At 35.4% G+C, this 72089-nt stretch overlaps 1 protein-coding gene across 4 annotated transcripts; it reads right to left on the reverse strand.

The window, feature by feature from the left end:
- Positions 1 to 7090: 7090 nt before the first annotated feature.
- Positions 7091 to 57031, reverse strand: Foxn2 (forkhead box N2). Of its 4 annotated transcripts, none has more exons than XM_021725827.3 (6): positions 56881 to 57031; positions 32171 to 32721; positions 20030 to 20136; positions 17249 to 17313; positions 12528 to 12596; positions 7091 to 11213 (listed from the first exon to the last, which is right to left on the reverse strand). In XM_021725827.3, exons 2-6 carry the CDS (start codon positions 32705 to 32707, stop codon positions 10690 to 10692), a joined length of 1302 nt encoding a protein of 433 aa, XP_021581502.1. In that variant the 5' UTR covers positions 32708 to 32721; positions 56881 to 57031; the 3' UTR covers positions 7091 to 10689. The 4 variants fall into 4 exon arrangements, with proteins under 4 accessions (XP_021581502.1, XP_013213723.1, XP_077885366.1 ...); XM_013358269.4 differs by lacking the exon at positions 56881 to 57031 and adding an exon at positions 56566 to 56724; XM_078029240.1 differs by lacking the exon at positions 56881 to 57031 and adding an exon at positions 56327 to 56462.
- Between the last annotated feature and the right edge of the window lie 15058 nt (positions 57032 to 72089).

A 72089-nucleotide genomic window follows, 5' to 3' on the forward strand; every position in this document is an offset into this window, starting at 1 on the left:
TTGGACAAAGGTGACATCATAGCACATAAAGAAATAGCATCTCTTTGTCAAAATAACACCAATAAGATGACTCAAGAGTTGTTAGCAACATGTCTTGTTTCCTTTGCTTTGTTTCTTTCATGTAGAGCTAACAAATTTGGTGCATGTTTTCTCCATTTATTATAGAGTCAATATTGTGGGTGCTAGTAGTGGATTTTTTTGTGTGTCATAAAAATATTCCTTGACAGCATATGGATTATTTTCTCATCCACTGAGTCAATGCTAGCCCAGCCAAAGCCTTTCCCTGCCGTGCACTTGGTCAGCACTTGAGAAGCTGAATAGATTACAGGCAGAAAATGACTGCCCGGTGGCTCATTATCACACCAGTGGTTTCAGAGTAGAGTTTCTCACAAGGCAGGTTCTTCTTGGTGCTTATCTGAGAAGTACCTAAAGTGGTTCCAAAGCATCAGTTTCAAGGACAGCCTCATAATAGGGCTCAAGGTACATAAAGGAGGCATCAAAAGAGTTAAAAAGAAAAAGGAAAAGAAAGAAAGAAAGAGAAGAGAAGTAATTAAAGTTGAAAACATACCTACTTCTAAAAATCAAGCAGTTGGAGAGATCGCACACATTTTAGATAATAAACAAACATAAGCTCTCTGATTACTTTTGAAATTGACATCACACGTGTTTGCACTGCTTTGAAAATTAAGCCTGATAGTCTTTTTGTTTTATATTTTTACTTGTGCCATGTACTTGAATATTTCAGCCATTGAAGACATCAGCTATGTGATTATAGTGTCGGTTGCAGATTCATTATGCCAGGCTGCTATATTAAATCTAAATGCTTTCTTTTCTTGGTAAATATTCAGTATACAGCCTAGTCACAGCTGGTATAATTGGCTAATTGCTTCCAATTAATGCTCTGTTTCAAAAGCTGCAACTGCATGTAAAGCTTAGAGTTGAGCTGCAACAAAGGCGAATCCCCATGGGAAACAGAAGGGTGTGAATTCCTCTCTGCTATTCTACTGGAAAGCCATTAGAGTGAGGGAACTAATAAATTATATATGGCCCTGCTTTTACCTTCATTGATAGGTACCTGCATTGTGTCAGCCAGAAGGTGTGAGTACTCTGCTGCCTCTCCCCCAAAGCTGGCTGCAGTGTAGTTGAACATGATCTTTTCTCATTTGAACAATCAGCATTGTCTTAAAGTGAATTAAAGAGGATGATACTTTTCTTGGGCATAATTCATCAGAAAGAAGGGAGACAGAGTATTTATACAGAATCCAGTTATTAAGAACACACTCTAAATTATTGAACATGTTCATTCAGGAAAAAAAAACCTATTTTTAATGTGATTTCCTTTAAGAATTGAGATTGTCAAGTGGGGCGAGGTGGCACACTGTAATCCCAGTGACTGGGGAAGTGGAGGCAGGAGGCTCAGGAGTTCAAAGCCAGCCACAGCAACTTAGAGATGCCCTAAGCAACTTAATGAGACACTGTCTCAAAATAAAATATAAAAAGGGCTCGGGTGTGACTTAGTTGCTAAGCATCCTGGATTCAATCTGTGGTACCAAAAAGAAGAAGAAGAAAAAAAAAAAAACAAGAATTGAGATATGTGTGCAAGAGGTGGCAGAAAGTGGGTGAGGGGTCATTTAAATGGAACCCAGGGTCTTAGGCAGGCTGAGCAGGTGCTTTACCACTGGCTACACCTGGAGCTTGAGATAAAATCCTAATGTGAATAGAAGTTCTGCTGACATAGTTCTTACTTTATTCACTAGAAATATACAAACATCTGAGTTCTTAAAGGCGTTTAGTGCAGTTTCTGGATGGATTAGGATGATTGCAAAATCAAGCCCAGCCTGGGCAACTTAGCCAGACCTTGTCTCAAAAATAAGCAAATAAATAAGGCTGGGGTTATAGCTCATTAGTAGAGCGCCCTGAGTTCAATCCCCAGAACCCCAGGGGAAAAATTTATGTAACCACATGTGTGTGTTCTTTTGAGATTGGTTTCTTATACATTGTTGCAAGGACCAGGAGTTTGTTTCTTTTTTCATTTCTGAGTAGTGACAGAGGGATTCACCATAATGGATTTATTCACTTGTTGATGGATGGACTGTTTTCAGTTTGGTGCTGTTATGAACAAGAGTACTATGAACATTTGCATCTATAAATATTCAAGTATAGGCTTTCATTTCTTTTCAATAAACACTTAATATTGAAATTGCTGGATGTTATATATTGAATGGTTTGCCTAAATCCATATATTGAAGCCCTAATTCCCAGTAGCTCAGAATGCGACTGTATTTAAAGGTTTGGGCCTTTACAGTGGTGATTAGGATAACATGAGGCTATTAGGGTGGGTGCTCATGCAGTCTAACTGGTGTCCTTATGAGATGTGAACACACACAAGAGACCAAGAATGTGCATACAGAGGAAAGAACTTGTGAGGAAACATACCAACAGGTATTCCTCTGCAAGATAAGAAGAGAGATCTCAGAAGAAACCAAAACCTGAAGATAACTTGGTTTTAGATTTCTCAGCTTTCAGAACTGGGAGAAATAAAACTCTGTTGTTTTAAGTTACCCAGCCTGTAGTATTTTGTTTTGAGTGCCCTGGAAAACTAATCTACTGGGTCATAATGATTGTATGCTAAACTTTGTAAGAAACCATCAGACTGTTTTCCAAAGTGGTTGTGCTACCTGGTTCCACTAGCAACACATGAGCTTTCCAATTGCTCTACCTTCTTAAAAACAAACACCAGTATTGTTAATCTTTTTAATTTTTGACATTCTAATTGAGTACATATTAGTATCTCATTGAGCTTTTAATGGACATTTTCCTGATGACTTAGGATTTTCAGCCTCTTTCCTTTGTCTTTTTGTTTATTCAAATATCTTCTTTGGTTAATGGGCTGTTCAAATAGTTTACCCGTCCTTACTTAATTTGAGTTGTAGGAAGGAATTCTTTATATATTATGAATACAATCCTTTGTTAGATTTGTGTACTGTGAATATCTTTGTACAGTATTTTATTTAACTTTTCACTTTCTGAATGTTTTTGGAGAGCAAATTTTAATTTTGATGAAGTCCATTTATATATATATATATATATATATATATATATATATAATTATCTGATAAAGTCCATATATATGTACATATATATATATGTACATATATATATATGTACATATATATATATATATATATATATATATATATTTTTTTTTTTTTTTTTTTTTCCTCTTATGGTTTGTGCTTTTTGTGTCCTAAGAAATCTTTGCTTGGGGCTGGGGATGTGGCTCAAGCGGTAGCTCGCTCGCCTGGCATGCGTGCGGCCCAGGTTCGATCCTCAGCACCACATACAAACAAAGATGTTGTGTCCGCCAATAATTAAAAAAATTTAAAAAAAAATTTAAAAAAATAAAGCTTAAGGAGTTTCTATTAAAAAAAAAAATCTTTGCTTGTCCCCACATCAGAAAGATTTTCTCCTGTGTTTTTGTCTAAAAATCTTATACTGTTAGCTTTTGCATTTAGGCCTATGGTTCATTTCAAATACATTTTTATGTATGATGAGAGGAAGGGATTTAGGGTTATTTCCAATATGTATATTGTTTTGGCACCATTTAGTGGAAAAATCATCCTTACATTTTGCAAGACTCAAACTTCATGCATATTAAACAATTCCTCACATTTTTCTCCTCCTAGCTCCTGGTAATCACCCTTCTACTTTTTGTCTCTATTAATGTGATTACTCTTAGGTGCCTCATTTAGGTAGAATAATATAGTATTTTTGTCCTCTTGTGCCTGGCTTATTTCACTTAATATATGTTCTCAAGGGTCATCTATGTTATAGCATGTGTCAGAGTATTTCATCATATGTATGTATCTTTTTTTTAGTTCTGGGGATGAAAGTTGGGGCCTCCCACATGCTAGAAAGCACTCTATCATCACTGAGCTACATCCTACTCATCCCACTCCCATATTTTCTTTATGCATCCATTGATGAATATTTGGGCTGCTTCCACCTTTGGCCACTGTGAAGAATGCTACTATAAATGTGGGTATACAAATATCTCCTTGAGACCCTCCTTTCAATCCTTTTCTAAAATTTTACTTTATACCACCAAGCTACATCCCTGACCCGTTTTTATTTTTTGAGACAGGGTCTTGATGAATTACCTAGGCTGGCCTTGAACCTGTGATCCTCCTGCCTCAGTCTTCAGAATCACTGATTACAGACATGGGCTACTACATCTAGCTCTATTTTTAATTTTTGATGAATTTAATTGTTCTTTGTAGTGGCTGCAATCATTTTTTAATTTCCACTAATTTCAATTCCATACTGCTTTCCATAGCACTTGCATCATTTAAAATTGCACAGGGCCCAATTTCCCTACATTCTCATCCCATAAATGATAATGTCATTTTGTTTTATTTTTTTTAGGAGCCATCTTCATGGGTGTGAAGTGGTTTCTGATTATTTTTAAAAGCTTTTTAAATTATACATATCATGTGGTTTTGATTCACATTTTCCCAATAACGAGTGACATCAAATATCTTTTCATGTGCATCTTCTTTGGAGAAATGTCAATCCTTTTAAAAATTGATATTATTTATTATTGCTGAATAATAGTCTGTTGTCTGGATGTACCAGTTTATCTGTCCATCTACTGAAGGATGTCTTGGTGGCTCCCTTGTTTGGTCAATTATGAATGAGGCTGCAATGACAATCGTCTACACCTTTTTTATGGAATGCTTTTAATAACTCATTTTAATAACTACATTCTAAGGAGATGGATTGTATGGAGAGTATGTTCTGTTTTGTAAGAAACTGCCAAACTGTCAGTTTTTTTTTTTTTTTTAGCCATTCTAATAGAGTTGTGGTAGTATTTTTTTTTTTTTTTAGTTGTCAATGGATCTTTTATTTATTTATATGTGGTGCAGAGGATTGATCCCAGGATCTCACACATGCCAGGCAAATGCTCTGCCACTGAGCCACAACTCCAGTTCTTTTATTGTTGTTGTAACTTGCAATTTCCTAATAATATATGATGTTGAACATCAGTACATGTACTTATTTGCCATTTGTTTAATCTATTCTGATAAATTTTTTCTTCAGATATTTTGCTCATTTTGTTGTTTGCTGGTATTTTGCTTGTATGTCTTTTAAGAAACTTCATTTTCTCTAAGTTGTCGACTTTATTCACATAAAATTCTTCATATTATTCATGTACATCCTTTCAATATCTGTATAATCTGTCTATAGGTACTGTTTCATTTGTGTCCTTTTTCTATTCATTAGTCTGGCTATAGGTAAAACATTCTTATGGATCTTGTTAAAAAATATTGTTTCAAATATTTTGTCCGCTTTTGTTGTTAAAGACGCACTTAAATTTTGTCCTGCCACTCCATTATGGCTGCAAGTGAAAGTCTTAAGGTGATCTCTTAAATTGCATACAATTTCAAAGTCTTTCCCAGATGCTGTGATCCCAGCCTGAACTCTTTGTACTCACACTTACCTTTAATTCACTGAAAGTTTCATGTTTTCTGGTTTCACAAGGATCTTTCTGAAGCTACCCTTGCCCAGAACAATTCACCACGTTTTTATTCCCAGATTAACATGTATCTTTCAGATCCCAGTTTAAGTCATATTCTAGGGGAAACCACCACTAAAATCCCAGATTATATATTATATGTTCTAGGCCCTATTCTTGTGTAGCAATCACAATTCACAATTACATATTTACATGTTTCAGAGAATGTCTATTTTTGTTTCTTAGCACATATTGCATGTCACAGATTTAAAGCACAATGCTTGGGATTAGGCACACAAAAACTCAAGTGAAAAGAGGCTCTCAAGGTGTGAAATTTTTTCTCAACTCCTTTCTACAAATTATCATATGAATTTAGCTACATTGCAGTGTCTTTAGAATCCTCAACCAGTAGACAGCAATTTTGCTTCAGCTTCATAAATCTCCTCTAATTGGACTTCCTATGATCTCTTTTCTACCCAACTCTTGGTTTCCTCTTTTATTTTCCAAGACTGACTTGTAAATATTTACTGGAGTCCAAATCTGAAGGTTGAGGAAAATGTACAATGGAAGTAAATCCACTTACACAAAAATTTTGTGTGAGAATCACTAAGAAGGGATTATTGCTTTCCACATTAGGAAATAAGCCCTTTGAGCTTGCCTTGATGTTCCCTAGAAAAGGTTACTTTTTCAACAGATTTGTAAAGACACTTTTATAATTCAAACTTTCCATAAATATTCTGTGTAATACAGAGCTATTTTTCAGTGGAAAGCATATAAACTTTCTCTATTTCAAATTTCATGTAATATACTTATTTTTTTACAGCCTTTCACCATTTTGCCCAGGCTGACCTCAAATTCCTAGGCTCAAACAATCTTCCTGCCTCAGTTTCTCAAGTAGCTGGGACTACAAGGCATACACACGGTGTCCAGATAATTACTGTTATTTCTGAGATTAAAATTAATTTTTATTCCTGAAGATTTTTCAGTGATTTGAAATCTAAGTTATTGTACATTTTGACAGTCTTATTTCTATATTTTAAAATTACATCAAGTTAGTATGTCCTGAAATTCTTGAGAAAAAGATTTGTGTATTTCAAGTCCACTCTAATAACTTATTTTCCTAAAATATATTTCTCTATTTCAAGACTAGTATGAGCTAGAAAATGAATGCAATAATGAGAATAAAAGTATTTCAGAATACATCATGACCCCCGAATGGTTATTATTTTAATCATTTTCTATTTCAAGAGGATGCCTTAAAAGGCAAAGGACACAGAGTGGTAGTAGTTTAAAATCAATATAGTCATCTCATTTGACTCATTTCATATAAATAATTCCATGTAAAAAAGACTAAATTATCAGTACAGAAGTTAATGGGGGTTGAAAACTCAAGATCAAAACGTTGCTTGTAAATTAATCCATTTTATAATACATGTTCCAATTTTCAAACAGATGGTATTATTGATATTTTTGAAGTAACACCACTGCAATTAGTGTGTGTGTAGAAGTATGTGCCACCTTACATCTACACTGTCCCTCCTCTCACCCGCCAAAGAACAGAGAAAACACAAAAAATATTACAAAACAAAGTTTACTCTGCAATACTTTATCATAATGAATTGTATCTCTTTGGTAAAAATAAACTTTATAAACATTTTAATTATCAGAGATTAGATACAAAAACTAAACATTTGTAAGTTGTTTTTAAAATGAGCAAAGACTGGCAACTAAGAAGTGGTTCACTTGTGACTGGTCATCTACTGGCAGTTACAATTCCAACTGAAGACAATTTTTATGCTACATCAAAAAAGAAAACAGTTTAATAACAAATTTCTTGAAACAGAAAGCATCTTTATACTTTCATTTAAAAATAAATAGTAGTTACAATGAATTGGCAATTATACATTTTTATATACTATCTGATGGCAACATAATACTTTAAAATCAAGCACTTAGTTTAATAAAAAAATGTACAACAATTTTAGAAACAAGTTTTGACAACGGCACTGGCAGTTAGATGCAAAGAATGTACTTTAAGAAAAAATGGCAGGTATAACATTAAAATATTCTATTTTCCCTTTCAATAAATATTTTGACTACATCTAACATACTGAAGTAAACTTTGTTTAAATCAAAGCTTACACATTTCAAACTAATAAAACTATAAAGTATATATAAACCAGAAAGCCTCAAAGTCTCTTAAATGAGTCTTCACAAAACGGTGTTAAATTACTGTAGTATTTAAGACAAAAGTCTTTACACTTTGTGAAGTATTCACATCTGTTGCTTAAATTGCTGGGGAAGGCTTCCTGGCCTACCAAGACACACACATTCCCTCCTTAACACTTTCTCTAGCTTTGAATTTTTTGCTAACGTATATTTGACTGACCATCTAATATGAACCCTTCACATAATGCCTCAGAAAATAGCAAAAGAAAAAAAAAATATATATATATACTAAACTTTACAATATACAAAGGAATCTAATTTAAGAGAAGTCATGGTGACTATGAGGACAGGAAAGGCTCAAAGGTGGAAAAAGGGAGGTATCCACCAATAGTTAGCTTTTCCACAAATGCAGGTAATCTGTTTTCTTCTGAATTTGTAAAGTAAAATATTAACTAATTTAGTAATATATTGCACAAATAAATGTCAAAAATACATATTCGGGAAACACAGATTCTTCATCTTCACAGATGAAGATTAATCATGCTAAGACAAAACTCTCACTAGGGATCTAGTATAAACTGGAATAGGTTGCAACCAACTTTCTATTTTTTTGATGTAAGGCAAATTGTATGTTAATTTAAGTCACAGTTATTGAAAAATATGTAACTTCTCTGGGGTTTCCAAATTGTTCTGACTACAGCAAAATTAATTTATTATTGGGAATACGATTTCTAGTCCACAGGACTTGGAATGACTTTCCTTAATTGTATGGCTATGAGACATGTTTCTATCTCCACACACCTTAGGAGTGAGAACAGCAGGACCATAATTAAAAAGCTGCTCCCCTTGAAAATAACTGCTGTGTTGTATTAGCAAATAGAACATGACACACTAATCCTGTACAAGACTTAGGTGTAAATAAAATGTCTAACTTCTCCCTGGTAGATGTTAGTACAGTGTTTATTGTCCTTGCTAATGATGAATGTAGCTTAAACATTTAAATTTGTTGGATAAGTACAGAGGGAGAAAAAAAAAATCAAAGAAATTAAGGAGTTACATATATGAAGACATTTTGAAGATCCCTATTACAACGGAGAATACATCCATTTTTGTAATCTCTTTACTATTTACACCGTGGTAAAAGGTTTTTTTTGTTTGTTTTTGGTGTTTTATTCACTGTCTATAGTAAAAGAGGTTAATCTGGCTTAGCTATTTGCTGGAGATGTGACATTTATGAAGGAAAAAGTCCAAATAACTCATCCTACATTATCAACAAATGAAAAAAATACTGTATTTCAACAGCACCAATTGTATTAAGGTAGTTATCTATAATCAATGACAACTGACAGGGAAACAGGACAGAAAACATTAATGCTATTATCCCTGGATAAAAGTCTTATCAATTGAAAGATACATTTGTTATTATTCTTCTCTTTTGACAGTTTTGTCGAAATAAAATTTAGAAGCTAAAATAAAAACATTTATCTCTTTAAAAAAAATCCAAGAAAATGTTTTATAGTCATAAACACAGCTGAAAGCAGGAAATTAACATCTTGAGTTTGTGTGTGTGTATCTACGTATAAAAATTATGGGGAAAAATGAAAATTAAGTCATTGTCTATGACATAGAATGTATCATAAGAATAAACTTTTCCAAAGTTGTTCCCACCATTGTAAAAAAAAAAATGTAATAAATTATAGTATTAGTATCCCTGTTCTTTCTCCATAATGTAGTCAAACTATATAAATGATATTATGAAAAACTGTCTCATAAGCAGGTTTGTTTAAATACTTAAAACATTTTAAGACAATGCTGGAATAGTAATATAAAAACCTTTTAGCATGGATTAATGGCACATATAAGTATTACACTGCCTCCTCAAAAAGTTTTGTGTATGATCTAATTTTATGAGTGTTGAAATCCGAGAAAGTATTTTAGCTTTACAGTTAAGCCTTTTAAAATTTATTTCGTATACATTCAATTTTAATTCATACAAAGCTTGGAAAGTTTTGTTCTTTTTTTTTTTTTCCTAAATGACCTACTTTCATTTATGATAACATAAGTAATAAGTATTCCACTCCATCTGGTTATAAGACTCTTAGAATGCAGTGTATTTAGGAAAGCAAATGAAAGATTCTTATTGCAAAAGTATGTCAAAATTGGTGTTACTCCATAACACTCTATGGCTATATCCTCTGAGTGGACAATTTCCACTTCACATAGACAGCTGGTGGCTTAAACAGTGGTTGCAGAGCACTTTGGGAAAAAATAAAAGGCCCCAGTGAATGCTATGCGTCATCCATGATGTAAAAACACTTCAGATACTATTGTAATAGGAACTGTAGTCTTCTTAGATGAAATCACATCCCCAAATTTTCTTTTCTAAATCTTACAACACTCTGTTGGATTTTTTACCTATATTATTAACAGGAATTTTCTAGACATCTAGGATCTTTTCTGATTTATGACTTTGCTCATGTTCAACAAATAATTTAAAACAAAAAATAAGACACAATTAAAATAATTCAAATCTTACCCTACTAGGTCATGTGGCAGGGAGGAGTATATGACAAAAATATCAGCAAAAATTTTAGTGGGATCAGTAGCTATGGTTAGTTACAGATTGGAAAGGAAAATAAAATTAAGTTATATAAAGTTGCCAATGTTACATTTTTGACATATCAATAGAAAAGATTTTTTTCCTACAAGGTTAAGACAAAGGCTGGGGATTTTCATATATAACAATTTCCAAATCTTAAGAGACACTTATCACAAAAATTATGCTCTCAGGCTTTTTTATCACGTTTACGATTGGGCATGATCCTTACAGCAATGGTTAAATTTTAAAAAATAAACAGAAATCAAAAATGTTTTGAAAGGAACAAGTAATTGGCACCCCTCCTCACCTTAAAACTAAAGTCGATTATGGCTTTGATATCCCTTGTAAAGAATTAAGTAGAAGAGTATTGCCACACTTTAAAATAATTTCACACTAAAAAGCATTTCTATTTTTTCCGTTGCTTTTGACTTTGTGTCTTTGCAGTACTTATCAGGGAACCCAGACATGTACGAATTCCAGCAAGGTGGAGCAGAGATCCAGCTGCCTCTTTGAGCTCCTCATCAATTTCTTGACATGACTGTTTTCGCATCTTTTTGCCTGGCTGCCCTTTCTGAGAGGTATCTGCACAAGCCTGTGATGCGTAGCCACTGTCAGCAAGAGGATCATCTTCATAATCAACATCTGTGTCTTCTTCACTATGAAATCCTTCACTGCCATCACTTCCCACATGGCTACTCTTTGGGATAAATTCATAGACCTCATCCACAGAAGACAAGGAAGACACACTAGATCTGGATGCACAGCGCTGTGCTGCCATGCTACTTGCGCTGTAATTATGATCTTCTTTTGGATCAATGCTGATGGTGGAAGAATCACTCTCTTGTAATCTTATAGCACTGGGATGATTAAATGCATTACCATAATTCCTCTTTTTCTGCAATGATGTTTTAAGAGGAAGAGGCTTTTCACCTGTGGAAAAGAGAACTTCTATCGCTAAGTCAAAAGCATTTGATTGCAAAATCACACAACTAAAAACGGAGCAGTAAGTGCCTTAGACTAGTAATGTTTAGTAGTTTTTTTCTTTTTTAACCAGATCATACCATTCTATAAGCATTAATCTGAAACATTTTAAAACCATTTAATAGTATGTCTTCACCTTTCCATGGAATATACAATCATTTTTAACTACTTGCACAGAATGCCCCAATATAAATATACCACTGTTTAGCTAACCATTTCCTTGTTGATATGTAAGTTGTTCCTAGCTTTTCACCTGTACAGTACAAATAATGAGGCAATGAAAGTTCTGAATAGTTTTCCTCATGCATATGCAAATAATTTACTAGGATTGAGACCAAGAGATAGAAGTGCTAAGTAAAAGGATGTATACATGGGGCTAGGGCCATGACTCAGTGGTAGAATGCTCGCCTAGTGCGCATGAGGCACTGGGTTTGATGCTCAGCACCACATAAAAATAATAAAATAAAGATTAAAAACAAAGATATATATAAACACAAAGTTACAATTGGTATTCCTCAACTAAACTCTGAAATGGTAGTACCATTTAACATCCAACAGTATTTGACAAAGCCTATCAATCATTTTAATTTCTTACAATCTCCTAGACAAAAATAGAATCTTCATATTATTTTGCATTTCCTAATTTCTAGAGGAGTTATACATCCTTTTTACATGGGTATTGTCTATATTTCCTCATCTGAGACCTACCTATTCATATATTTTGATGACTTTTCTGTTAAACTGTTTTATTATTTCTTATTTATAGGATCTTTTTATATAGAGACTGGATATTGATCCTTTGTCTATCACATAGTGAAAAAAATTGTCCCATTATTTTATTTGTTTATTGTTTTCTTTCTTTCAGTGGTGCTGGGGATCAAATTCAGGGTCTCACACATGCTAGGCAAGCACTCTACCACTGAGCTACAACCCTAATCATTCATGTTATTTTTCTTATAGGTATCTTTTGCTGTCAAAACTCAATATGCTTTCCTGTATTTTATTACATACACCTTTCATTTTTACTTTTAGCTCATCAAACTTATTTTCTAAATATAATATTTTTCTCCATTTCTTGTTTAATGCAAAAATCTTTCACAGCATTAACTTCAATCTTTCAATTACTCTCATAAATTAATGAAAATATAATAAAACAGAATAAGTTTTTCAGATTAAAAGAAAATTTAGTTGAAGAGAAATAATTTGTGTATTTCTAAATTAAATTTGAAAATGTTTCTTAAAAACAAAAGCATCATGACTTACATTCTAAAATCCCCTGCTCTATGGAAGTATTTAAAAGCATCATTGCAGCGGCAGCATCAATATCAGATTCTGAAAAGGGAAGAATGGTAACATTAATGTTCTTCATAAGAGAGGCTATTGTTAAATATTTGCACATACTTAAAGATTAAGATTTTGGTGTATGTTCTCCTACTTAAAAAAACAGCTTCTACTACACACTAGATACTGGTTGGGATGCTTAATCAGCACAGAGAAAGTGATTGTCAATCTAAATGAGCAAATAGTTACTTATGATAAACAAATGTAATCAGCAATTTTTTTTCGTAGTGTACAGACAATATACTGACTGAGCTGAAAATACTTCATATAATGTTACTTTTCATTGATAAAGCATTTTGACTATTGTAAAGGAGGCTGTTTTTTAAAACAACAACACTGCCAGGTACAGTGAGGCATACCTGTGAGCCCAACAAACTGGGAGGCTGAGGGAGGATTGCAAGTTCAAGGCTAGCCTCAGCAATTTGGTGAAGCCCTAAGCAATTTAGTGAGACCCTGTCACAAGAACTGAGGATGTTGTTCAGTGGTAAAGCACCCCAGGTTCAATCTCCAGTCTTCCCAGCCCCGTACTCCCCAAAAAAGGCAAACAACACTATTAGTTATATTATCTAACATATCCAGTTCACCAGGAACCAAAATTTGGCAGTTCAAAACATGCTATTAATTTCATAACTGTTCAAATGAAGATCTATCAAAATTGTTAATTTCCACCTGTTGATTTATATTTCCTTAGCTTTAATCCTGAGAAATTATTAACAATGATTGATTAAAAAAATTAGGACACAAATTTTAGCCCTATGAAAGTAAAGGTTATAAGACAAACATGATTCTATTGTCTGATTCTCGGTCCCCATGCTTAAAGGATGATATTAAGACTAAAGGAATAGAAGTCAAATTTGAAGCTATATCCCTGTAATCCCAGTGACTCAGAAGGCATAGGCAGGAGAATCACAAGTTCAAGGCCAGTCTCAACAACCTAATGAGACCCTGTCTCAAAGTAAAAAGGCCTGGGAATATAACTCAGTGGTAGATTGACCTCAAGTTAAATGTCAGTATCCACATCCAGATAAAGTAAAAAAAAAAAAAAAAAAATGTAGAACAGAATTTGAAGGGTTATAGTTCACTAATAAAATATATGAAAAGGGGGCTGGGGATGTGGCTCAAGTGGTATTGCGCTCGCCTGGCATGCGTGTGGCCCGGGTTCGATCCTCAGCACCACATACAAACAAAGATGTTGTGTCTGCCGAAAACTAAAAAAAAAAAAAAATATTAAAAAATTCTCTCTCTCTGTCTCTTTGTCTCTTTAAAAAGTGAGGCACTAAGTAACCCAGTGAGACCCTGCCTCTAAGTAAAATACAAAGTAACAAGGCTGGGGATGTGGCTCAGAGGTCCAGTGCTCCTGAGTTTAAACCCCAGTACCAAAACCAAAACCAAAACCAAAACAAACTAACATGCACATTTATAAGGCATCCAAATGAAGAGGCTGTCTCTTTCAGTAAGACAGCAATTTAAATAAACTACCAAAGCTTTAAGCTGTTTGGTCCATTGGTTTGGTCTGGACTCAGGTTAAGACAGAAATTATGCTAATTTTCAACATTAAATTTGAATTTCAATTTGTGCTGAGCCCCTAACATCATTTCCAACTGCCTCAATTTTATATTTGTTTGTAGTATACTAGGTGTTTCTAAAATTTACTAACCAGAATATGAGTTCCATTTTTATCTGTTTTGTTTACTGAGGTACCCTGTGCCTAAAACAGTGCCATAGCACAGCTCAGTAATATTCTAAAACAGATGAATTTACCCAAACCCACACCAAGCCAAAATCTTGACCAAAAAGTTTTGTTTTGCTATATCAGTATGAAAGTCCTGTGTTTCCTGCTACCTATTATAACAACAGTGTAATATAGATATTGGCACATAAAGTTAGCAAGTTGAACAAGAGACAATTATACTTCAAACAAAGTGCTATATCAGTTTTGGCTGATAGTGGTTCTAGAGTTCCTAAACCTAACCTCCATTAATCTTAAATGTTTAATGTTAGTTACAATGTAATGATCAGAAAAGATGATTCTATGAAGTGAGAGATGAATGTATAAGGTAATACTGCAGCCAACAGTAATACTAAAGTGATCTTTATAAAACCACAAAATGGGTAATGTCATCTCCATTATTTAAAGCTCTTCAGCAGCTCCTCCAATGGGTCATATCTGGTAGGAGGTGCAAACTTTGAAGTGAGAATTCCTGGACATGAATCTCTCTGTCATTTACTAGTTTGTGTGACCTTGAAAAAGTTAGTCAACCTCTCCAAAATTTAGTTTCCTAATTTGTAAATAAGGGGTAAGAATACCTTAAAGGATGGTTTCAGGGAATGAATGAGATAATGCATGCAAACCATAACAGTAAGTCACAGAATCCTTACTATTAGAAGTTCAAACTCTTCATCCTCTTAAAACTTCTGCCTCCTTTGCTTTTTGCCCATGCCAAAAGACCATATCTACCTGGTCCTCTCCTGGGTTTCAGTCACACCAATCAATCTGCCAGACTGATTTTCAGCAACTGCCAGACCACTTTCTCTACTGCCATGATTCTGTCAAGTTGGCATGCCCTCCTCCAAACCTCTATTCATGGAAGTTAAGTATCTGCCCAACTTTTGAGGCCTGGTTGAAGTCTTATACTTTCTTCGCTAAGAGGCCATTCCTGCCCTACCTCTAAGTTTAATTTGCCACTCATTACCTTTCTCCACAGTGTACTCTGTATAAATCTAGTCAACCTTTTCTAATTAATCTGTATGCTTTCTAAGAACAGCCAGAGTCTCTCATCTCTGCATATCCCAAAGCATCTTCTTCAATGCCTGGCAAGACATAGGAGATCAATAATTACTTATTATGAAAATTCAATCTTCTCTTTAGAAATAATGTAAAGAGAGGAAGAGGAGCAAATTTTCTCAAAAATCTATGAATATTCTAAAGCATCCGGATTGAGATATAAATTTTATGAAGTTTTTGCAGGGTCTTATGTTTTTCTCTTTAAAACCTGTGAGACTTTACTATTCTATTCCAGAATGGACCGAAGTTGTTTTAAAACCTAGAATACCAACTTCTGCACCTAGTTAATTATAATCAGGGGACCAGGCCCAAGATTTCTGAGTATAAAAAAGGAAGGAAGGAAGGTTAGCAGTACTGGAGAGGTGATGTGTAAGTCATCAGATGAAGCAGAAATACCTACTTATTGTTATGAAAAACTATAGCTAAAACTTAAGAGAAACTCGTGAAACTGTCTACTCCCCAAAGGAAGAAACTGAGTTTAGATGGAATGGAACAAGTATAAGAAGAGATGTTAAGTAAGCCCAAGAATCCACAAAGAATATATTCTCAACATGTATCTGTGAACTGAGCTTAAGAACAAAGGGTCAGCATTTATTGAGGCAATAAAAAAATAAAGCAGTTTCAGCAGTATCTAAATGTAAAGAGAAACTACATTTACCCACAAAGTAAAAGAAAACTGAAGCCTGCCTTATGCAAAGGAAGAACATTATCCAAAACCAATTCCCTATCCACTTGACTTTTTGCAGAGTTCTCTAAAGCTTTTTCACACTTTCTCTCCCACATTTTTACAGACATCAGTACAACACTACTGAGGTTCAGCTTAGTATATCATTTGAAAGAGCCAAAAATGTCTGTTACACAGAAAGGCTTTAGTCTGAGAATTTTATTTTCAAAGTTCATGGAAATGTCTCTAGGCATCAAAGCAACAATGTCAGAAAAACCTATTTTAATAAACTACTAATCTATAACATTAATTATGAGAAGGAAAGCAAATCCCTTATTCAAATTTTTAATTTGTTTTTAATAATTAATAAAAAATTTTTAAAAGTCAACTTAGCTTCCTCAACTAAAACTCTTCACATTTAAATAACCTATTAGAAAAATATTCTGAACTATATTCTAATCCAGGGAATGGCAAACTTCTTCAGTAAAGAGTCAGAAAGTAAATACTTTATGCTTTGCATAAAGCATAACCAAGGAGGAAAAACCAAGGAAATAATAGATCTTTTTTGCAACTACTTAACTCTGCTGTTACAGCAAATTTTGCATGCTTTGAAACAATATTGTTATTTTGATTTTTCCCCCAACCATTTTATAAATGTAAAGCCATCCTTAGGTAATTAAATGCACAAAAAACAAATAAAGATAACTTTATTGAAGATGTTATTAGAAACTAAATCCAATTTTCAAAGAAAAATACATATAAAAGTAAATGAGGGCTGGGATTGTGGCTCAGCAGTAGAACACTTGTTTAGCAGGTGCAAGGCCCTGGGTGTTCAATCCTCAGCACTACATAAAATAAAATAAAGGTATTGTGTCCAACTAATTCTAAAAAAAAAAAAAATAAAAAGGTAAATGAAAAAAGGACTTAAAACTATACACACATCAAGTCCACTGTTAGGAGGAAAAAAATGTGTGTGTATATGTGTGTATACACACACATAACATAAATAAAAGACCGAAGGAATTATATCAAAACATTAACAATAGAATAAAGGGTGGTGTTTACCTTCTCTTTTATGTGTTTTAATTACTGAAACTTCTACAATAACATATAATTTATAATCAGAAAAAAAATCCTGAATTTTAACTTTTTAAAATTTTTTTTTTAATTTAAAAGACTGATCTTTACATTTACCTTTGAGGGTTCGCACCTGGTTCTGCTTGAAAACAGAGCTTAGGTAGTGAGGTGATAAAGAACCACTGAAAAATAAAGACACAAACATGCTTAATTTATTTTGCTTTTCATAACTTAGTCACAAATAGAACTGATTTGTACCATAAAAAACAGACTGTTTTTACCTTGTAATTTTGCTAATAATACTCAATTTAGGAAGAGTCGGCCAGAGCATAAAGTACATACTACCAATATTGGCGTTCAACCAATATTAAATCACAATTATTTGGGTGCTCTTAGGCCAAATAATTAATTACACACAGTTGTTGGGCAAATTAAATAAGAACAATACATTTAAAATGCCTGGAACAGGACTGGGGTTGTGGCTCAGTGGTAAAGCACTTGCCCAGCACTACATCAAACAAACAAACAAACAAACAAGCAAACAAATAAGTAAGGTTATTATGTCCAATTACAACTAAAAATATATTTTTTAAATGCCTGCAACAGTAATAGTTATTGGTTTTGTATTATATGTATTTTTTTACATATATGTATATGTTTGATATAGTATTAACATAGTTATTACCACAGAAATCAAAGCATTTAAAAAACTAGTGTTTAATGAAGACTAATGATACCAGTTAAGTTCCTGATTTTATTAAGAATTATCAATATCAAATTAAACTTTCTTTGTGGAGAAAAACATACACAGGTGGGTTTCCACCCCTACCTCCCATTCCATAAATTTAAATATTTTTGGGGAAAAACATCTTCTGTTCTTTGTACTTTTTGCCAGTACAAAATAATCTGTTTTGTTAATGGAATGAAAAGTTTATTGCCTTCCTAATCAACTTTTACATACATTGCATTTTATCCATCCTTTCTCAGATTTGTAAATTATAACATGAGAGGGCTATACAAAAGTCTGTCAGATGAACCAAAAAGGGAGAAAATATTTCATTTTACATTAAGGTTTTAAAGTTAAAGAATTATAATCTCTTTGCTGTCAGTTAATCTATTTTTAAATCACAAAACCACCTTTGTTTATTTAACATCTACAGTTATGATAGCGCTAAAAAACATAAACATGAAAATGCAACATATCAAAGGCCCAGTAAAATGCATTTGTGATGGTTTACAAAAAAATAGTGCCAATTCTCCCACTTATTCTTATTTTTAAAAAGCACAGTTAGGGCTGGGGATGTGGCTCAAGCGGTAGCGCGCTTGCCTAGCATGCGTGCGGTCCGGGTTGGATCCTCAGCACCACATATAAACAAACAAAGATGTTGTGTCCACCGAAAACTAAAAAATAAATATTAAAAAAAAATTCTCTCTAAAAAAAAAAAAAAGCACAGTTAAATAAAACACACAAGTGAACATTAACTAGAACTTTTCACTAGTTTCTAATGTATAACTTAACTAGAACACCTCATAAACACCAATATTAACTAATACCAAAGAAAATAACTCCCAGATGAAGATACAAGTACGGATAACTTCTTTTCTAGGTTTTACTTCACAAGGAGAAATCACTCTGTAGTTTTTTTAAAAAATGATCCATCTAATCTTCCAATATGGTAAAAACTTAAAATCTCAATTGGTGTGCATATTATTAGCATTTCAATTCTAGTTTTCCTAGTTTTTTACAGTATTCAATTGTAACCATTCTTCTATATCTAATAATACCTTAAGAATTCAAATGAACCATTATATGAATATTAATAACTGTTGCGTCTCAGAGTTCATTATAATGTACTCCCTTACATGTGTTTGAAATTTTTCATTTATTATATTAAAAACCTTTTTTTTAGAATTTTTTAATATTTATTTTTTAGTTTTCGGTGGACACAACATCTTTATTTTACTTTATATGGTGCTAAGGATCGAACCCAGCACCCCACGCATGCCAGGCGAGCTCACTACCGCTTGAGCCACATCCCTAGCCCCTATTAAAAACCTTTTTACAGTTTTCAAAATACAAGTTAAGCATCACAGACTACCACTACAAGTATTTAAGGAGTTTTCAGATCTAACTTAAAAAGAGAAAGCTAGAAAAAAATCCATAGGAGTAGCTAGGTTTATTATTTGTTTTTCTTGCAGTACTGGGCATTAAGTATAAGCCTGCTCTACAATGAGCTACATCCTCAGCCCTTTTCCATTTTGTGAAGGTCTTGATAAATTGCCCAGCTGTCCTCAAATTTGTCATCCTCCTGCCTCATCTCCAGAGTAGCTAGGATTATAGATGTGTGTCACAGTACTTGTCATAACTGGGTTTAAAAATAAAAGCCAAGGGAAATTATAGGAAAATACATTATAATTACTTTTACGAGGAAGGGGGAGCCTTCAAAAAAGTATTCCACTTGCTGTTTAAACTTTTAGAACAAACTTTAAATATTAAAAGTGCTATTAAAGAGGAAAAAAATAAAATAGGAACTCTAAAAATGTATATAAAAATGTTATAATGACAAACTGTTAATAGTCTTATTTAAAATTTTAAAATATACTTTCACTTTCCTATGGTCTGAGTAGTACTGCAAACAATTAAAATGATTTAACCTTTCTGTGACTAAAATTATAACTTTCTTTTGCATTTACTCATCATATATTATACTGACTATATTTCTAATAATTTATTTGTTCTCAATTATCCAATTTCTTATTTCCTAGACACAAATTCAACCATAAGTAAACATAAATGCTTTAGGTTAATATCATACACAGATACCTCTCTATACAATTAAAAAGTCGAACAACTTTGTTAAGTTTTTCCAACTCACACAATAAAACCATCTAACTCACCACTGACAGTTACGAGGCTCTGAGGAAAAAGGTTGCTTCTTCAGTGCCTGCATAAGATTGGGTTTATATTCTGGATCAACACACCATAAGGAACCTTTGCCATTAACCTACAAAAAAATGCATATGAATTAGTAACATGGAATTTTTAAACATACACAATCAGTGTCAGAATGTTTTTAATAAATGTTATGGAGGGGAACCCTCCAGTATCTTTTGAGTACAATACAAAAGTTGAAGTGAATTAGTGATTGTAGTACCCATGTGATGTACAAAATTTCCTCCAACTCACAATACTAGAGAAGTTCAAACTAATTTTCTGTTTGGTTGTGTTTTTGCATTGTGGATTGAAGCCAGGGGCACAAACAACTGAGCCACATTCTCATCCCTTTTTATTTTCTATTTTGAGACAGGGTCTCCCTAAGTTGCATTAGGGCCTTGCTAAATTGATGAGGCTGGCTTTGAACTTGTGATCTTTCTGCTTCAGCCTCCAGAGTTGCTGGGATTACAGGCGTACTTATGACATAATTTTTACAGAATAATGGCATAATAAAAAGAAAATGGTTCCACAAATTTAAAAACTGAGAAACTAAGAGCTGGAGTGTAGTTCAGTGATAGAGTGCTTATTTGTGTGAGCCTTGGGTTCTAGCCCAATCGTCAGAATAAGAAAACAAACATAAAACACAAAACAAAAGACTGAGATCCCAATCATTGCTTATTGACTGGCTATGTGACACTGGACAAATATTTTAATCTCTGAGAATTAGACCTCCCATCACATTTTATCCACAAACAAAACACTAATCCAGGCCACTTCACTAAGGTGGGATGAGATTCAAAAAGGTAATTTATATGTAGATGACACAGCTGCAAAATAAGTGGGTTATTCCAAACTTGGCACATAGAAAGGTTTATTGAATATTGGTAAATAACATTATATTCTTATTCCTTTACTCCTAAGAGATAAGAGAGTTTAACAAAACTAATAATAAGAACAAAAATAAATTAATTCTGACCATGAGACACAAGTTAGATAATAAATAGGGATAAAAAAAATTTAGAAAGGAAAACAAAAAACTCCTATCTGTGAAAAGATACAACAATTGAGTGTAAGGCATTTTTAAACATTCCAGCAATTTAAATGTAAAGGAAAAGAAAAACTATGGATATCCTATGACACTGTCATATAGGAAGAATGTATTAGAATATCAGATCAATCTTTCTGGTATTTAGTAGCAAGATATCACATAAATTATATCAAGGAAGTATTCAACATTATGATTTTTGGTCTAAAAAAAGTTTTATACAAATGTTTTTTGGATTAAGTGATGAAATTTAGATATATATTTGGTCATGTGAACCAAATGATAAATATGCTTTAAGGAAGGGAAATAAAACTTTGAAATCTTAGCAACTATAATACTCTTTGTCCCAAAGCCAATTCAATTGAAGAAGAAAGATGAAAGAAGAAAGAAGAAGAAGAAATAATAATAATGCAAGGAGCCAGGCACAGTGGTAGGTGCCTATAGTTCTAGATACTTAGGAGATAGGTAGGAAGATCACTTGAACTCAAGGAGTTTGAGACCAGCCTAGGCAAGATAGGGAGACACTGCCTCAAAAAAAGAAAAAAAAAAAAAAAAAGAAAGAAAGATATGCAGGCATTATTTTTCATACACCGAATGAAACAATTCTTTTAATAATTTTAGCCATATTCTACCTAGGTTTTCCACTCCTAGAAACAATTTAGTTCAAGTCTACTTTTCAAATTCTATTGTGAGAGTACTGCAAATTGTTTTTATCACAGTAGAATTACTATTTCCTTGAAATAGCAAATTGCAAGATCTAGTACTAAAAACTTGCAGTTTCAGGGCAGTAAAGTATCCTGAGTACTGCTGCAAATAACAGTCTGGCTTATGTTACCATGGCAGCATTTCCTCTCACTGGTTCTGTTCATGAACTATCACTAACAAAATAAAACTATGTATTTGCTAATCTATGTTTTGGAGTCTTTGTACAAAAAGCAACTAATTTTTAACTCTCACTTAAAATTTTTGGTTCTATATTATTGTGCTTGGATGATGGAACACAAGAGCCTTGGAAGTTAAGTACTGCTTTTAAACTAAATTTGTCTATAAAAATAATCTTTTGGGCAATGGAAACAGGAAATATGCATTCTCTCATTTACTGTTTTGCATACTGGAACTCTAAAGCTTCTGGACTTATTTGGTAGAAAACCACTAAAGTTTCTGAAGAAATGAGAAGTATATCAAAAGCTGAACTTAATACAATTTATCTTAATGGAAATTTTAAAGAATAAATTGAGAGAACATGCAATGTTTGTTTACTATTCCTGAAATGTTTTTATGTTCTTCCCTGACCTCTTCAGTGGTTTTTATAAGTACTGAACTAAAAAGAATTAAGTGATTGACAAACGAGGCAAAATTTTAATTCCATGTTTCTGATCTAAAATCTCAGTTATAATGTTTTAGTTGGGCTTTATAAATTTTTAGAAAAACCAATATATTATTTAAATGTGAATGTTTAACATATAAAGCCCAAATTAAACCAAACCAAAACACTACCATGTCTATCTTTTGTGATTTTAAAGTTCTGAGACAGAACACAAACTAATTAGATCTGTTTTTTGGCAAACTAACTATGGCATTGATGATATGATAAAAAGTCTAATCAAGCACTTTTGTCAGATGGTTGAGTATGATCGATCACTTTGGTTTGTTTTAGACCGTGCCATCTTGCCTTCCTTTAGGGACTACTATCTCTAGATAACAGTTAATTATCAGAAAAGTGCTGTCAAGATTTCCAAATTCAGGGCTGGGGATGTGGCTCAAGCGGTAGTGCGATCGCCTGGCATGCGTGCCGGCCCAGGTTTGATCCTCAGCACCACATACAAACAAAGATGTTGTGTCTGCCGAAAACTAAAAAATAAATATTAAAAAAAAAAATTCCAAATTCAATTTCAACATTTAAGGGAAGAAAGAATAACCTACTTGTCTTCCATGGATTAGGAAAAAAAAAAAACTGTTACTTTGAGATACTAACTCAAAACGGAATTCATAAATTTTTTTAAAAAACCATATGAATTCCCCATTCTCTATGAATGTATCTCTCTTTTTTTTAAACAAAGTGATCTATTGATTTTTAGGAACACCATCATCTATAAATTCCTTCTCTCCTACCCTGACTTGTGATAGCTTTCCAATTTTTGTTCCAATGTTATAATTTCTGTATTTATCCTTTTTTTTTTTAATTGTACGATTTCTCTTCCTTTCCTTGATCAAACTACCCATACTGTGGGCAAATATATCCCTTCCCATTCTCTACTTCTTACTTCCTGAATACCTTTCTTTCTCTAAACACTCAAAAAAATGCTCAGATTATATAAATAATGTACACAGGACTAGGTTGTTTTTTAGCACAACCACAATATTACCACTGGATATATTGTTCTGTAAATTTTATTACAAATAATACCATAATGAATATATTCATCTTCTTGTGTGCAAGTAAGAATACCACCCCAAAGGAGAAATTAGAATCTGATTTGCTAGGTCGAAGGAAAGCACATTTCCAATTTTAATAACTACTGCCAGGATGCCCTCAAGAACAGTTACACTAATTTACACTCCTGTCAATGTGAGACTATCACTATTTCCCTCCATGTCCTCACCTAATTTGATATTATCAAACACTTTTGCATTCTAATGGATAAAAACAAAGGTTTTGTTATTGTTAGTGTTATATTTTTTATTTGTATATCCCTACTTACTAGTAAAATAAACATCTTTGCATATATATTGACCATTCATATTTCCCCTCTGTGAACTGCCTGTTCATATTCTTGCCCATATTTAGATTAGGTTTTCCTTTTCCTTATTGAATAACATGAATTTCTTATATGTAGTGGTACACTGCTGGTTGTAAACATCTCTTCTCTACTCCAGATCTAATGACAAGATGTTGGTAGCTTAAAATTAGCCATAATAAAAATATTTTTACCACAGAAATCTGGAAAAACTAAACCTCTGACCCCCAGCCAACTGTTAAATACCATTATGTGTGTGTGCATGTGTGTATTCCTAATTTTTTGGTTGCTAACTTGTCTCTTCTTAGCCAATCATTTAAGGCTTCTGCAACACTGAACACTGTTGGTCTTTCACACTTAAAATACCTTCCTTGGTTTCCTTTATACCACACCTTTCCTAGATTCTCCTCAATGCTTATGACCTTCAAATTTAACTCTTTAATCTCACTGTATAACCTTTATTCCAATCCCTTATTTTCAATTTTAAATACCCAGTACTTAATGGGGTGGGGGAGTTACTAGAGATTAAACCTAGGGCCCTTGCACATACCAATCAAATGCTCTAACAAGGAGCTTTTCTCCCCGGCTCTTTTTTGAAACAGGGTCTCACTAAGTTGCCCAAGCTGATCTTGAACTTTCAATCTTCCTGCCTTAGCCTTCCCAGTAGCTGGGATTACAGGCATGAGTTAACCATGCCTGGCATAAACAATTACCTGCTATAAGTGTAAATACAACAGTTTCAAAAGTAGAAAAGAATTAAGCAATACAATTCAATAACAAAATTTAACGGTGCACTTTGTAAAGTACATATCCAAAATTTCTAACAATAAAATGAAATGTACACTAATCTCTAACTTCCTCCCCTACAATCCACTATTACAAGAAAATCCTTTCCCTTAGAAAATTGATTTTTTTTTTTACCATGGTAAGTGTTTTAAAATTACCACGGCAAGTTTTAAAAAACATTTTACTATATATATTTTCCTCCAATATTTTATATATAGAAACCATTTTTACCCAATAGCATATTCTAAAATTGATTTTGTAAAAGGAAAAAGAAAGAGCAAAATTTTTAATCTAGTCGGAAATTAGGTAGACCACATATTGCAATTAGAATATTGCTAGAAACTTGGAAAAGGAAAATATTACAATAGTCCTTAAAATTTAAGTCGTGAAAGGCAGACAGACTGCTATGTCTATTATGAAATACCAGACATCTCCCATTAACCCTATCTAGGAATCTCACATAATGCACTTACTCATACATCCTACTAAATTATGCATACGTTAACTGAGCCCTCCTGTGCATTAAGCTTGACATGCTAAAGGCATAAAAATGAGAACATGGATCTTATCCTCAAAGAAAATGTTCATAATCTAGCAAGAGAGAGACAGTGAGTACTTTGGTTGCTGTTGAACTTCTGGTTTTTAAAAATATATTTAAATATGATTTCTTCTTTTATATTTTTTCTTCACTTTTTTTTTTATCTAATGCTATAGCTTATTTCCCTAGATTGTATGATTTTTTATAACAGATCTGGAAACTATGATTCTGTTTATATGAGTAAACAATGATGGACTCCCTAACAAAAAATCTAAAATCATGAAAAATAATTTTTAAAAGATTTTAATTATATCACTAGGTTTGCAGGAAAGGGAGTAAAAAAGCCAAAAATAAAGAGAAATCAGGAATTTTAAGTGTCTGAAGCTTGCTTTGTCCTAGAGGTATCTGTTATAATATGTTGAACGTGATCTTCCATGTTGACATCTCATAGGACAGAAAGACCATGAGACCAAGCAGAGAGAACAGAAACAACAGATGCCTACCTGAATGGGTACAGACATTAGGATTATAAAATATTATGAAATATTTTTCAAAATTGAAGGATAAGTTTGAATATAATCAAGAAGACACTATTAAAAACAATCAGATCTGAAAAAGAACCAAAGAGAAGTACTACAAATAAAAGATAAATTAACTAAAATTAGAAGCTCAATGGATAGGGTAAACAACATTTAGACATAACTAAGGAAAGAACAGGTGAACAAGACTGAGCAAAAAACTAACACAAAACTCAGAAAGATTTTTTTTAAAAAGTGAAGATACAGTGAAAAGGTTTAACATAACCTAAACATGGTTCTAGATAATACAATGATAAAGACATTGTATTCAAAAAAACAATGGGTTGAAATTCTTCAGACATTATTGAAAGAAAAAAGACAAATTACTATTAAGAATAAAGCAATTATACCATGAATGCATGTTCATAATTAAACTATCCTTTGAGAGCAAAATAAAAGTAATTTTTAAAAAATTTTAATTGTAGATGGACACAATACCTTTATTTTCACTTATTTATTTTTATGTGACGCTGAGGATTGAAGCCAGCTATATAAAAATAATAGTGAATTATGTAGTGTTAAATAAGGCAAGTGTTAACATTCCCAAAGTCATAATGAAAAACAATGGAATGACTTAAGAAGTGAAGAGAATCTATTCAAAAGAAGTCAAAATGAAGGCTAGGCAGATGTTATGAACTAAACTGGGTCAGCTTTTCTCCTTCCAATGTGACTATATTCGGAGATAGGGTCTGTCAGGAGGTAATTAAGATAAATTAATTGAATATGATTAACATACAATCATAGATCATAACAATCAAACTTGAAAAATGTACATTCTCCATTATACATGGAATATTTATGAAAACCAACTATATTCTAGGCCATAAAGGAAACTTCAATAAATTTCCAAGGATCAATATCTGTCATAGCCAACTAGACAATTAATGTTTGTTGTTTTAAGTCACTTATTTTATGGGTAATCTGTTACACAGCAATAGATAACTGATAATATCATAAATATCATTACAATGTTATTAGAAAGAATAGCAAAAAAATGCCTCAAAAAAAACTATTCATTTAAAACTGTTTAAAGTATTTCTTAACAACATATATATGCACACCAATGTTTATAGCACAATAGCTAAGCTATGGAACCAACCTAGGTGTTCTTCAACAGATGAATGGATAAAGAAAATGAGGTATACATGCAAAATGGACTGTTAACTCAGCCATAAAAAAGAATGAGTTTATAACTTTGGCCAGTAAATGAATGGATCTGGAGACTACCATGCTAAAATAAATAAGCCAATCACTAAAAACCAAAGGTTGGATATTCTCTCTGCTATGCAGATGCTAACATACAACAAGGGTGGGGGGAGGGAAGAATAGAAGTTCAGTGGATTAGATATGAAGGGAGGAGAGAAGGGATGGGAATAGGAAAGACAGTGGAATGAATTGGACTTAACTTTTCTATGTTCATATATGAAAACTCCACCAGTGAAACTCCATATCATGTAAAACAATAAGAATGGGATACTAATTAAAATAAGTTATACTCCATGTATATATAATATGTCAAAATACACTCTACTGTCATATACATCTAAATAGAACAACAACAACAAAAACTTATGGATAAAAAGGAAAGCAATATAAAGTAGAAAGTATTTAGAATGAATGATAATATAATACAGAATACAACTTGTTGGTATGCAGTTGCACCTATAAAAATATGGAGTTTTAAATAATTATATTAGGAAAAAAGCTGTGTCTACCTTATAAATTTTGAAAACAGAAAAGCAAGATGTATACTTAACGAGCATTCATATATGCAATGATTTATTTCTGGCTCTCTATTCTACTCCACTGGCCTGTCTTGAATATCCTAACTTCATATTAACTCTTGCAATCTTGTTCATCTTCACAAGTGTATTGATAATTCTTTGTACTTCCATATAAATTTTAGAATCAGCTTGTTATTATACTAGTTTTCCAGCCTTCCATACCTCTCCCCCCAAACCCCTCTTGAAATTGATTAGAACTACAGTGAATCTAAGATCAATTAGGGAAGAACTGCCTTCTTTTCATATTGCAGCTTTCTTCATTTACTTTAATTTTCTGTCTCTATAAAGGTCTTATACATCTTTTGTTAGTTATTCATTTTCTAACTACTGTTAATATAACTGAGTTTTAATTATTATTATTATTTTTTTTGGTAGTGCTGGGGATTGAACCCATGGCCTTGTGCAAGGCAAGCACTCTACCAACTGGGCTATCTCCCCAGCCCCTACAACTGAGTTCTTAGATGTTGATTTTGTATTGAGTAACCCTGTTAAATCTTACATCTACAATGATGACCATATGATTTTTTCTCTTTTAATCTGAATTTCTGCTATTAAACCAACTTCACATTCCTGGTATAAATCAGTCTGGGAATGATATTATCTTGTACATGCATTGCTAGATTCTGTTTCTTAACATTTTGCTTAGGATTCTTACATTTATATCCATGAAGAAGACTAGCTGGTGATCTTCCAGTTTTACAGTCTGTAATGAATTTTGTTATCAAAATTAACTCAGTTCATTATCATTTGAAGAGTCAAGACTGGAACTCTTTGTTCTGTCATTGTGGGACAAAACTTAGCTATAAGACCATTTGGTACTAGGGGTAGTGGAGCACACCTGTAATTCCAGCTACCTGGGAGGCTAGGCAGGAGGAAGGCAAATATGAGGCCAGCCTGGGCGACTCAATCTGATCCTCAAAGAAAAAAAAATTTTTTTTTTAACGGTGAGGGGTGTAACTCAGTGGAACTGAGTGCCCCTAATCCCCGGTACCACGGGGGGTGGGATGGGGTAACAATATAAAAAACATCTGGTTTTGATGAGTTCTTTGAAGGAGAGGGGAGAGTTTTGTTTATTTTTTATTTATTAAAGGATGATTTATATTTTCTACTTTTCCTTTAGTTTTGAAAAGTTGTATTTTCCTTGCTTTTATTAACTTCATTCTCTTTGCATTCCTACTATTATTTATCTCTAACTTTTGCTTTTATTCTTTTTTAGTTTTGGCAGAAGTTAACAATTTAGTTAGACATTTTAAAAGAACAACTTTTTTTCTTTTTTGATCCTCTATGTTTGTATAGTATAATGGTCAAGACTCCAAACTGGCCATGGTGGCTCATTCCTGTAATCCCAGCAGCTCCAGAGACTGATGCTGGAGGATCACAAGTTTGAGACTGGCCTCAGCAACTTAGCAAACCTTGTATCAAAATAAAAAGAGCTGGGGCTGGGTGCAGTGGCACCTGCCTGTAATCCCAGCAGCTTGGAGGCTGAGGCAGGAGGGTTGCAAATTCAAAGCCAACCTCAGCAAAGGCAAGGTGCTAAGAACTCAGTGAGACCCTGTCTCTAAATAAAATACAAATACAAAATAAGGCTGGGGATGTGGCTCAGTGGTTGAATGTTCCCGAGTTCAATCCTCAATACCCACCCTCAAATTAAAAAAATGAAAAGAAGGGCTGGGATGTAACCATATCCCCAAAAACACAAGAAAAGAAAAAAAGAAAAAAAAAGGAATATTGGAAAACAGACTCTGATCTCAGACTACCTGGGTTCAAATTCCAACTCTTGTACTTACCAGTTATATGAACCTGGGCAAAGTACATGACACTCTCTATTTAAATGTCTTCACTTTGAGAAGAATGATTACAACATTTATTACCTCAAAGAGTTGTTCTGCATGTTGAGTTAATAAATATAAGATATTTAAAACACTATACGGCTCATAGTTAACTATATGAATATTTGCTACTATTAGTACTAATAGTGCTATTGCTAAAAAGTCAATACATTGACAGATATTTAGTTAAGATGGCACAATAAAACAGTTAAGCACATGGATCTTGTTGGTGTGTTATATACTTCATAATGTAGCTGCTGTTGTTATTAGCAAATTTACTTACCCAGCAAATATGCTAAAAATGTTTAAATTTATATGACAAAGGAAGAATTAGATACCAATAGACAAAGATCTCTAACTAAAAAGAAAAAAGAAAAACAAAGCTGGGGTTGTAGCTCAGTGGTAGAGTGCTTTCCTAGCTCCTGAGGCACTGGGTTCAATCCCCAGCACCACATTAAAACAAACAAACAAAAACTAAACAAAATAGAAATGTATTACTTTTCATCTAATTGAAAAAGACTGAAAGGCAAATGGATAATATGTTATCAAAAATTTTAATGTGCATATTCACCACTGCAATAATTTGACTAGAAATTTAGCCTTAGGAAGAAATGAGACAAGCAAGCAAAAATCTATATGCAAGATTTTCACTGTTAGTACTATTACAAAAAAAAAAAAGAAAAGGAACAAATGTCTGTCCACAGGTCACCATTAAATAACATGAAATAAAATTATTAATTAAAGCCAGGCACAGAGGCACACACTTGTAATCCCAGTGACTTGGGACACTGAGGTAGAAGGATAACAACTTTGAGGTCAGCCTTAGAAACCCAGTGAGATCCTAAGCAATGTAGTGAGACTCTGTTTCTAAATAAAATGCAAAAGAGGGCTAGGGATGTGGCTCGATGGTTTGGTGCCCTTGAGTTCAATCCCAGGTACCAAAAAAAAAAAAAGGAAAGTCTGACTTTTTATTTATATTTAATGCCATATATTATTCACTAAAACTGAAATAAAAAGGGGCTAAGAGGTCAAGTCAAACCTGGGTCTAGGAACATCTAATTTTTCTCCTTCATACAAACTCCTCAATTTATATAATAGTTCAATCTGATGAAAAATGAGGGAGATCTGATGTTATAGTTTATAGAAACTATAAAACAATGATCAGAATAAAAAGGAGGTTCTTAGGTATTTATAGGTGCTACTAAACACTGAATTTTCTAGACTCTAACCATGGCTTTGCAGACAAGGGTCAATTAACTTTACCTATCTGGATCTCATTTTCCCTGGTTATGAAATTAAGATGTTTATCAGGATAATTTCTAAATTCCTTCTAAATTTAACATTCAAAAAACTAGGCACAGTGAAGGGCAGATATACCAGATGACTGAGATTTCTAGATTAGAATATTAAACTGAAAAAAAAAAGGAAAGAAAAGAAAAAGAAAAAAGCCATAAGCAGTGATACATGCTTAGAATCCCAGCAATTTGGGAGACTGAAGCAGGAAAATTACAAGTTTAAAGCCTGCCTCAGCAACTTGGCAAGACCATCTCAAAATAAAAATAAAAAGGGTTGGGGATGTGGCTCAGTGGTTAAGCACTCCTGGGTTCAATCCCCAGTACCAAAAAATTTTTAAAAATCAATCAATAAATAAAAAGAATCCTAAACCAGCCTTAGAAGAAAGGAATTAAGTTCGGTTCTGTATAAACTGTAGAGATATCTCTAAATCTAATAATTAGCTACAAATTTAATTCTGGCCTTTAGAAGAGAAAACTGGGAGTCACTAGAATCCTGGTGAAATATGAAACCACTGATGAGATTACCCAAGAAAACATGGGAAAAACAAAAGAGTGAACACTAAAGTTTAAAAGGTAAATGGTAGAAGAAAATGATGGATTCAAGGCAAACATGAACAAAGTAGAATATAAACAAATCAAGGAAAAAAATAATTTCTAAAGCTAATCTTATGCTATAATGCAGTATCATATCGGAAAAGACAAAAGAAATCAATGGATTTAGACATAAGCCAAGCAATGATTACCAACAGATCAAATCCCACATGTTTATTGAAATTACTTGTTTGAATGGTACTAATTGTAACTTTCTTCTGGTAAGGAATTCAGATGTTGTGTAAGATAACTTGACTCTATCATTCACACCTTCACAAAAGTAAAATAAAGAAAACCTCATCATACCTTTGTTTCAAAATGATCTGGGGCTTGATATTAAAACTGAGTCCAAACAACTTAGTGTGACATTCATCTTTCATATTCTATCTTTCCACCCACTCTCCTACATTCCTTACCCACAGAAAATATGCCTACTCCCCCAAGCTGCAAGAAACATATACTATCGCCCTTACGTACCTTCTCTACCTGCAGAAAACCTATTCTTTTTTTAAAAAGCACATTTTAAAAGCAAACTTTTAAAAAGAACACATAAAATAAACACAAAACAAATATCAGGGTATAAGATTTCAACCCAAAGCTATCATTTACATTAATGCAAATGGTCTATCCTTTGACTATAAGGCAGATTATCATATTCAATAAATAACAATATATACTGATACAGTTATAAAAACACTACAGAAACTAAGAATTAAGAGAACAATCCAGGTACCTAAACAGTGAACATAATTCTGCTAGATTTCTATCAATACTTAAAACTCCTAAATACCTCAAATGAAAGCAAATGATGATATAATTAACCTCAAAATGAAGCAATATGGCATTGTCTCCCTTAATTGTCCCATATTTTAAGAGTTCCATGTTAGTTCCTCCACCAAATAAATTCCATAAACACTGACCTTGCCATGGCTTCTTTCCACTTTCTGAAAACACTTATTTAGGGACAGATTATGTCGAACAGAATTCTTCCAGCCTGTAGGTGCAGTAGCAAAATATGGAAAATGGTCCAGAATCCAGCTATAAATTTCTTTGACAGGCAAACATTTATTTGGAGAGTGTTCAATAGCCATATAAATTAGAAGACTAAAAGAGTATGGGGGCTTTGAAGTTGTTGATTTTTGTTCCGGGCTCTGGTAGCAAGATGGTCCAAAGGATGGTACATCATCTCCTTCTATGTCATACAATGGACTAACCATTGGAGGACCCTCACTTCCGAGGCTGAAATTTGTTAGAAGATTAGTACTTTCATGAAGCCAGTTCAAGTTTGTGAGCTCATCATCTGTAGACTCATTGCCTACTAGAGTGGCCTTTGGCCTGGCAGCATCAACAGCTTCAGGCAAACTTCCCATTTTATAAATCTGACTTAGTGCCGCAACCTTTTCAGCTCCCGGGGTTTCAGCTGTCTTATCTGGAGTCATTCCAATTACTGGACCCATTTACTTTAATAGGTCTGAAACAAAGGAAAAAATGATCAGTCAATGTAATACTGACATTCTTAAACTTTGGAAAAAGCAAATACAGATTTAAATGTTCACAAATCAAAAAATTTATAATTATCCCTCCTAATATTTAAGACAATACTTATATAATAAAGAGTTATTATATAAGTAACAGATTTATATTATTTGAAACAATGGTTAAGTAAATTTTTTCTTCTTGTGGTACTAGGGATTTAAGCCAGGAGCACTCTACCACAGACCTACAACCCTAACCCTTTTTTATTTTTGAGACATGAAATCTCTAAATTGCCAAGACTGGCCTGGAACTTATAATCCTTCTGCCTCAGTTTTCATAGTAGTTTGGGATTACAGGCATGAAGCCACCCCACACACTTAAAACCATAAATAAAATAATTAAAATAAATTAAAATACTGTTTAAACGATAGTTCCAAATAAATGCTTTCATCAGATCTGAAATATTTACTATAAGAAGATTAACCATTAATTATATTTTATAGCATCATACTAAAAATGATTTCTTTTTAATTGAAAAATTATAAATATATATATTTGGAAGGTACAATGTGATATGGTACATGTAAATACTGTGGTAGGATTAAATCAAGCTAATCAACATATCCATCAGCTCATATTCATTGTAGTGAAAACACTTATCTACTGTTTTGGCAATTCTGAAATATATGGTATGCTATTATTATTAACCATAGTCATCATGCTGTGTGATAGATGCCTAGAACTTATTCTTCCTGTGTAACTGAAACTTTGTACCCATTGACTTATATCTGTCCTTTCCCTATCCACCTTCCCTCACACCCCTAATAGTAATTCATAACCACTGTTCTGCTTTCTGAGTTCAACATTTCCTATTCACCAAATTCCTTATCACCTAAACTGAATTTACTATAAATTTATTGTCCTTTATAAACTCTAGTATTTTAAATTTTGCATTCTGCTGGGTACAATGGTGTATGCCTGTAATACTGGTGACTTGAAGAGATTGAGACAGGAGGATTTAAAGTTCAAGGCCAGTCTTATAGAATTTCAGCAACTTAATGAGACCTTGTCTTTATTTATTTATTTTTTTTATTTTTATTTTTTTAAAGAGAGAGGGGGAGAGAGGGGGGGAGGGGGGGAGAGAGAGGGAGAGAGAGAGAGAGAGAGAGAGAGAGAGAGAGAGAGAGAGAATTTTTAATATTTATTTTTTAGTTTTCGGCAGACACAACATCTTTGTTGGTATGTGGTGCTGAGGATCGAACCCGGGTTGCACGCATGCCAGGCGAGCGCACTACCAGTTGAGCCACATCCCCAGCCCGAGACCTTGTCTTTAAAAATAAAAAATTACTGGGGATTTAGCTCAATGATAAAATACCCTCAGTTCAATCCCCAGTACATACATACATACATAAATTTTGCATTCTGCCATCTCAAGTGCTGACATTCCCCTAGTGGTATACACTGTATTACCACCAAGAGAGGGGGAAAAGCTGTTTCTAAACTATCCTTTTTCATTTGTTTTGTCAAATGATTTGTTTTGCTTTTAAAACACATTTAAATTAAAAATAACACCATGGGATAATAACTAAACAGAGGAAAGTGATAGAACTAATGTGCTATTTCATTTTCTTTTCTTTTTTGGTACCTGGGATTGACCTCAGGAGCATTCAACTACCGAGCCACATCCCCAGCCTATTTTTATTTTTAGATTTTATTTAGAGATGGGGTCTCATTGAGTTGCTTAGTGCCTTGATAAGTTGCTGAGGCTGGCTTTGAACTTGCAATCCTCCTGCTTCAGCGTCCAGAGCTGCTGGAATTATAGGCACGTCACCATGCCTCATAAAAAGACCTTATTTCTGAATGCAGTGAAAAAAATAGGGACAAGTACCTTCAGAGTTTTATTTTGGAATACAGCTGACATGTTACTTCAAGAATTATGCAAACTGTTCAAACTGGTAGCTACTAGCTACCAGAATTCCAATGGACATCTAAATTAGCAATAGCATCAGCTAAGATTTTTGAGGCCACACATTGTGCCAAACACTCTACATACTATCGCTCAATTAATCATTAATTAAACCCTAAAAAATTGATACTATTATTAATAATCATCTTTTATAGATAAGGAAAAACGACTCAGAAAGGTTAAACATACTGTTTAAGGTTTGTGGGGGCTAGTAAATGGAAATATCAGAATTTAAACCCAGGCAGATTAAAATCTTATCATTCTCTTCATATCTAGTTTCTATCTTTCTATGACTTGAAACATCAAGACACTGTAAAAAGGAAAAAGATCAAACTATAACAAATTAAGTTTTTATTTCAATCAATACACATACAAAAATCTACATATATGTTCACAATAAATTTCAGAGCTGACCTCATGTTCGTTGTAACTCATTGAATTATTCTTTTTACCAAAGTCTCTAATAACAACAGAGACTTAATATGGTAAGAATTCATTGATTTCAAAGTCTTGCTTCCCTTTTAAAAAACAAAACTCTTAAGTGCATCCAGAGTCCAATTAAAAATAATTAATAAATAAAATAATTCTTTACCCCAGCCCCAAGAACTGGGGGTTGAACCCAGTGGTGCTCCAGCCCTTTAAAAATTTTAAGACAGGTTGTCAATAAATTGCTGAGGCTGCCTCAAACAATCTTCCCGCCTCAGCCTCTGGGGTCACTCCCACCACCACACCCAACAAAGTATTTTACTTTAGAAATGAATTCTTAAATGGAAGGAAACCTTCTAAATGGTAACAATCCAAAACCAGAACTTCATTGTCATGAATAAGAAAATGGAAGTGAAATAAACCAGTTGCCTAAGGTTCAAAAGTTAATGAAAAATAAAGCCAAAATTATAACCCAACTGAATTCAAGTTTTTTTTTAAAGAGAGAGTTAGAGAGAGAGAGTTAGAGAGAGAGAGAGAGAGAGAGAAATTTTCAATATTTATTTTCTAGTTTTCAGCGGACACAACATCTTCGTTCGTATGTGGTGTTGCTGAGGATGGAACCCAGGCCGCACGCATGCCAGGCGAGCGCGCTACCGCTTGAGCCACATCCCCAGCCCCTGAATTCAAGTTTTTGTCCATTAGAGTTGCACCCAATCTCCTAACCCATTAAGTCTCAATTTTTCAATTCTGAGAATATAATAAATATTCAAATATTATTTCAAAGTTACCATAAAGGTGTTTGGGGGTTTGTTTATGGCTCAGTTTTAGTTTTTTTTTTTTTAAAGAAGAGAGAGAGAGAGAGAGAGAGAGAATATTAATATTTATTTTTTAGTTCTCGGCGGACACAACATCTTTGTATGTGGTGCTGAGGACAGAACCCGGGCCGCAAGCATGCCAGGCGAGCGCGCTACCACTTGAGCCACATCCCCAGCCCCTCAGTTTAAGTTTTAAAGGTGTTGCACACCTAGGACAACTGGACAAAATGGGTTAAGGAAAGTATGTTTTTAGCAATATGGAATCAAAGCACTCAAGCATGCTAGGCAAGTGCTCTACCACTGAGCTACAACCCCAGCCTTCTTAGTAACTACTGGTTCAATATTCTCATCAGAAACTAATTTAGATGGTGGCAAATATGGTATTATTCTAAATTACAAGTTTATAATAAAATTCTATTGCTTTAATAATGCAATATGATGCCAACAAATATTGTCACACAAAGTGTGGATCCACACAAATTTTAAAAATCAAGTATGAACACTGAAAGGCTAACATTTTCTTAATGTACTACATCTGAACTGTCATTTTATTTTCAAGAAGAAAAAGAATCATTTCTAAAGTATCTTTTCTGAACACTGTAGAACACTAACTTTTAGAGCAGCAAGTCCACAAATGATAGACAAATGACTTTCTCTTACAAATTAAGTAAACATAAACATCAAATAAATACATTAGGATTATTCAAGTTCACTAATGATCAAGAAAATGAAAAACAGAAATGTGATATTATATATAGTGAACTAAACACAGTCTGGAATGTACTAAGATCAGATATCAGTAATATAAATAACTTTATTTTTGCAAATAATTAAAAATATACAAAATGTACAAGTTGGGGCACAGATCTATGACCATTTTGGAAAAGTTAACTGACAATAAGAATCATTAAAAATTTTACATTCTTTGACTAGTAACTTTTCCAGTCACTTTGATAACATAATCCTACATAGGGAAAAAATATTCCCCTTTCCCTCTCCCCACACATTGTCCTTCCTTCCTTACCCAACCTCATTGTCCACAGAATTTTTAAAGATGATGAAAAACTATTAATAACTACAATGAGAAATGGTAAGCACACATATATTCAATCTAATATTTAGTAGCCATTAAAAATGACTGTCTAGCTGGGTGTGGTGACACACGCCTGTAATCCCAGTGGCTCTGGAGGCTGAGGCAAAAGAATCAGGAGTTCAAAGCCAGCCTCAGGAATTTAGCCAGGCCCTAAGCAACTCAGCGAGACCCTGTCTCAAAATAAAATACAAAAAAGGGCTGGGGATGTGGCTTAGTGGTTAAGAGTTCAATCCCTGGTACAAAAAAAAAAAAAAAAGACAAGTTTTCAAACTTATATAAACTGTTAAAAAAAACACCTAATGGTTTCTTATGTTACTAACTGGGTAACTCTTTTCTTTGTTGTTTTATTTTCTAGTTTTTTTTTAGTGTGTTTATATCTATTCATTAGAAAACCTTTTTCTAACATGAATTAGTTCATCAGTGAATAAGGCAATAATTTTAGTATAATGCAAAAATAACATTGGTTTATTATTTTTTTTCCTCAGCCTCTTGTTTGCACTACCAAATAAAAACAGCTGAACCCCAAATAGGTTAACACCATGGAAAGCATCAAGCTGCTGAAAATACAGTGCTGTACACAATTCTCATTCAACCCATGTTCTTTCTCTTGGCACAGCTTGGCCACATGGTCTTTCTTGGAAATGCTTAGTGAGCTTTTCTCCAAATCTTTATGCATTTTACCCTGGCCTCTTAAATGCTGTAGCTTCAACCATCCTTTCACACCTTTTTTTTTTTTTTTAATCCCAAAATGACTGTAGTATTAAAATATTTAGTATTCTTACCAATGTATTTTTTCCTTAACATTCTGTTACAAAGTTGCAGTGTTTTAGGCAAGCTGATCCATCAGTTAGGCACAATTTCAGTATTTTTAGGATAATATGTAATATTGCTACAAAACAATATGTTCACAATAAAAATCAAGAAAACTTAGTTTTAGTTATTTGGAAAATTCTAGTTTTATGCGAAACCATGTCTTAAAATGAACCGAAATTTTCCACTAGCAGAGTGTTAATAATATGCACGATCAGTTTCCTTCATAAAACAAAATGTGTAAAGAACAAAAAAGAAACCTGAGCTAGTGATGTAATACTTCCTTTTTCTTCAAAATTTTTAGAGTATAATTAGCTTAATTCAAGTAATTAATACAACTACTAAGAAACCAATTTCTAAAACCAAGTCATAGCTACCAAAAAAGTACATGAATGTTTTAGATAACTGAGGAAAGCAAATTTGTGTCAAGACCTTCAATCTTCTACAGTTAAGGAAGGAACAGACTTTGTTCTCACAAAGAGATTCAGAACTGAAGAATTTAATAACCCTGGTACACTCACTCATTGGTTGATATTAACACTGATCAAAGAGGAATACTTTGCAGAGATTAAATGAAAAAGGAAATTAAGTCACAGAATTTTATTATCTAAAACATTCATGCTGCAATACAGAGAATAAGGTGAATTACATTGACAGCCTTTTGACCCAATAGAGCAAAGGAACCTACTAACCATAAATCTTTGATTTAACCACACACATTTATTAACCTATCTTATTTTCCCATATCTTTACCTCATTGTATTGAAGACTAAATAAAGAAAAGTTTCTTTTTCACACATGCTACATTCCCAAACCCCTTCAATATTTTTGGGGTGGGGGGTACTGGGGATTGAACTCAGGAATATTTTACCATTGAATTGCATCCCCAGTCCTTTTTTATTTTGGGATAGAGTTCTTATAAGAAGTATTTACTGATACCCATTTTCTTTCCTTCCTTTCTTTCTTTCTTTTTTTTTGGTACCAGGGATTGAACTTAGGGGCACTAAACCACTCAGCCACCACATCCCCAGCCCTTTTTTGTATTTTATTTAGAGACAGGGTCTCAATGTGTTGCTTAGTGCCTCACTAAGTTAATGAGGCTGGCTTTGAACTTGTGATCTTCCTGTCTCAGCCTCCCAAGCCACTAGCATTATAGGCACGTGCCACCAGTACAGACCTGATTCCCATTTTTCTATAGGACTGTCTTTTTGAAAAATTACTTGCAATATTTGGATATTAATTTTTTTTAAAGAGAGAGAGAATTTTTAATATTTGTTTTTTAGTTTTCGGCGGATACAACATCTTTGTTTGTATGTAGTGCTGAGGATCGAACCCGGGCCGCATGCATGCCAGGCGAGCACACTACCGCTTGAGCCACATCCCCAGCCCCTGGATATTAATTTTTATGTCATGTAAATATCTTTCCCTAGTAGATGGCCTGTCTTTACTGATTGCCTTTTACTAAAATCTTTCTTTTTAGTACTGGAGATTGAACCCAGGGGTTCTTTACCATGGAGCCACATCCCCAACCCTTTTTATTATTACTTTTAAAAATCTTGAAACAGGGTTTAAGTTGCTTAGGGCCTTACTTAGTTGCTGAAGCTGGCTTTGAATTTGGTATCCTCCTGCCTCAGCCTCCAAGGTTGATTAGATTATAGACATCCACCACCACATGCAGTTTTTGACTATTTCTTAACTTCCATATGGCAGAATTTATTAACTTTTCCTTTATGGTCCACTGTTTGTTTCATAATTTTTGCCTTTCATCTTTAGTCTTCGATTCACCAAAAATGCACATTTATTCAATTCTTTGAAAATATTCCAACACTAGTTATTAAAAATCTTACCCTTCCTGTTGAGAACCAATCTACCACTGGTCCTCAATATCCATGCACATGCTCGATGGCAAGAAGGCAAAGCCTTTATCTAGTCCATTTCTCAGTTTTGTTTGCCATAAGCGAGCTTGAGGGATGACTTTGACATTTTCCCCTAAACAAACATTTCTTCTTTCAATCCTAACTTATTTAGAATAAATTGTCTTAATTTATGTTATTTTTCTTCAAAAGATTTTTGTTACTGATTTCTTAACAACTAAATTGGTATTACAATGGTTTGCAAGATAATATATCTCTGAAATCAGTACTTGGTTGCCCTTCATGATTCAGTTGATGTTTCTGTGGTGACTAGATGAAATATATGTTCATTGGATCAAGATTGTTAAATTTCAACAAGCAGTTTTTAAATCAAGCACTGTTTAAATTTTCTACATCCCTACTGATTTGTTTTTGTTTTTGTTTTGTGGGGTCTGCCTTCTTTATCAAATATTGAGTAAGATATATTACAATCTCACCATACTGGGGATATTTGTCAATTTTCTCTTGTAGATCTGTTTATTTTTGCTTTTTTAATTTCATGATTATGATCATTATTTGCATAAAAATTCAAACCTATATTTTCCTGGCAAAATGAGTCATTTACCATTTTTTTTAAATTTTTTTATTATTGTTCAAAACATTACAATGCTCTTGACATATCATATTTCATACATTTGATTCAAGTGGGCTATGAACTTCCATTTTTACCATGTGTACAGATTGCAGAATCACATTGTTTACACATTCACGTTTATACATACTGCCATACTACTGTCTGATGTATTTTGCTGCCTTTCCTATCCCCTACTATCCCCCCTCCCCTCCCCTCCCTTCTTCTCTCTCAACCCCATCTACTGTAATTCATTTCTCTCTCATTTTTTTTTTTCCGCTTTCCCCTCACATCCTCTTATATGTATGTAATTTTGTATACCAGTGCAGGTCTCCTTCCATTTCCATGCAATTCCCCTTCTCTCTCCCTTTCCCTCCCATCTCTCATCCCTGTTTAATGGTAATCTTCTTCTCATGCTCTTCCTCCCTGCTCTGAGTTGCCCTCCTTATATCAAAGAAGACATTCTGCATTTGTTTTTTAAGGGATTGGCTAGTTTCACTTAGCATAATCTACTCTAATGCCATCCATTTCCTTGCAAATGCCATGATTTTGTTATTTTTTAGTGCTGAGTAATATTCCATTGTGTATAAATGCCACATTAAGCATAATCTACTCTAATGCCATCCATTTCCCTGCAAATGCCATGATTTTGTTATTTTTTAGTGCTGAGTAATATTCCATTGTGTATAAATGCCACATTTTTTTTTCCATTCATCTATTGAAGTGCATCTAGGTTGGTTCCACAGTCTAGCTATTGTGAATTGTGCTGCTATGAACATCAATGTAGCTGTATCTCTATAGTATGCTCTTTTTAGGTCTTTGGGGAATAGTCCGGTCGAATGGTGGTTCCATTCCCAGCTTTCCAAGGAATCTCCATACTGCCTTCCAGATTGGCTGCACCAATTTGCAGTCCCACCAGCAATGTATAAGTGTACCCTTTTCCCCACATCCTCGATAGCACTTGTTATTGTTTGACTTCATAACGGCTGCCATTCTTACTGGAGTGAGATGGTATCTTCGAGTGGTTTTAATTTGCATTATTTCTCTTACTGCTAGAGATGGTGAGCATTTTTTTCATGTATTTGTTGATTAATTGTATATCCAACTCTGAGAAGTGTCTGTTCAGGTCCTTGGCCCACTTGTTGATTGGGTTATTTGTTATCTTATTGTTCAATTTTTTGAGTTCTTTGTATAATCTGGATATTAGGGCTCTATCTGAAGTGTGGGGAGTAAAAATTTGTTCCCAGGATGTAGGCTTCCTATTTACCTCTCTTATTGTTTCTCTTGCTGAGAAAAAACTTTTTAGTTTCAGTATGTCCCATTTGTTGATTCTTGTTTTTAACTATTGTGCTATGGATGTCCTATTAAGGAATTTGGAGCCCGACCCCACGAGATGTAGATTTGAGCCAACTTTTTCTTCTATCTGACGCAAAGTTTCTGGTTTGATATCAAGCTCCTTGATCCACTTTGAGTTAACTTTTGTGCATGGTGAGAGAAAGGGATTTAGTTTCATTTTGTTGCATATGAATTTCCAGTTTTCCCAGCACCATTTGTTGAAGATGCTATCCTTTCTCCATTGCATGCTTTTAGCACCTTTGTCAAATATAAGGTAGTTGTAATTTTGTCATTTACCATTATGTATCAATTCTTTTTGTATCTAATGATTCTATTTGTCTAAAAGTCTATTTAAAATGATAGACTAGCTTTCTTTCTATTAAATTTGCCTGGTGCATCTTTTTCCATCATTTTAGTTTCAAAATTTTTTACCTTGTTTCCTTGCAGGCTCTGTTTTAGTCCACACATAACTGAACATTTTTTAAAATAAGGCATGCAAATATTTGGATTTACTTCTACCATCTTACTTAGGATCATGCTCTTACCACATCAATTTTTCTGTTTTCATTTCTTGACTTTTTTGGGGGTGGGGGGGATTTCTTTCTTGTTTCATTCCTTACCGCCTACTAGCATGGAAGTTATATACTTATTATTATATACTTATTATTATATACTTTATTATTATATATTATATACTTATATTATATACTTATTATTATATATTATATACTTATTATTATATACTTATTATTGTTGAATAGTTACCTTAAAGTGTTTATAAAAAAACACTAAATCATGTTTATTTTGCTTCGGGACAATAAAAAGATCTTTCTGAACACTAGTTCCAATTATTACTTCCTGGTTTCTTTTTTCCTTTTTTTTTTTTTTTTTTTTTGGTACTGGGAATTGAACCCAGGAGGGCATTTTATCCTTGAGTTATATCCCTAGCAATTTTTATTTTTTACTTTGAGAGGAGCTCATTAACTTCCTTTAGGGTCTTTTTAGTTTGCTGAGGCTGGCCTTGAACCTGCAAATATGTGATCCTCCTGCCTCAGCCTCCCAAGACTCTGGGATTATAGGCATGTACCAAGATGCGCAGCTCCTCCCGGTTTCTATCATATTAACTGATGTTTCATTCTACCTTTTTTTTTTCCTAAAAAGAAAATTATAATAATATCTTAGCACCCCTAAACAAACATTTCTTCTTTCAATCTTAATTTATTTAGAAGAAATTTTCTTAATTTATGTTATTTTTCTTCTAAAATGTTTTGTTACTGATTTCTAACTTAACTGAATTGATATTACAATGGTTTTCATCATAGGATACTATCATTATTTCTTCCAGTCAATTTTTATTAATTTACCCCTATATTTGCCATTCTCTTTGATCTTCATTCCTTCTTAAAATTTCAGACTTTATGACTATGATCATTATCCTCCTACTTAAAAACTAGCCTGGAACTAGTATAGTTCAGTAGCAGAATCCATTTGAGAGGCCTTGGGTTTAAATCCCACCAGCACACACCTACACCTACACTTACACATACACACACAAACACACTTATTTTATTTGTCTGAGCATATATTTATTTTCTCCTTGTTCTTGAAAGAGATGTCTGCTAGCTATTGAATTATAGGTTGTTATTTTAGCTTAGTATGTCATTTCATGGTCTTCTACTTCAATTATTGTTATTGAAACTAGATATTCCTTTGAAGGTAATCGGTTTTCTCAGATTTTTCCCCACTCTTAATCTTTTATTTTCCATTTTCTTGTGTATGTTGCATTATGGATTTATTCAGATGTGCCTTTCATAAACCAATTTTTCTTCAGTAGAGCCTATTTGTTTTATACCTCTCCACTAAATTTTAATTTCAATGACAATTTTCATTTCTAGAGTTTGATTCTTTTTCCAAATGTTTGTTCTTTTTCTCATTTAAGCCATTTATTGAACATATAAAGTGTACTTATTTCTATCTGATAATTTGAAATATGAACTCTTTGCAGGTCTGACTACTTATTCTCTTATACTGCCCTATTTCTTTGATTGTTTGGTAATTTTTATTAAAAGTTACTTATTTCCATTATAACTTTCAACAATGGGAATTGTTGGATAATAATGATTACATTAAGTTTCATTATTCCCATGGTAGTAGTAATAGAGCAGGATTATTTTATTTTAGGTATGATGGAATCCAGGGGCACTTAACTAAGCTACATCTCCAGCCCTTTTTATTTTTCACTTTGAGACAGGATCTAGCTAAATTGCTTAGGCCTCACTAAATTGCTGAAGCTAGCCTGGAATCTCCTGCCTCAGCCTCCTTAGTCACTGGGATTACAGGTATGCAGCATCATGCCCAGCTCAGGTTCATTTTAAATTCTTAGCTTGGGATTTTAGTGTGTACACATGCTATAAATCAGTTTAAAGGCTGATTCGTGGTAGCAAATTTTCAGTGAGATTTTATTTTTCCCATTTGCAGCAATATTCTCAATTTTCTACTGACATGAAGGAAAAGAATCTGTAGAGAGCACAAAGCACTTGGAATGCTCTGCCCTATAGGGCTCCAAATTAATAAAGAAGACTATTCCTGCAGAATGCTCTACCTTGACTGAATCTGGGCTTTGCTTCTTAATCCTTGAGCCCCATAAGGCCAACAAAATAGAAGCTCACCTGATTTGACAAACACCCTCAATACAAAAACTAGTTTTAGAACTCAGCTTACCTCACTGGGTTTAGTTTCAGCCTAAGTATTCTTTACTTTTTGCTACAGCATTGACGCATCTAAATTATTTATCCAGTATTTTAGGAAGTTTTCATCAGAAAGCTGGTCCAGGTACTTATTCATCATGCTGCTGAAAACAGATGTTTACAGGGCTGTGGCTGTGGCTCAGTGGTAGCACACTTGCCTGGCATGTGTGAAGCACTGGGTTCTATTCTCAGCACTGCATATAAATAAATAAAACAAAGGTCTTTTAACAACATATACATACATACACACACATACACAGATGTTTACGTTAGTTTCTCATGGCAATGCAGGAGAGTACATTATTCTCTTTTTTAAACTCACCAGTTTTTAAGGATTTTCTGCCTTAGCACCTTGGATAAATTTGACATCACTCTCATCCACCAATAATGCTTGTTATGATGGTACTTCCCAACTAGAAATATGTATAGGCTATAGTTGTGGAGGTCAAGGTAACCATACACATTTTTAAGAAAGTAAGACAGACCTCTGTCTCTTTTAAAAATATTATTTGAATATAAAAAATATTTTAACCTGTTAATTATTATTCAAGATTGTGACTTTAATCAAAGTCTGCCTAAAGCATAATGCTTATAGAGACTGCTCTATTATGTGGGACTATTTGCCACTGTATCAGTGTTTCTCAAATCAGTCTGTTCCATAGATACATTCTGGGGGTTTATAAGTGTTATAAATTTTCATTTTGTGATTTCATTCCAATAACAAAATGAAAAATGTACTTCACCATTTACAAAAAACAAAATAAGTGACTTTTTAAAGAAAACTTTTTCAGAACTAAAGATGATGATATTCAAAATGAGATTTTTTTTTTTAAGGGATTCATGCCTTATACAAGACTGAGAAACCGATTCACATTTAAAGGTCTCACAATGCTGTATTCTTTTTTAAAAAAAAAAAAAATTATTTTTTTAGCTTTAGGTGGACACAATATCTTTATTTTATTTTTATATGCTGCTGAGGATCAAACCCAGTACCTCACTCATGCTAGGCGAGCGTGCTACTACTTGAGCCATATCCCCAGCCCCTGCTGTGTTCTTTACTGGATTAAAATGCTTAGTTCTGAATCTTAGACTTCATTTGTACTGTGGTCATTGTACATGAATGAATATATAGGTCTACAATCCTTTCTCTAAAATCCCCAGACTCAGATATATTTTAAAATTCAGAATATTTTGGATTTCAAGAAAGTAATACAATGTATTTATGAAATGTTATAACCAAGTGAGATCTGAAGCAATATTTCATAATAAAATGTTAATTTGGGGGGGAAATGTATACTTACTCTAAGGAAGGTACAAATAAAGATCCTCAATAGCCTTATTAGCTTAGCTCATGATGTGCCATTAAAAAGGTTAAGAAAACTTTCAGTTTTTAGCACCTTTTCAATTTCTAAATCATAGATATAAACTTATAGATTATCTGCTACAGACTGGAAATCCAAATAAATTTCATTAGAATTTTATAAAACACTTAAGATCAGATTAAGATCTACAAAGGCGGAAGAGCTCATCTTAAGATTTATGAACTTAATATACAAACTTTGTGATATTTTTCCAACTACTTCTGAGTATCTTTTTGTGTACTGTGGCTTGATAGCTTGGGATACAAAATAATAACTGCCTGATAAGAACTATGTCATGAAAAACTATAATGTCACAAGTACCTAAATTTATAGAGAATTTTAAATACATTTCAAAGCTGACGTATTACCTACATTGGACTATGATGTTAGTATCTCTACATCTATCAATGTAAATAAAAAAGAAAGAAAAGTCTGAGAATTATGCATTTCAGGACATTCTGTCCTGATTCTTTTCCAAGGAGTTTCAAGCAGAAACCTTTTTGCTTGTCCTACACTCACGTCTCTATTATGAGAGTTGTTAGATTCTATAGTAAATAATGCCCACCTATAAAATGAAAGGCTTCTTCCTTGAGAAAGGAATTAATATGCATAATACTAGGATATATGAAACAGAACTTTAAGGAAGTTGTGAACTTGAAGTTAAAATGAAGAAGGATAAACAATTTCAATAATAAAAATATTACAAAGGTAAAATTTAAATCACTAGCGTTTATGTTAATCACTTCTGGAGATGGTGAAGTTCAAGAGAAGGAGTTGTGAAGAGATACTGCCTGTGTTCAAACCCTAGTTCTGTCAGTCACCAAATTAGAATTACAATGATACTATACCTACTTTCATAAGATTTTAATAGAAAATAAATGAGAACCCTAAAAAAGCACTTAGAACAGAGATACAAAGTAAACACAATGAATACTAGTTGCAGACATGGTAATTATGCCAAGTTACCATTGTTATCAACTTTAAAATTACGACTTTTCTCCATATAAAGTAAATTCATACCTGTTATATTCTTTAATACAAAAATTAGGGTATAAAATCAGTAATAATACATTGGTGTTTTGAAGTTGTGAAATTATACAAGAATTTTCTATTAAGGATTGGTCTCCCTCATGACCAATAGCATCCACTGGCAAGGCAGCCAAACGTAATTAGGACTTCTCAGAAGAGTGCTGCAATCGCTATTTCATCATAAATATTTTTTTTAGGACACAACTTTCACTTCCTTATTCTATTTGTTTCCTTTGGCTATATTTTGCTATAATCACGCGATGTGTTGGAATCCTTCTTCAAATATTTTTTAGTTTAAATAATATAAAACAACTGAGAACTTTTAATATTTTATTATTAATGACCCTGAAAGATATAAATTCCTTTATAAAGAGCTGTGCCTGATGCCAACATTCTCACACACAAAAGAATTTATAAAAAATAAAGAGAATAACTACAGTACCTCTGAAATTTGTTTAAATATTTATTTTAACAAAAAGACAGCAAAAAGTGTAATGGTATAATATAAACAGGAATATAAGTACATACATATAGTTACATTAATTCATATACAACTATGTAGAACCTACTATCCTATTTCAGAATTCTTATCAAGTTAAAATACTAAATATAATAATTTCCTATCTACTTTCTAGATATTACTTAGATCATGAATTTCAGCATAGTGTCTCTAGTACTTTTAGTTACTTACTATTTTCAAACCCAGGGTCTTGCTCATGCTCTATCCTCTGAGCTACATCCTCAGCTCAAAATAGTACTTTTAAAATATGTGTTCGGGGCTGGGGATATAGCTCAGTTGGTAGAGTGCTTGCATAAGGCCCTGGGTTCAATCCCCAGAACCATAAAAAAAAATTAAAATAAAAATTAATAAATAAATAAGTGCTCATTAATATAATGCTTATTTAATGGCCCTCAAATCAGCAATTCTCATCATAAATGGCCCTCAAATCAGCAATTCTCATCATAAAGGAGTACACTTTAATAAATTATAAGGATCCACAGCAAATAAAGAATAATTGCAACTAACTCAGTTCCATTTATATGTTCAATTTTTTACAAGATGGTTTTTAAATTATTGAATCTCTTCATGCTACATTTTCAATTTTAATTAAGCATCTATGTTACTTATATTACGGTTCTTACTTAGAGTTCTGTTATTGTTTCTCAGTAATTTTAATTGTTGAAATTTTATTTTTACTATACTGTCTAAGAATTCTTATTAGTAAACAAAATATAGCACTGAAAAAATTATTATTTTTTTTAGTCATAGATGGACATAATACCTCTATTTTATTTATTTGTCTTGTTATGTGGTGCTGAGGATGGAATCCATGACTCACACATGCTAGGCAAGTACTCTACACTAAGCCCCATCCCCAGCCCCAATAGTCAGTCAATTCTTAAACACTACAAAGCAAACTTACTCAAATTTATTTTCTCCCTGTACTCTGGAGCCAGTCATTAAATACTCCTTTCCTCATTACCTTCTTTAGGTAAAATCAGTTTTGCTGAATCTAATAGGCTTTTACTACACTGAAGTGAAAGAACCATACCATCTGTTAACATTCTATAGAACTGTGAAAAAGTTGAAACCAACACTTGAGCAACTGTACCAAGAAGCTCTGAAGACCAAAGTCAGTCCTGTGCTTAAAGCACAGGATGATTCAACTCAAACTATGACAGCGTTTAACCTACAGACAGTTGTTTCTCACCATTTGGACCTCACCATACTAGCAGCCTACTAAAAATCTGTTCCATTAAATACTTAAACCTCTGAAACCTGCAGTACCTGACAAATGAACAGCATTTTTTGGTTACAAATTTAAAGAATTTATAATTTCTACTTCCTTTTAGGTTGTCTTAATGTAAGGTCCTTGCTTAGCATCTGGACAGCCATCTTAAGTGACAGCCGCCATTTTAAGAAAAATTTCACTTTACCTTCTCATTTTTGGTCATTCCACAGTGGCCTATTCCCTTTATGGGAAGGGACATCCTCAAAAGGTAGGGGGGCTACGCTTTCCTTCTCCCCTCATATATGCTTCCATCCAGACTCGCCTGCTGCTTCCCTGATCCTCACCCTTACTTAGAACTATCCCCTATTCTGTCTGCCAGTGCCTTCCCATTAACCCTTTCTGAGGTGGACCCTACTGTTTGAAATGTTTCAAGTCCTTTTATCACCTCACACCACATTCAAGTCCATTCACATTTGTCTCAATAACCCCCTCCATTTTCTGGTTCAATCCAATCCCTGGGTTCAATCTCAAAAGTAATAATTTTTTAAAATATAGTTCTGGTCATTGATAGACCTTTATTTTATTTTTTTATTTATATGCAATGCTGAGAATCAAACCCAGTGCCTCAGACATGGCTAGGCAAGTGCTCTACCATTGAATTACAACTCCAGCCCCTCCAGAAATTATTTTTAAAAAGAAAAAATAATAATAATTTTAATAAAGGCAGATAATAAAATCTCACTAATAGTCCCTGAAAACAAGAGTAAAACTAAGGGCTCCATATTGACTAATTTATGTACTGATTTTTATGCACTTTTGAAACAAAAGCATGATTAATTTAACACAGAATTAAGTAGATTTAAAATAGGATTAATCTAACTTATACATATATCTAATTAAGAAAATAAAGTTATTTTGAATTAGTGTTGAAGACTTGGGGACAGGAGCACAGGACTATAATCTCAGAGACTTGGTAAAGTAAGGCCAAAGGATTGCAAGTTAGAAGCCAGCCTCAGCAATTGAGTAAAACCTTGTTTCAAAATTAAAAATAAAAAGGTTAAAAAAAAATGGTTTGGGGGGCTGGGGATGTGGCTCAAGTGGTAGCGCGCTCGCCTGGCATGTGTGCAGCCCGGGTTCGATCCTCAGCACCACATACCAACAAAGATGTTGTGTCCGCCAAAAACTAAAAAATATTAAAATTCTCTCTCCCCCTCTCTCTTAAAAAAAAAAAAAAAAAAGGTTTGGGGATGTAGTTCAGTGCCCCTTGGTTCAAACCTCAAGGCAAAAAAAATAAAAGATAAAGTAGTACTGAAAGAAATCTAGAGTAAACCCATTTATATGACATTCTATGGGTTTGGAACAGATACTTAGAAGCTTCTGCCAATTACTACTTGAAATCAACATTGCCACAATAAATTTTCCTTTTTTTTTGTACCGGGATTGAACCCAGGGACACTTAATCACTGAGTCACATCCCCAACCTTTTTCATATTTTATTTAGAGACAGGGTCTTGCTGAGTTGCTTAAGGCTTAGCTAAATTGCTGAGGCTTGCTTTGAACAAAGGATCTTCTGCCTCAGCTTCCTGAGCCAGTGGGATTATAGGATTGCGTCACCACACCCTGCTCCTTTATTTATTTTTATTATAATTATTCAGTAATATTAATTATACAAATTAACGAGTTTCACTATGGCACTTCCATTTAGGCATATATTGAGCTTTGATTCTATCTACACTCCCCATTCCTCTCCTTTGACTTCCCCTCTCCCCATGCCACTCCACTTTTTCAAGAAATAGAAGAACTCTATTATATAAAATGTAAGAATATTTTAAAGATAACACAAAAATGCAAAATATGGGGAAAGGGGGGGAAGGTCACAAGTCAAAACACAGCTGCTGGTGCAATTTGCAAACTGGCTTACAGATGTTCTCAGAATTGAATAATAGTGATCTTCTCAATTCAAAGGAAAACAACTTTTTTATTTATAAGGTTTTATTAAAACTTTATTATCTAGTGCCATTAGTCCACTAGCAATAATAGCATATGATAAATCATAAGAAAAAATAGAAAAGGAGCATTTGATAGTCACCTCTAAACAGCTTATCTGTTTTAGGATATAATTGTTTTCATGCACAGTTGTGCTCATGGTTACCATGTTATAATGCATACATTATATGGTCAAGTTTTCTATCCCTAAAATTCTCCTTGGACTGTATGATGGAACCAAATACATATTTACCTGCTTTTTAGAAAAGAAACATCACTATGACTCCAGAAAAATCATCAGTCTAATAAAACCTAAAATCTTTGATATGTTGGCCTATAAATTCCCAAAAATACAGACATAAAAATACAGAATCCAGTTTGTTTCATACCACCCCAAGCTTCTTTAATATTCTAAGCTCTTTCAATCCTTGAGCTTTTTGGAGGGATTTAAGGTCCTTTATCCCATGCTTCAAAACTGCTCAAAGTCATCTCTCCAGATTTCTTTGAATTACACACAATGGAATATTACTCAGCATTAAAAGGCAATTGCAGATAAATGTATGGAGTTGGAGAATATCATGCCAAGCCAAAAAACCAAAGGCCAAATGTTCTCTCTGATAAGTGGATGCTGATCCATAATGGGGACGGGAAATGGAGGAACAGTGTTGGGCGAAGGGGAAGGGAGGGGAGGGGACGTGGAATATGGGGGCAGGAAAGAGGGTGGAATGAGATGAACATCATTACCCTAGGTACACGTGTGACTGCACATATAGTGCAATACTGCATCATGTACAACCAGAGAAATGAAAAGTTGTGCTGCAATTATGTACAATGAACCAAAATGCATTTTGCTATTATATATACCTAATAAGAATAAATAAATACATTTTAAAAATAAAATAAACGTCAATAAAATCAAGACCTGTGGTGAGGAGGTAAATACTTTTTCATGTTTGAATGTGGCCAACTACAGAGAGTAGAAATAATGTCTCTCACTTATCACTCTTCTCTTAGCACCTAAATACAGTAGATACACAATAAATACTTGAGTTTAAATTTTTTTTTTATGGAAAAGAAAACTAAGTTGATGGAAGTAAAAAAAAAAAAAAAAACACGAACAAAATTAGGTCAGGGCCTTTAATTGCTTAGTGATTTGTTTCCAAAGTATACAGTACAGAAGGGGGAGGGTGGGTCAAACCTGGCAAAGATGACAATCACGTGATTAAAGGTATCAGTGAAGTACTGATCTTGGGTCTCCCTCCCTAAAATCCACCACCCAAGTTTCCTGATGGGAAAAATATCATACAAATCTCAGTTAAGGGGCATTCTATAAAATTTCTGACTAACACTTAATACTGTTAGTCATCAAAAATGAAAAAAGTTAGTTGTGACATATGTACCCTAGTAATGTAAGAAGTTAACAATAGGGAAAACTGGGTGAAGTATACTCTGTATACTGTCTTACAATTTTCCCATAAATGTAAAACTATTTCTCTTGAGAATAAATGATGATATACATTATTTTATTTGGTGGCAAGACAGTATTCTCATATGATGGAAATAACGGTTATGAATACAATAGATAGACCTAGGTATCACACAAGTCTATAGCATTATGAAATTAGATAGACCAAAACAAATAAATGCCCCTTAAATTCTAGTTTCCCAAAGCATTCTTATTTCTGAACACTTCAATTATGGACTCATAAAAATTAGTTAACTCTGTCACTTCTTCATTTCCCTACATCTTTACTACAGATCATGTTTACCTTAATATCTCCCACTCATCTTATATTCAACTAACTAAACTCAACATCTTCTTGATAATGAACACCTTCTAAACCTCCCTTGCAATTATTCATTTTCCCTTCAATGGTTCTCTTTCCAATTCCCCTCCATTCCAGTTAGTCCTACATATACTGCAGTCAAACAAGCCTTCCTCAAATAAGGATTTTATGCTAGGCATGGTGGCACATGCCTGCCATCCCAGCAACTCACAACTTGTGGAACTGACGAGGATGATTCCAAGTTCCAGGCCAGGCTGGGCAACTAATCAATGCCTTGACTCAAAATAAAGCTTAAAAATGGTTGGGATGTAGCTCAGTGGTAGAATGTCACTAGGTTTAATCCCAATACCACAAAAGGGGTGGGGTGTTTATGTCATTCTCCAGATGATGATGATGATGATGATGATGATAATGATTATTATTATTATTATTTTGGTACCAAACCATATTTAAACTCCAAAGCAACGTTTTCAAGACCATCCATAGTTATTCATTTTTACCCTTCACTTGTAAACACAGTTTTTTTTAAGTCCTCACACCCTAAGTTCTATTATCCCTGTATACAGAAAATTATTACATTCTTACTAAGCATATAACATGTCTGAGAAAATAAGTCTCCTTTAAGTCAAAGACCTTATAATCCAGCTGGGGTGATAAAATTTAAAATATAACAAAGTATATGAGAATTTATTTTGTTAATATTATATTCTCAGTTCCTTATAACAGGGCCTGGCATATGATAAATCCTCAGAAATATTTATTAAATGAAAACAAAGCAGTATAGAATTCTATATTCCAAAAGAATTATATTCTATCAGAAAAGGGAAAGAATTTTCAGTTAGAGAGATGAATGTGGGTCTAAAAGTTCTATGATTCTAAGGTTCAGAGGGCAGTCAAGATTTCAGCCAGGCCTCAAGATTAAGTAGATCTTCAATAGTCAAGAGGATATATACATGTGGATTTGCAACAGAAAAATGTTACATCAGTTTAATTATAAAGAAGTAAGATTGTTATACCACAATGAGGTAGTGAATAATAAACAGTTTCTGTAGGTTAGTGGGAGAAGACTGGAAACAAAGTTTGAAAGGTCTTGAGAAGAAGCCATTCATGCTTGATATAAGGGATGTGTTCCTTTGAATGATACAATCTGCAAGATTAATGGGGGTAACATGAAAGTTCTACTTGAGAAAGCAAAAAGCCTTCCCTTATCTACTCAAACTTTCTAAGGTCTTGCTCTCCTTTTAACTCATAACAGCACCTGACTGAATCACACAGTTCTACTTCTAACTATATCTTCTCACAGTGTAAACTTTTTTTCCAAGTGTACTAATGGTTTTTAACCTAAGAACAAGGATCAAATCTAGACCTCTTTTTTCTTCCTTAAGTAATCAAGAAAGTATAGGGGGTCTCAAGACTACTTTTGGAGTACCATTTTTGCATTTATACAAAACCCAGTCACTAGCATAACAACAACCAAAAAGATAAGGAAATTAAGTTGGGTTTGGTAATACCTATTCCCAGCAACTTGGAAAGCTGAGACAGGAGGACTGCAAATTGCCAAGCCTGAAACTGTCTCAAAATAAAATTTTAAAAGGATGGGGATGTAGCTCAGAGGAAGAGCGCTTCTTGGTTCAATTTCCAGTAACCAAGGGCCAGGATAGCCTACCAGCAGAGGGGTACCACCAACAAGTACTAAGCAATAAGGTGCCAAAAGAATAAGTCCTTTTTGGTTGGTATTTTTTTTAAGTTTCATTTTGATAGTCAAATCTCATAAACTAATGATATAAATTAGTTACCCTAGAGCATGATTTCAGGGCTCCCTACTGATCTCATCATCTCATTTACTTTTCTATCTCAACTAAGCACTGGTCTCAGTGGTCAGTATATACATTTATTTTTCAACTGTACTTTCTTTTCTGCACTGACACCTATGGTACCTTTTCAATATTTTCCCCTATTAACATGACTGAGTACAATTGTTAAGCAGCAATTAAAATTCAAATAAATAGTGTTGCTATGACTCTTGACACAATTCTTTTACAGATTTAAATATTTCCTGTTAATTAGCATTTTTTAGGAAGACTGATTCAAATAAAAACTTGTTACAGAAATAATACAAATCCATCAAAACATTCACAAAATGAAACCCCACGCATTAGTAAGTACTAAAGACTGTACTTAATTCAAAATTTTCCCCAATCTCCAAAAGTTAACTTCTGACTTTTTTGAAGGGTAGGAGGTACTGGGAATTGGACCTTGGGAGCTACACCCCCAGGTCCTTTTTATTTTTGTTTTGAGACAGGGTATCACTAAGTTCTTAGGGCCTGGCTAAATTGCTGGGGGCTAGCTTTGAACTTGCAATCCACCTGCCTCAGTTTTCCAGGTCACTGGGATTACAGGCATGCGCCACTGTGCCCAGCTATCTTCAACTCTTTGACCTTTCCCTTTTATATATTCTAAAAATCAAATTTCACTCCCTTGAAATAAAATCTGTTTATGTTAAGGTTCGTATTAATATTTTTTTCAAAAGTTTAAGAAACTGCATATACACAAATCAAACTAGTATCTATTTTATCCCTAAAAAAAGTATTTTCGCTGTAATTTTATGCATTTCAGGTCATAATTTATATGTAAAACGAGAAAAATTGATATTTTTCTAAAACCACACACACAAAAACCACCCAAATGTGATTATTTCTGATTACAAAGTCAGTCATTAAGGGTTTTGAAATTCAGATTTTTTTTTTCTCAGAGTCGGGAAATTCCATAATGCACTATTACTTCCCATTACTCTGATACCTAAAACTGCTAACATTTTAAAAGATAAATCATCAAAACAACGTAAGACGGCAAAAATGTCAACACACACCTTTTCAGGACTGCAAAAGAAACATTTAAGTCTTAAGAGTCGAATGATACTTATACAGACTTGAACGATTCCTCTTTTTCCTCTTCCCCAACTCAAAATGCACCAAGATAAATCTGTATGTGAAGCTACAGCAGTTTCAAAACCCCTTGGCTACCAGAGAAGCCTCAGCCCCTAGCGCCGCTAGGGCACTCTATAGCACTCAGCCGGCCACGTGGCTGTCACAATCGGAAGGAAGAGAGGAGAAACAGCATCAACTAACCTGAAAATAAATAACCTCACTCCTCCTCGCACATCAGAGTAGAGGTAGAAGGGGAAAAAAGTCTGTTCTTTCTTTGCACGCTAAGACTTTTTTCCTCGTGAAGGGAAAACGAAGTACTAGGACTGTGTTAATGCGACTTTAAAGCAGAAATCAAGTGCAAGAAGATCCCTAGAATGCGGCTTTCCACGCAACTGGCTACCCTAACTCCCCGGAGCTGCAAAGGGAACAGAGGCATTTTGCAAGGGGGAAATGGGGGTGGAGTTAAAGAAGAGGGGAGCACCGAGGGCTACGCACCTGGACTGCTTTCCCTCGGCTCCCACTGTTCTGGGTTCCAAGCAGGCTGCTACTGCACAGGGGCAAACTCTTAAGGCTGATGGGCCTCTCCCACCACAGATCTCTTCCTCTGCCTGGAAAGAGTGGACCAAAGGGCAGAGGCAACCATGGCCCCAAAGGGGGCGGTGAACAGGAAGTGTGCATATTGCAGCGCTAAAACACTAACTCCCAACACGCCAACAGTTACCCTCGGAGGCGCCCCGGGCGCCCGCTGGAGGAAGGACAAGAGGGTGCCCGGGTCCAACATCCCGACATCCGGGACCCACGCCCGTCCACCCAACGCACCGCAGCCCGAAGTTCGCGCCTGGCCGCCTCCCGGGGCACTACTTCGCGTGGCCCAGCCAGTCCCGCCTGGGCCGGGCGAGGACTCCACGCCCGGCACGTCTCGTTCCACTTGGAGCCGGGAAACAGCGTTGCAAAGGCTCCCGAAAGGCTTGCGGTACTTCCCCAACAGCAGATCGCCCCGCGGACGAGCCCTCGGCGTCCTCGGAGCTATCCCCCAGTCTGCTGGGAGCCGACACTCGTGTCGCGGTTTCCGCCGCGACACTCCCTCCGGGCGATCATTACCTCTCAGGAAAAACTCCTAACTCCTCACGGGGCCACACTTCCCTCAGTTCGTCACCCCCGGGAGCCCACAAGCGATCCCAAGCCGCGTGCTGGGGACACCCCCGCGCCGGCGCCAATTCTTCACGGGACGAAAATGTCCGGGCGCGTCACGGGACAGCCGCCTCCGCGACCCACGCCCGGCGCCGGCCGCACGCGCTGCCTCAGCGCCCGGGAGCCGCGCCGCTCCGCCCGGGACTCACCGTCAGCTCTGCCGCCGCAGCGGGGAAGCGAGGGATGGGCCGGGAAAGACACAATATGGCAGAGCACCGCAGCTGCTCCCTGTGGCTTCCAGCAGCCGCCTCCGGGAAGACGCGGCAACAAGCAGGCAGCGGCAGCTGCGGTGGCGGCCGCGGCAGCACCACATCCCCCTCCGGCTCGCTTCCTCCCCCTCCTCCCCCCGCCCCACTGCCATGGCAACGCGGCGCCTAGGCAATTGGCTCCGCCCCTTTTTCCGTCCCCGCCTCCCGCGACCCCCACTGAGAGGGCTCGGCCCTTCCCTCTCCGTCCCCTCCCACCTCCTACTGAAGGGACGACTCGGGTGACCAGAGCGCAGGGTGACCAGAATGGCAGGTGGTGTTGGCATGAAATGCGGCGTCCACAAGGGCGGGGCTCGCAGGCAAGGAAGGGCGGAGAGGCTGTGGGCCGGTGCGGAATTTGGGCCGAACCCGGGCTGGGAAGGCGGGAAAATGGAAAGGTCTCGCCTGTCCCGGAAAGGACCTATAGGAGCGCAGCGGAGGCGCGGCGCGGCTGCTGAGTGGACGAGCGGGCGCGGGGCGGGGCGAGGGTGGCCGCCTGGGCTGGTCGACCCGGGATGCCAGTACTCTGCTAGCGATGACTGCCCTGTACTGCCCGAGGTTCTGTCATTTCCCCAAGAGCTTTCCTCCATTGGCCAAGCCTCAAAAGCGCTTTAGGGACCATAAAGCATTGCTATAAATTTAAAGTAGCGTTACCCTCACTTGAGTGAAATTTTGTAGAAACTAAGCTCCGCGAGCTTGTGGTGGGGGAAAAAAATGGACTCTGGAACCGGATCCAAAATTAGTAAGAATTGCGTTTACTGAGCGCTCACTAAGTGCTACAGACAGTGATAAGAACTTTATATGCATTGTCATAACCTTAACGCAAACTTAACATTCTTCCAGATAAAACAGGAGTATGCAGTTAAAATTGAAATTCAGATAAATGTAGCAAAAAATTTTAATATAGGAACTTTCCATTTGGGACATACTTTCTGGTGATTTTGGTTTTTATTAAATCTACCAACCCTGTACTAACTCATGAATTCTCACTTTACAGATGAGGAATTAAAGCTTAGAAAAATAGCCGGTCAAATACATAATAAAAAGCAGACCAAAGCCAGGCGTTATTGCGCATGCCTGTAATAGGGGTAGGGAGACGACAGGGGAGGCTCGGGAGGGAGCATGGCAAGTTCAAGGCCACTCTCAGCAATTTAATGAGGCCCTAAGCAATATAGTGAGATCCTGCCTCAAAATTTAAAAAAAAAGACTGGTGAGGTAGCTCAGTGATAAAGGACCCCTGGGTTCACCCTCCAGTACAAAAAAAAAAAAAAAAAAAAGCAGCAGAACTAAAACTCCATTTACTGCTATCATTATGATTCTGATAATTAAATCTCTGAATTTCTATACCTACAACTTAAAACGCTACAGTAGTGATAACCTCTCTCACAAAGATATTGAGTAGATTAAAAGAAAAGGATATGACACCTAAGTAGATGTTTAATAGAGTTCATTTCCTTCCTGAACAAGATGTTAACTAGATATTCACTATGTGCCAGGCTTTGAGTATCAAGTGAGCTGAATATGAAACAAGCTGCCTGCAGAAAATAAAACAGGTCAAGCCTTAGGGATAATGAATATTGAAGAATTATAGGCATCAGGATATATAAAAATAAATGGGAGTATTTGATCCTTTCATTACATAGATGAATACACTTACATGATTTGTCCAAGGTCATCTACTAGTTCTGCATATTTTTCCTTACACTGTCCTGGAGAGCTTCACAGCTGTGTTCACAGGGAGAGGCTACAAGGCACAGTGCACTTCAGGGAGCCAGAGTTGCTGCCAATTCTCCCTTCAGAGCAATTGCTATTGTCCTCTCATATGGACAAAATGATACCAGTTCCTGGAAGAAGAGTATAGAAGAGAGGGAACTGAGGAAAGAAGGAAGGAAAGATTGAGAGAACCCAGCTTCTAAAAGGCCACATGCTCCTCGTGCCTGGTTTGTATTATCTCTGCTGGTCATTGCTGTGGTGGCCACTAACATAAAATAGGGTCTTCATCTCCTTACAGATATATACTAATATATACCTGATATACAATATTAGTATATATTTCCCTCAACTCGTACTTGATATACATTTCATGTATATCAGGTATATATTAGTATATATTTCCCTCAACTCGAACTCAAGTGGCTAAGTACTCTTCCTCAAATCTAAAAGAATCACAGAATTTCAGAGCTGAAATACATCATCCAGGATCTCAATCTATTATGGATTAGAAAATAAATCCAGAATTTGTAGAACTCATTAGAGGTCAATAGATGAATCTATTGTACCCTTACTAAATTCTCTCTGTTGGTCTTCTTCACTGACTAATCAAACCCAGAGATGCTGGGCACTTTTATTTTATTTTGACTGAGGATTGAACACAGGGGTGCTTATACCAGTGAACTACATTCTCATTCTCTCTAAATTGCTGAATCTCTCCCTAAGTACCTGAGGCTAACCTTGAACTTTCAATCTTCCTTGTTCAGCCTCCTAAATAGCTGGAATTACAGACAGCACCACTGTGCCTGGCTCATTGCACACATTTAAATACTATCTGTGGGTAAAGCTCAAGTCTCTACACCAATATGTTACACTCTTAGTTTAAAGTCCAGGGATACTTGTATTCCTAGAGGCTATTTTAGAGGACTTTGAACATCTGTCAAGGAGAAGAGCCTATTAAAATTAATGATGATTCAGAGTTAAGTAATTTTCCAGGAGTTTATAAAAATAATAAGGCTAGGAAGACAGAACTTATCTCTTTAGGAAAAAGAGAATCCTGGCATTCAGGATCTCTTGTGAAGCTTTATTCTTCTTTCTCCAAAAGACTTCAAAGAAACATATTCATTCAATGGTAAATATTACTAAAAGATAAATACATTAGAAAATATATTATTTAAAATTCTCTCATATTTAGGCTGAAAAGTAGTAAGAACTCAAGTATGTGTTTATGTCTTCAGTGCATTTATCATTGGTAATGCTACATGTATTTAACAAAGACTGTTTTAACTAGAGTGTGATCATGAATGTATAGCTCTAAAAATAACCGGTTTATGAATAAGGAATCTAGACTTAAGCCCCATAAGGAAAAGGACCACATATTTTTCATCTGAATAGTCTAATTTCATAGGACAACTTCTTGATATAGAGGTGATATGAAATAATACTTGTCAATAAAAGAAATAACTTCCCTCAAATTATATGATACCAGGACGGGGATAAAATGTTCCTAAGTATTAGCCTACCACTTGTGCTAAAAAGTGAGAATTAAAAATAAAAGTTTAGGGGCTGGGGATGTGGCTCAAGCGGTAGCACGCCCGTCTGGCATGCGCGGCCCGGGTTCCATCCTCAGCACCACATACAAACAAAGATGTTGTGTCCACCGATAACTAAAAAATAAATATTAATATTCTCTCTCTCTCTCTCCCCTCACTCTCTCTTTAAAAAAAAAATTTTAAAAAATAAATAAAAGTCTAATTCCCCCCTTAGGGATCTTTTTCAATGTACTTCTTAAAAGCAACCACTTATATGTAATAATATCTACATTTCTATAAACCCTATAAATCCTCCTGTTGAGAAACAGAAAAAGAAAAACTCAACAAAAATATTTAAAATGTCAGCTTAAAGGCATTGGAGAGCTAATAACTTAATGAGGAATTATGAGGCCATTACCTGAGGAATGGTGGAGATCCAAGGAAATGTACTTGTCCATTCCAAACAGTTGATGAGGGAATGAACAGAAATGAGGAACAGAAATTAATGTTCAGGGCATGTTATGGGGAAAGAAGAAGAACCCTATAGAATCTACTTTGTTTGGGGCTAGGAATCCAAACAACTACACTCTAAAAGTAAAGGGGCTACAGCTCAGTTTTGAATCTTCTCAACCCTGAATTTAGATAGGGTAATTCCTTTGAGCTAATGCCCAAGCACTTGGCAGAGCAAACTAAACTCCTCCTCTGTGCAATAAAATGCATATTCTAGACTTCAAATAACTTTTTTTTTTTTTTTTTTGAGACCAGCTCTCACTAAATTGCTGAAGTTGGTCTGGTCTGGAACTTGTGATCCTCCTGTCTCAGCCTCCCAAGTCACTGAGATTACAGGTATGTACCACCAGGCCTGGCTAGTAAACTTCAAATAATTTCTACAATTTTGCAAATACAATGTCTAGTACACAATAAAAAAAAATCAGTCATGCAAGGAAATAAAAATAACAGAGCCCTGCATGGTGGTGTACACCTGTAATCTCTGCAACATTGGAAGCTGAGGCCGGAGGATTGAGGCCAGCTAGGGCAATTTAGTGAGATCCTGTTCAAAATAAAAAAGGGTTAGGGACGTAGCTCAGGGATAAAGTACCCCTGGGTTCAATTCCCAATACATGGAGTGGGAGGAGAAAGAATGAAAGAGAAAAGAAGGAGAAATAGCAGAGAACAAGAACAGACACTAAAAGTGATTCAGATAGTGAAATTGTCATGCCTAGGTTTTGTTTTGTTTTGGTTTGGTACCAGGGATTGAACCCAGGCATTTAACCACTGAGCAACATCCCTAACACCTTTTATTTTTTATTTTGAGACAGGATCTTGCTAAGTTGCTTAGGGCCTCTCTAAATTGCTGAGGCCAGTTTTGAACTTGTGATCCTCCTGCATCAGCCTACTGAGCTGCTGGGATTATAGGCATGCCCTGCTCATGCCCAGATTTTAAAATGACAATGCTCACTATGTTCAAATAAGTAAAACACAAGATTAAACATTTAGTCAAACAAATAGAAATATGAAAAAAAATCACTAACTGAAAATAAGGACTCAATAATATGTATAACAGCATATTAGGCACAGATAAAGACAGAATTAGTGAACTAAAAGATAAGTCAAAAGAAAACATTCAAAATGAATCACAAAAAGGGAAAAGGATAGAAAATACAGAACACAGGGAAAATATGTAGAAGGTACAGTGAGAAAATTTAAGGTGCATGAAAATAAGTAAAGTTCCAGAGTGAAGAATATTTGCACCAGCGAATCCCCAGAAGGATGATTTTTTTTTATTCCATACAATTGACACAGACACATGATGAACACCTGCTACAAATCTTAAACATAGTCAGAGAAAGCAAAGAATATGACTTTTAAAGAAAGCATTAGACTTAATACTGATTTTTTTAACAGAAATAACTGAAGTCAAAAAATGATAGGATGACTAAAGAGCTGAAAGCAAATACATTTTAAGAATGAAGGTGAAATAAAGGTGGCACACATCTGTAATCCCAGTGGCTCAGGAGGCTGAGACAGGAGGATGGCAAGTTCAAAGCCAGCCTCAGCAATTTATTGAGGCTCTAAAGAAACTCAGTAAGACCCTGTCTCAAAATTTAAAAAATTAAAAAGGATAGGGCTGGGGTGCTTAACCACTGAGCCACATTTTGTACCAGGGTTTGAACAAATCCTGGTTAAAAAAAAAAAAAAAGAAGGAAGATGAAATGAAGAAGTTTTCAAAAAAACTAAATGGAGAATTTGTCCCCAGTAGGTTCACAATGGCATTCTATAGGCAGAAAGAAAATGTTTCCCGTCATAAGGTCTGAAATACAGAAGGAAATAAAGATCAATAAAAACAATAAATATGTGGGCAAATATAGACAAATATCAATATAAATTATATAGGACAGTAATATTAATGTCTTCTGTAGGTAAAATATACAACAATTCCCAGGCATGATGGCACACGCCTGTAATCCCAGCAGCTCAGGAGGCTGAGACAGGAGGATCGTGAGTGAGTTCAAAGCCAGCCTAAAGCAACAGCAAGGTGCTAAGCAACTCAGTGAGACCCTGTCTCTAATAAGAAATACAAAGTTGGCCTGGGGCTATGGGTCAGTGGTTGAGTGCTCCTGAGTTCAATTCCCAATACCAAAAAAAAAAAAAAAAAAAAAATACACACACACATACAAACAATGTCAGAAGATAAATGGACTCATTCTTTAGGAGGATGAAAAAACTTAAATTAATAAGTTTGACTTATTAATCACTCTGGTAAATCAAGAATACACATGGGCTGGGGATGTGGCTCAAGCGGTAGCGCGCTCGCCTAGCATGCGTGCGGCCCGGGTTCGATCCTCAGCAGCACCACATACCAACAAAGATGTTGTGTCCACCGAGAATTAAGAAAAAATAAATAAATGTTAAAATTCTCTCTCTCTCTCTGTGCCCCCCCCCCTCTCACTCTCTCTTTAAAAAAAAAAAAAAAAAGAATACACATTGTAATCCATAGAATAATCACTAAGAGAATTATAAAATACTATGTATGTCAGTCAGGGTTCTTCAGAGAAATTGAAGTGAAGTCTTGGTAAATCCAAACCCTATAGGGTGAACCAGCAGGGTGGAGACCCAAAGGAGAGTTAGTTCAAGTTCAAAGGTGGATTTCTGGCAGAACTCCTTTTTACTCATGGGAGGCCAGGATGTTCTATTAACACGCTAAACTGGTTGGATAAGACCCACACACCTTATGGAGAGTATCTGCTTTACATAAAGTCTACTGATTTTTAAAATTTTTTTCAGGGATGGAATCCATGGCCTTGCACATGCTAGACAAATGCTCTACCACTGAGCTATATCCCCTCTTCACCAAAGTCTACTGATTTAAATGTTAATTTTAAAAAATGATTTTATATAAACATCTAGACTAACATTTAACCAAACACCTGTTCATCATACATATCAAAATTGCCACAATGAAAAATGGGGTGATTCTAATAGGAAATATGCAAATTGTAAATTAACCATTATGCTAAGCAATTTTGAATCTAAAAGGGAGATAAGAGGAAATGAAAAAATAAAAAATAATTAATCTAAATGCAAGATAAGGGGGAAAAATGAGAACAAAATGACAACCAAATAGAAACTACTAGCTGGGCATAGTGGCACATGCCTGTAATCCCAGCAGTTTAGGAGGCTGAGCCAGAAAGGTCTCGAGTTCAAAGCCAGCCTCAGCAATTTAGCAAGACCCTGTCTCAAAATAAAATATAAAAAAGGTCTAGGGAGGGCTGGGGATGTGGCTCAGGTGGTAGCGTGCTCACCTGGCATGCGTGTGGCCCGGGTTCGATCCTCAGCACCACATACCATGTTGTGTCCGCCGAGAACTAAAAAATAAATATTAAAAATTCTCTCTCTCTCTCTCTCTTCTCTCTCTCTCTCTCTCTCTCTCTCTCTCTCTCTCTCTCTCTCTTAAAAAAAAAAAAAGTCTAGGGATTTGACTCCATAGTTAAGTGCCCCTGGATTCAATCCCTGGTACCACACACCTCCCAGCCCCCCTCTAACCCCCCTGAAAAAAAAGTACTACTTACAGAAGGTGGGAGTAAGGGACAGTTCTATATTCAGTAGTAAAGTGCTTGGTAGCATGTGCAAGGCCCACAGTTTGATTCCCAAACTCTTGACATGAAAAGAGACAGAGAGAATAATTTATAAGATGATATTTATTTATTTAGTGGTGCTAGGGATGTAACCCAGGGCTTTTTGCATGCTGGGCAAAAACTTTACCAGAGCTACACTCCCAACCAGATGACAGACTTAAAACCAAATATATCGCTAATTATACTAAGTGAAAACAGATCCTTGTTTAATAATAGACTGTTTTGGTTACCTATTGCTTTGTGACAAACTACCTAAAAATTTAGTAGCTTAAAACTATATTTTGTAGCTTGGTACAGTGGTTGGCACACACTTCTAATCCCAACAACTCCAGTGGCTGAAGCAGGATTTTGTGATCCTCCTGCTTTGTCCAGTCATAACAACTTGTGATAGTTGGTTACATTAATTTGTGACCATGGGCTTATCTCACTTCTTAGCATTTTACCCTTATGTATAAGTCCTTCCTCTCGACTCAGGGAGGAGACTATAATATACTCAAGGCTAGCCTCAGCAATTATTGAGACTCTATCTTAAAGTAAGAAATAAAAAGGGGTAGGGATATAGCTAAGTGGTAAAGCATTACTGGAATCAATCCCCAGTACTGGGAGAAAAAAAAATAGCAACAACAACTAGACTTTGTTACTTTTCATGAGTCTGTGGGTCAGGACATTGGATAGGACAAAATGGAGATGACACCTCTCTCCTCTAGGTGATGTCTGCTGTGGTCAGTGTGTTCCAGATGGCATCTTCTCTCACTCAGTGGCCCCTCAGCAAGGATGACTTCCATGACTGGGTGGAGGGCTCCCTGAAATAGTCTGACTGAGACTATATTTATAGGGCCTTGTTTCTCACTGTTGATTGGTTTCTTTAATTTTTCTACAGGTAGTTCCAAGACTTCTTTTCCATATGGCCTTTCATTGCAGTCTCTCAAAGCAAATTGGAAAACCTCTTATACATACATACACACACACACACACACACACACACACACACACACACAGGGCTCTCAGATAAAGTACATTATAGTCTCCTCCCTGAGTCGAGAGGAGGGACTTATACATAAGGGTATAAATGCTAAGAAGTGAGATAAGCCCATGGTCACAAATTAATGTAACCAACTACCACAAATTGTTATGACTGGACAAAAAAAATCAAAACCTAACTATATGCTATTTGCAAAAGACATACCTAGAATATAAAAATGAGGAAAGCTTGAAAGTAAAAGGATGGAAAAACTAACCCATGCAATACTATCCAAAACATGAGGCTGAAATAGCTGTTATTATCAGATTAAGTAGACTCCAAGGTACCATTAGTGATAAAGGGAGACTCGTCATAATGATAAAGATTTAATCTGCCAACCTTTTTTAAATTGTAAGCTTTCATGCCCCCTCAAAGTATAATAAGGTGAACATTGTAGAAATACAGAAGGAATAAAAAATTTACATTTTTTAAAATATTTTTTTTTCAGTTGTAGTTGGAACACAATACCTTTATTTTATTTATTTATTTTTATGTGGTGCTGAGGATTCAGCCCAGGGCCCCACACCTGTGAGCTGAGCGCTCTACCACTGAGCCACAACCCCAGCCCCCGCCAAAATTTACAATTTCAATAGGGAAAGTGAACACATTCAGTTACCGATAGGCAGACAAAAAATTTAGTAAGAATATAGGTTTGAACAACATTGTTAGCATATTTGAGTGTAAATCATAAAGAGTACATTTCTATAGTCCTTTACTTAAGAACAAATGCAGTAGTGAAAGGGTTTGCTTGATGCTTTGACTATATCCCTTGTTGCTTTGAAACTTACATTTTTTTTTCTTTTTTCCCAACCTCCTTCTACCTGACCTTCTCCTCCCTGATCTTTTCCTGATCTTCTTTTCCCTAAACTTCTCCTTCCTGATCTCTCCTCCCTAATCTCATTTTCTCTGAATCACATCTTTTAAAACCCCCTGTACCTGCTGATGGGCAGAATCACAGCCTTTGAGACAGGAGTCCCTGTGTTTCTCCTTTGCTTGCAAAGCAGTAAACCTTCTTTTTCCTTTTTCTCAAAACTGTGTCCTCATTATTGAATTGGCATTGGGGACAAGAACCAAGCTTTTGGCAACAGTAATTCATTTATTTCTGTTTTGTCTCATAAAACTGGGGGGCGGGAAATCAGAGAATCCTGAGCCTTTTAGTTGGTTACAATTTATTTCTAGTTATTACCAAGATATATATTTTGCAGGTATATTTAACATTGTGTACCTTTACCTCATTCACAAATAAACACATTAAGTTCTTATTTATGTTCCAGGCCCTGTTCAGAGGTGAAAGCTGTAATTAAAACTAGAGGTAATCCCAGCTACTCAGTAAGATGAGGTAGAAGGATTGCAAGTTTGAGGCCAACCTCAGCAATTTAGTGAGACCCTATCTCAAACTAAAAAATAAAAAGGACTAGGGAAGTGGCTCAGTGGCTAAGCACCCCTGAATCCAATATGCAGTACTGAAAGAAGAAGTAGAGGAAGAGGAGGAAGAGGAAGGGGAGGAGAGGGGAAAAGAGAAAAGAGGAGAAGGAGCAGGAACTAAACAGCACATAGTCATATATGTGTTTTCCCTGTCTTGTACCATGTGATGCTGTGGGTAGCCTTGGGACTCTGCCAACAGGCAATCATCAAATGTAGCCCCTTGACCTTATATCTCCAGAACTACATGTCAAAATCAACCTCTTTTCTTTAAAAAGTAGCCTGTGCTGGAGGTATAGCTCAGTATTATAGCATTTGCTTAACATGTATCAGGTCCTGGGTTCGATACCCAGCACAAATATCCAGCACAAATAAATACATAATAAAATAAAAAAACTAGCCATACGCAATGGCTCACACCTGTAATCCTAGCAGATGGGAGGCTGAGGCAGGAGGATCATGAGTTCAAAGCCAGCCTCAGCAAAAGTAAGGTGATAAGCAACTCAGTGAAACTCTGTCTCTAAATAAAATACAAAATAAGGCTGGGGATGTGGTTGAGTGACCCTGAGTTCAATCCCTGGGTACCAAATAAAATAAAAAGACTAGCCAGGCACGGTGGCACATACCTGTAATCCCAGGGGTTTAGGAAGCTGAAACAGGAGAACTCAAGTTCAAGGCCAGCCTCAGTAATTTAATGAGGTCATAAGCAACTTAGTGAGACTGTGTCTCAAAATGTTGTGGTTACATGTGGTGTCTCCCAAAAGCTCTCGTGGAAGACAATGCAAGAAGGTTCAGAGAAGAAATGATTCTTCTCAAGCAGTGAATTAATCCCTTAATAGGGATTAACTGAGTGGTAACTGAAGCAGTAGGGTGTGGCTGGAGGAGATGGAAATTGGGGCGTGGCTTTGGGTTATATATTTATAGCTGGCCAGTGCAGATATCTCTCTCTGCTTCTGATCATGATGTGAGCTGCTTCCCTCCACCACACTCTCTCTCCTCAAGGAATGGAACTGGCCTCCTATGGACCTCTGAAACCGTGAGCCCTTAAATAAACTTTTCCCCCTCTACAATTGTTCTGGTCAGGTCTTTTAGTCACAGCAGCAAAAAAGCTAAGACACAAAATAAAAAATAAAAAGGGATGGGATATGACTCAGTGGTTAATTGCTTCTGGGTTCAATCCCCAATACCAAAAATAAATTAATAAAAATAAGAAAGACTGCCTTGGCTATTTGTTGTAGTAATGAAGAGTTAACTAATGCAGAAACCAAATCCTAACTCGGGCATAGGAGATAATGTCTTAGCAAAAGCTGAAGAAAAAACAGAACTTGGGGGGTTAGGGCTACAACTCAGTGGTAGAATGCTTGCCTTGCAGGTGTGAGGCCCTGGGTTCCATCCTCAGCACCACATAAAAAAAAAATATATATATATATATAAAATAATATGTATATATAGATAGATAGGTAGATAGATAGACAGCTATCTCTAGAGACAGAGAGACAGAGAACACTCTTGGAGTAGAACTGAAAAAGGGTAGGTCACAGGTGAAATCAGACCCAGCAAAACCTAGTGGTACAAATGCATGGCTATTTAAGTCGGAAAGCTGCCAGTCATTTGGGAAGTCCAGAGTATAAAAGGCTGCTCAAGTTAAGGGTTATCTGGTGGCAAGAAACAGACATTCATGCCAGTTGGCTAAAGTAAAGGAGAAATGAATATAAAAATAGGCAAGGGATTATGTGAGACCCAACTGTGGAAAGCACAGCTAAAATGACAGGAACTCCTCTCTCCTTCCTCTTTCCCGTTATCTGGTCTCCAGTCTTGGCTTTTCTGTGTGTGTGTGTGTTTCCCTCTCCACAGACTGGCTTCTCTGCTCACTTATTTGTTCACATGTGGCCTCCTATAGCTGTCTCCAATAGCAGTCTTGGCTCTCTGTTTCTGTCCCCCACCCACTCTACCCCATTCACCTGCCTAGCAACCAGCAGTTAATACCTGCCTCAGTCTCTAGGTCCCAATTCCAAATTCCTAGGAACTGTAGTCACTCTGATACAGCTCCTTCATGCTTGTAGATCAGGAGTCAGCAACCTATGGCCTGGAGGGCCAAATCTGGCTTCTTCTGCCTTTGTAAATAAAGTTTTGTTGTTGCTTTTTTCAGTACTGGGGATTGAACCCAGGGCCTAGCATATGCTAGGTTCTACCACTGAGCTATTGCCCCCCAGCTTTTTTAATCTTAAAAGTTTGAATCAGGGTCTCTTCTGTTGCCCAGGGTAGCCTTGAAATTTTGATCCTCCTGTCTTCGCCTCCAGAGCAGCTAGGATTACAGGAACGTGCCATGTGCTTGGCATGAATGAAGTTTTAATGGAACACCACAGCACACATTTATTTACATATTGTCTGTGGCTTCTTTTGCATTACAAGGACAGAGCTGAGTAATTGCAACAGAGACCCTATTGACCCAAAAACTGAAAACGTTTACTTACCTAGACCTTTAGAGAAAAAATTAAAATTGCTGATCTTGCATTAGACAGCTGGGTATGGAGACGTGAGGGGGAAGTCAACTCTGCAATCTCAGCTCTGAGAGTGGATAGCCCCTCCCACTTTCTGCAGAAAAAGGATAATGTGGGAAAGGCAGCTGACAACATATTTTGAGAAAGGAACTGTTTGAAAAGTCTAACACAGGAAAGAAAATAATCAATCTCAAGTATGTGCCAAGTTTTTCACACAAAGGGTAGAAGAATGCAAGACAGTAACTCCTTAATCTAGAGAAGTTCATTAAGATGCTAAATTTAGTAGAGTGTGTCACCCTAACCACCTTTAAATAACTTACTTATGGCAAATTTCCCAGACCCTCCATAGATAGCTCTTGCTAAGCTGAAATGGCTGAGGCACAATGTTCAATGTATATACATTGAGTTTTAAACATCCAGAAGTTTATTACTTAACAGACAGACAAAAAGAGTAAGGCAGATGGAAAAACAGGCTGAGATCTCCAGGTGGAAGGATACAATGAAATCTAGAATTTACCATTTTGGTAAACTTGAGACTTTTTTGGGGGTGAGGGCAAGAAATCTTTCATAAACAAGGTTTTTTTGTGGTGAGTAACAAAGATATTAGAATTTTAAAAATTTAGAGCTGGTTGCAGTGGAGTATCCCTTGAGAGGAGAGAGACTGAAGGGGAGAAGGGCTAAGGCAGGAGGATCACAAGTTTGACCAGCCTGGGCAACTTAGTGGTTGTCCTTTTGCATTACAAGGACTCTGTCTTTCAATTAAAAAAATAAATAAATAAAAAGGGCTGGAGATGTAGCAACTCAGAAGTAGACTACCTCTGGGTTCAATTCCAGTACCAAAGAAGCAACAACAACAAAACCTCATTATCTAAATGTCTTCTCTTGATTTAAAAATAGGGAAGTTAAGGTTCAGAAGATGACCAGGGAGACTTCATTAAACCACAACTATATTTAAAACTATACTGGAACTGGGGGTGTAATTCAGTAGCAGGGCACTTACCTAGCAGGTGTAAGGCCCTAGGCTTGACCCCCGCCCCCCACTCCAGCATGGCAAAATAAATAAATATATCATACTTATCTCTAACAAACGAGACAAACCTTATCCTTTATTAAATCTTAGAGACAAAAAGGGGAAGGGGTGACTAAAAGCTATATTTCTTCCCTACTGTCTCCTAGGGACGTCAAGTAGAGGGACAGAATACACAGTTCTTTAAAGCCCTAGGTCTGGAGGTCTGGAGGTGTAGCTCAGTGGTAGAGTCCTGGCTTCGCATGTGTGAGATCTTGAGTTTGATCCCAGCACTCTAAAAAGAAAATAAATAAATAAGTAAATAATAGAATATAATAAAAGCCCTCAACCTAGGCAAATGAGTCTGAATCCTAGCTCTGGTACTTACTAGCCCAGAAAAAAAAAAAAAAATTAAGATATTTTCTAACCCTCTTCATGCCTAAAATGGAGATAATAATTCCAGCCTCAGAGCAGTGCTATAAGGTAAATGATTGTGAATATTTAGCACGTGGCCTGGAAACTAAGTGCTCAATAAATGTTAGCTGCTATTAATATTATTTTTGTTTATTTATTTTACTTTTATTGGTACATTATATTTGTACATTATAGTTGGGTTCATTTTGACATAACCTTACATGTATGGAATTTAATTGCTGTGTTTCAGTCCCCAGTGCCCGCCCCCCATTATTATTATCAGTAGTAGCAGTATGTGTGTGTGTACTGGGGATTGAACCCAGGGGGTGCTCTAACACTCATCCCCAGTCCTTTTTGTATTTTTATTTTGAGACAGGATCTCAATTGCCTAGGGCCTAAGTTGCTGAAGTTGGACTCGAATTTGTTATTCTCCTGCCTCAGCCTCCTAAACCACTGGGATTACAGGTGTGTGCTACCTCTCCTGGCTTCAATATTATTTTAAAATAAACAACGACTAGAAATGCAACCTACTGCTTTTGTTGTTGTTGTTGTTGTTGTTAGACATGGAGGTCTAGTTACATTTGTTGCTGATTTTGAACTCCAAGTTCAAGTCATCCTCTTGCTTCAGCCTCCAAGTGCTGGGATTACAAGCATGCACAACCACACCTAGAAACCTATTATGATTTTTAAAAATATCACCCGAAAGGATTGCATGTATGAAGCTAGAGAAGACTGTTTTCTTCCTTATTGCTAAGAGAGTGAAACAAATTCTATCTGCAGGAATCCACTATATAACAAATAGAGTTTATTTGAAACTAAATACTGCAGTTGTGAAAATAGCTTTTGATAAATGAGATAAATGTTCAGGGAAGTGCAAAAAGGGCAACTTTTTGCTTGAACAGTCATGGAAAGGAAAGTGAGAAACTGGGAAATAGGCCATCAAGAAATTAAAGACAGAGACCAGGCAGAGATACACACAAGAGTTTATTTGTCAGAGCTGACAAATTAAGGAACATTTCTCCATAGACAAACAGAGACAACGCAGGCTTGAGTTCTGGGACTTTTGTGGTGCAGGCTCAGGGATTAGAGCAGGGCAGTTCCTAATGGGGGAGATGAAGGGTTGGGTTGGTTTGAGGGAGTGGTGAGCCTTTCTATTCCTGATTTTGGGTGGGAAAGCGAAATCTGTCTTAAAATGATGGCTGTCACTTAAGATGACCATCCAGATGCTAAGCAAGGACCTTATAGTCATGTTGCACTTAGATTCACTCTGTGGTTGTGCAAGCCCCCAAACTTGGAATCATCTTTGGCTCCACTTATTCTCTCATATTCTCAAAATATTTCTAGAATCTGATCCCCTCTCTTCACCTCTACTGCCACTATTCTGCCCAAAGCCACGATCATCTCTGATCTGAATGACTCTACTAACTTCCTTACTCTTGGCTTCTAGTCTTGAATTTGTCAGTATTTTTCTTTTCTGGGGATTGAACCCAGAGCCTTGCACATGCTGGGCAAGCGCTTTACCACTGAGCTACACCTCCTACCTTTAGGGCAGTATTTTCTTTTCTTTTTTTCTTTTTTTTTTTTTTTAAGAGAGAGGAGAGAGAGAGAGAATTTTTAATATTTATTTTTTAGTTCTCGATGGACACAACATCTTTGTTGGTATGTGGTGCTGAGGATCGAACCCTG

This window comes from Ictidomys tridecemlineatus, chromosome 12 (genome assembly GCF_052094955.1).
Source record: "Ictidomys tridecemlineatus isolate mIctTri1 chromosome 12, mIctTri1.hap1, whole genome shotgun sequence".
In the NCBI taxonomy this organism is placed as follows: domain Eukaryota; kingdom Metazoa; phylum Chordata; class Mammalia; order Rodentia; family Sciuridae; genus Ictidomys; species Ictidomys tridecemlineatus.

Bases quoted from the DNA above. Each gene is read 5' to 3' on its own strand.
- Foxn2 (XM_021725827.3), bottom strand. From the start codon at position 32,707: ATGGGTCCAGTAATTGGAATGACTCCAGATAAGACAGCTGAAACCCCG. The intron at 17,314-20,029 runs GTGAGTTAGATG...TTTATTTTTCAG, and splicing joins GAGCCTCGTAACTGTCAGTG to TGGTTCTTTATCACCTCACT. The intron at 11,214-12,527 runs GTAAGTCATGAT...TCTTTTCCACAG, and splicing joins AGAGCAGGGGATTTTAGAAT to GTGAAAAGCCTCTTCCTCTT.